This window comes from Emys orbicularis, chromosome 4 (assembly GCF_028017835.1).
Source record: "Emys orbicularis isolate rEmyOrb1 chromosome 4, rEmyOrb1.hap1, whole genome shotgun sequence".
NCBI lineage: Eukaryota > Metazoa > Chordata > Testudines > Emydidae > Emys > Emys orbicularis.
In genome coordinates this window covers 2704506-2776594 of record NC_088686.1, presented here as the reverse complement: position 1 = coordinate 2776594, position 72089 = coordinate 2704506, and positions in this window count along the sequence as shown.

Here is a 72089-nt window from a genome sequence, read left to right as displayed (position 1 = left end):
TGGATCACAAATTGAATATTAGTCAACAGTGTGACACAGTTGTGAACGAGGCTAGTATCATTATGGGGTGTATTAACAGGAGTATCATATGCAAAACACAGGAGGTAACTGACACACACTATTCAGCACTGGTGCGGAGCACTGTCTAGTTCTGGGCACCACTCGTTAGGAATGATGTGGACAAATCGGAGAAGGTCCAGAGAAGAGTGAAAAAAAAAGAAAAGGTTTAGCAAACCTGACCTATGAGGAAAGGTTTAAAAAACTGGGTATGGTTAGTCTTGAGAGAAGAAGAGTATATGTGGGGGGAGGGAGGGCGGAACCTGATAAGTCTTCCAATATGTTAAGGGCTATTATAAAGAGGACGCTGATCAATTGTTCTCCATGTTCTCTGAAGGCAGGACAAGAAATAATGGGCTTAATGCAGCAAGGGAGATGTAGGATAGATATTAGGAAAAAACTTTGTATCTAAGAGTAGTTAAGCTCTGGAATAGGCTTCAAAGGTAGGTTGTGGAGTCCTGTGATTGGTAGTGGTTTTTTTTTTTTTTTTTTTTTAAGAACAGGTTAGACAAACATCTGTCAGAGATGGTCTAGGTTTACTTAGTCCTACTTCAGCACAGCGGGCCGGACTTGAGGACGTCTCAAGGTACCTTCCAACTTTACATTTTTAGGATTCTACTCTCTAGCTCCAGTTGGTACAGTATGTTGAAGTTGTAATTAACAGTGATTACTGTATGGCTTGTTTGCCGTGCACTGAAGTGACCCTAGTTACTGTGAATGTACTTATGTTACAAGCTTTCTCTGATAAGCTGTCAGGGAAAACATTTTCTGTTTGTTAGCACAATGTCAAACATTATAGAACGATGGTTATTCAGGTAATATAGACTTGTATCAGTATGAAGGAAGAAAGGGTTATAGGCGTTTTTTTTGAATCACTGCAACAGTAAGTACAGTGGTTTTTATGCCTTACTGAACACCAATTGCCTGAAAACATTAGAATCATAGAATATTAGGTATGGAAGAGACCTCAGGAGGTCATCTAGTCCAATCCCCTGCTGAAAGCAGGACCAATACCAATTAAATCTAAAAACATTAATGTAGCCAAAGATGAATGACTCGTAAGGTGCACTCCCAATCAGCTTTCAAGAGGGGATTCTGGGGCATTCATATTGTAGATCCATTTGAAATAAAGCATATAGGACATTATCGCAAGCAAGAACAGAGATCAGAGTTGGTAAGGAATTTAAACATCTATATTGGTATTTCTCAAACCAGTTACTTGTGATAAATGTGCAGAATATATGAGCTATGTCCTCTTTATACTTCAATTAAAATATAAATTGTTCATTTCATGCCCCATTTCTACCAATAAGTACTCACTTGTGTAAGACCAAGGCTAGTAATTCATTACTTTTCTTATTTTTGACATTTGTTTTCTGCCAATGATTTCTGAAAGTTTGCTTTATATTTTCTTTCTGCCTCAAAGTTTTGAGTAGTGATGAGGATTCAACCAACATCAAGTGGTTCTGAACATGTCCTTTTAACGGCTGATGTTCTGATAATGTAGTAGTGTACCTCTGGCCTTTCTGAGGTAATACTCCAGCGGCTGCCAAAAGGCCAGGCTGATGCTTTACTGCACTTTCCCATGTAAGACTTAAGAGCTGACATTTATAAAATGGCTGGTGAACTGTGGTGAAGTGAGTTCTAATATCTGTGATGCAGCAAGAGCTGGACTACTGGAGTGACATTGAAAGATCTACAATGGGAGTTTTATGGGTGACCTTTTGAAGATGGAGCAATGGTGTAGAGGGCCACACCTGGTCTTGTAGTTTGGAATGCTTTTTGGCCACGTATTCATAACCTTTAATCTACTTCAGGCCATGGGCTCTCCTTTTTAGTAAAAATGTGCAGAAAGTGCTAACATCCTCAGATTCACTGCACGTGAGGAACAGGGCGAGTTAATCCAAATCCTCCCACCCGTTCAGGAGATGGGGAGTTTGTGCTGTGGTAGCCAGCATGGAGGTGACTAGATACGTATATCCATTAACCAGATCTAAAACCACACCAGCTGTGCTGCGGCAGATAGAGTAGGCTGCAGGGTCCATAATAAGGGGACATGGCGTACGGCAATGTAGAGCAAATGTTTCCAAACCTCTTGCAGTGTGCTGTGAGATGTACAATTAGCATGTTGCCTCTATAGTCTCAGAGTATGTCTTTACTACCGGCCGGATCGGCGGACAGCGATCGATCCAGCGGGGATCGATTTATCGCGTCTAGACTAGACGCGATAAATCGACCCCCGAGCGCTCTCCCGTCAACTCCTGTTCTCCAGTGCCGTGAGAGGCACAGGCAGAGTCGATGGAGGAGTGGCAGCAGTCGACTCACCGTAGTGATGACACCACGGTAAGTCAATCTAAGTACATTGACTTCAGCTACGTTATTCACGTAGCTGAAGTTGCGTAACTTAGATCAATCCCGCTCCCCAGTGTACACCAGGCCTTAGACATCCAGGGAAACCTTTCTATTTTCTGACACTGAGGTGCTGAATACAAATCGCTGCTGTTCCCCAGTGCAGTATTAACATACACACACATATACACATATATGCACTGGGGAACCCCAGCAATTTGTGTTCAGCACCTCAGTGTATATATTCTATATATTAAAAAAAAAATCTCGGAGAGTTACTGTTTCCCAGGGTAGCGTCTGTAGCAGAACACTGACTTTGCATTGACTCCGCCTGCAATTCTCTAGACCACCCCTCTGCCCTGCCACACACGCTCCCTTGTAAACTTTTTATAGTTCTTTTGCCTGGAATCCTTTTATGCTGTAAGCTGCTTTCAGCAGGGGTCTGGAGTTCGCACACAGGTTTTGTAGTAGTTTGCAGTACTTGCAGTGTGCAAACTGAGTTTAAGCAAGAGATAATTTTGAATGTGATAGAAAATACTTCGGCTCAACTGGTGGACAAATGGAGAAACCAGCACATGCAGACTGTCCTGTGCCGTCTTGCAGGCATGAATGGGAGTCTGATGTGTAAAAGCATGATCTCCCAGGCAGACTGGCAAGGCAGATCTAAAAGACATCATTTGTCTTGATGCCCGGGCAGAAATGGCTGTCCCACAAATGCTCTCATCCAGTGCTGGTTACATACTGCATCTGTGTCCGGGAAACATGTTTCTGGAAAAGGAAAAGCATTTCATATTCGATAAAGGTCTAATTGTGAACCTTTAACTCATATTGGTGAGTAATGTCTCTCTCACACACATGCACACAAAAATAGTCCTATCTACTTCAGTAGAGTTCTTCAGGTAAGTAACTGCTCACTGATGCAAGTAAAGATGTCCAGCAGTGATGTATGCTCCCAAGTCCAGCTTGAACAAAGGCCATTTCTCTTTATTCTACATATTGGGTTGTCACTTCTGTCCTGGAAGCAGGTAGGACTGGGGGTTAGCCAGCAGAGCAAATGCCATTCTTCATAACAGCATGTACTTGCAAGCAGACTTGCCGGCATGAATGACAGAAGCCATCTCCTGGTATTCGAGTTCCTGGAAAGAACAGAGGGGAGTTGCTGCTTATACATTTCTTATTCTGTCCTTTTCTTCTCTTACTGATTTTTGTATTTCTGACACTTTCTAAAATCCCCATATTTCCTTCTGACTAGAGAACTAGGAGCATGATTGGTACTGAACAAATGCTTCCAGATAACATTGCCAATGTGCTGCTGGAGGCGCCACCTTTTCGAGAAGACATAAAAGCAATTTCTAGACTTCTAGTGGTTATTAAAGAGTCCATGTCCCTTCTTCACACACTAGGGCTTTCAGCCTCCCCCTGTACCCTGGCTCTAGTGTCTTGACAGTGGGTGGAAGGATGGCCTAGTGGCTAGGCCACTGCACTCGGTCCTAGGTTCAGTTCTTGCCTCTGCCACAGACACCATGTATGACCTTGGACAGGTCATTTACTCTTTCTTGTGCCAATTCTCCACTTGTAAGGTGGGGATAGCATTTGCCCACTTCACAGGGAGGACTGGGAGGATAAAATGCATTACCTGATTGTGAGGGGCTCAGATAACACGGGGAGAAGGGCCATATAAATATCCAGATAGGGCAACCTAAACACAGGCAAATATGTTTTGCCTACCTACATTTCCCTTCACTTCTCCATGGCTATAATAAAAATGTTTTGTAGGATTTCTGGCACAGAGTGACCATCGTAGTCTACTCCAGAACTGGCAGCAGTTTAGAGATGAATATTAGTTTGTAACACAATTTGAGACCCCTCTGCATTAAAAGTATCATGTGACTCCATCATTATTTGTGCCTAATTTTATTTTAAACTAGGATAATAAAAGGGGAGGAGCCTGTATTGTCCATAATCAAGAATAAGGGGCATGAGGGACTCATAGTACTGGGCTCCAACTTTGGTGCTGGCTATTAGGGGTTGGGTTCTGCACCGTGATATGCCTCAGAATCCCTCACAGAGATTTGTTTCTTAGTATCTACTTCGGAAAACTCTGTATTTTGTGCATGGGAAATAGGAATCTGATACTTAGCACAGCACAATTAGTTGATCTGCCAGTGTTCACTGTAGCTAGGGTAAATCTACTGGTTGGCCTGTCTGTCCAGATGCATCTGTTGGAGTCCACCACAACTGATAAGTAGCTGTGACAATGGCATACAGCTGGGACTGAAGTACGTACACCTTGGGGATGTTCCTTTGGTGTTGAGCTCATTTTGAGAGTCTGCGCTGTCCAATACACTGAAATGAAATGACCTATTCGTTACATGGAATTTTGTCTCAGCGTTTTAGCCCAGCCATGTTCTCCTTTCAGTCCTGCACTTACGACTCCTCTCTGCATTCAAACTGGTGCAAATGAAAGGAGTCTTTGATCCCTTTTCCTGACTTGCTTCCTATTAGTTTACTATGTTAAAACACTTAGCACAACATTGATCTACTTTCATGCATCCTGGGCCAAATCCTTCTCCCACTTATACTAGGCAATCCCATTAAAGGCACTGGCAGGGCAGAATTGGGCCTGGTATGTTTAACCACTCTGGCAATGTTATTTACCGTGTAGCAGAGCACTGTCAAGACACACAATGTATTGTACTTCATGGACCTCCTTCCATACTGGTCTCCATCCCTCACATCTCGCATTGACACAACCTCTGGTATTCTCTCCTTTTCACCGTGGGGTGACAAAAAGGAATGCATGTTTTATTTTCAAATGTCTCTTATTTTTGTATTCTAAGGCCCTTAGATATTTGCATGCTCTGATTTTAAAACTGCATTATATGATAAACGATAGCCCCCCTGAGTCCAGCTTTTTTTGCTTTCTTTGTATTAAAATATTGCAATTATTCAGTAAGTCCTTGATAAAGCCACAGTTAATGTTCACATAATAGAATATGCACTTTTAAATCTATCCAGTATGTGCTTTGTCGTTGATTCAAACTGAACTCATTAATTAAATAAGACTCAGATTAATAAAGCAATTGCTCAGAAATGAAACTTTATTTACATCTAAGTATATTCAAAATCACAATCTTAATTACCTCTTCATACAATCTGTCTTGAAATTCCATTGGTGTTTTGGAAGTCACGTGTGATTGGTTATGATTCAAAGTTATTTTTTCTGTATTTTTTTCTAAAGGTATTCTATATTGAATACAATTGCAAAAAGGCTGAAATATTTGTAATGAATACATGATTGACCTTTAGCATAATGGGCAGATCCTGCAGCCTTTACTCAGGAAAATGAGACTACAGGAATAAGGACTGGAGTTTGGATGGCACAATCCAGCCCAATTCTTTTCATAAACGCTTGAATGAACACGATTCAGCAATTTCTGGATTGTTACAAGTCATTGCCCGGAATGAATGGCTGACATGCCCTACATTCCTGAATGCTACTCTCTGCATTGGCTCGGAGTTCCCAGTTGAAGACCCACATGCACATTGCAGAATCAGAAAAAACAACAAGGAGTCTTTGTGGCACCTTAGAGACTAACACATTTATTTGAGCATAAGCTTTCGTGGGCTAAAACCCACTTCATCAGATGCATGGAGTGGAACATACAGTAGGGAGATATAAATACACAGCACATGAAAAGCTGGGAGTTGCCTTACCAAGTGGGGAGTCAGTGCTAACAAGCCAATTCAATTAAGGTGGAAGTGGGCTATTCTCAACAGTTGACAAGAAGGGGTGGAAATCACAGGCTCTTAGTCCCATGATGGACTGGTCAGTCCCTGAGACTGATTGTTGATTGGCTGGAGTTTAGCGTACCTGTTAGCAGGGTTGGAGGATGGGGATGTTTAGGAGCAATAAGGTTTGCCCCAGCTTTGAAAGAGTCATCTTGCTGTGGAGCTTGGCTTAGACAGAGGCCAGTTCCAGCTTTGTAAGTCTTCGCCTGGTTCAGGCCAAGACTTGCCCAGCTTGAATGATTTGAATCAGCTTTGACGTGTTTGGTTAGCCTGGGAGTCTAGCCTTGGTGTAGACCAAGTTCTGCAGCAGCCCTCTAGAAATGCTTTGCGGGTTGGAGGCTCAGTCTAGACAAAGGCTGGTTCTCACGCTGAGGTTTTTTACTTTAGTGGGACCTGCATTGGTAAGAAGCTGCTATGGGATGTTTGTTTTTCAGTTTCCCTGAGATCTTCATTTTCTAAAAGTATATTTGCCTTGAAGCTTTTGTTTAAAGTGCTGGAAGCTGCTTCCTTATTACCTGTATTGTGGTACCTATTTGTGCAGCTTTTACAATAACATCTGACCTTTTTTAACCATTTGGTTTTCTAAATGGATAGGACATGTCAATAATTAAGGCTGGGCAAATGACTTATGGGCAAATTTCACCCCTTTCTCTCTTTCTGAATGGTCTGCGAACATGCATGTTTTAAAGTACTAGCCCACTTAGGATGGATGTTTCGTACTAGCCCACCCAGAAGGATGGTGATACATTGGAGAGGGTTCAGAGAAGAGCCACAGGAATGAATACAGGATTAGAAACCCTGCCTTATAGTGATCAGACTCAAAGATCTCAATCTATTTAACTTAACAAAGAGAAGGTTAAGGGATGACTTGATCACAGTCTGTAAGTACTTACATGGGGAACAAATATTTAATAATGGGCTCTTCAATCTAGCAGAGACAGGTCTAACACAATCCAATGGATGGAAGTTGAAGCTAGACAAATTCAGACTGGAAATAAGGCATACATTTTTAACAGTGTAATAAACCACTGGAACAATTGACCAAGGATCATGGTGGATTCTCCATCACTGGCTATTTTAAAATCAATATTGGATTTTTTTTCTAAAAGCTCTGCTCTAAGAATTATTTTGGGGAAGTTCTATGGCCTGTGTTATACAGGAGGTCAGCCTAGATCACAGTGGTCCCATCTGGCCTTGGAATCTATTAGTCTGACGACGGTATAATTTAGAAGCAGATACTTCAACAGTGTGTGCTTCTACAGCTTCACTGAATGTACGGAGCTCTAGGACATTTCCAAGGGCACAAAAAGGTTCTTAGAGAGACAAGGTGGGTGATATCTTTTATTGGACCAAGTTCTGTGGGTGAGAGAGACAAGCTTTAGAGCTTACACAGAGCTCTTCTTCAGGTCACAGCAGACATCTATTTCATGTGTCACTACAGCTGGGCAGGAAATGGTTTCCTCTCCCAGACACTTTCTGAGTTTTCACAACTTTTCCTATTCCTAACTGGGATAAAATGGATCTTTCAAAGTTTTTCACAAAAAGTGAGAGACCCCCTGGGTTGTGGGGGCCCATGTTCAAGTCCCTGCTCTTTCTGATTGCAATCAGGGACTTGAATCTCTCACATCCACAGTGAATGCCCGGACCACTGGGCTACTGACCAGAAATTTTTTCCTGGACCTGAGAAACTTTCCTGACAAAAGCTTAAATCAAACGGACACATTCCTATGGAAGGTTTTTGTTTCAATGAATCAGAAAAAAAAATCATCAAAAACATTCCCAGCCAACTCTAATTGAGACCAGATACCTGCAACGCAGTCAAGGAAGTCTATTCTATTCTATGATTCTATGAAGGCCTAAAGGAATAAGTAAGGCAAGAGAAGGGATTGGGAGGCAGAGATGGTGAGAGAATGCACATAAATTATAGCCAAGAAAACTATGTGACAGGGTGAACTAGGCCCAGAGGCAACCTGTTGGATGGCCTCAGGGTCCTGCCATATTCGTTCCAGGAAAGGAGCAGCAGAGAGGTCCTCCAAGCAGGCTAGAGTGGTTGCAGGTGAAGCAGCCAATCAGGGCCCAGGAGGGCCCTATACAAAAGGAGCTGCAGAGCCAGAGACAGGCAGTTCCTTGCTGGAGCTAGAGGAGTGCAGAGGGTGCTCCTGGCTTGCTAAAGGGAACTGTGACCCAGCTGAGAGCTCAGTGCTAGTAGGGACTGGGGTAGTGAGGAAGAGCTCCTGGCTGGCAGCTGGGCCTGAGCTAAGGATAAGGCATCGGTGAAGGCCGGGGCCGTGGGAAAGTGGCCTAAGGAACTGAAGGCAGCTTTGCTACAGGGACATGGCGTCATGTGGCTACTATAAGTAGGGTCCCTGGGCAGGGACCCGGAGTAGTGGATGGGCCCAGGTCTCCCCCCATAGTTGACTGAGGGAAGGTCTACAATTGGACAGCAGTAAACCCTCAGAAGGGGACTGAGCTGTCAGGAGGCCAAGCTAAAACAGACTAAGGGGGCAAAACCATTGCCTCCAGAGAGGAAGGCCTGGGGGTCCGGCCCAATAGCTGGACCGGGGCTGGTTTAAAGACCACAGACACACCTGACTAGAAAGGAGTGCCTGCGAGAGGTGGGTGCCATGCTATTACAACATATAATATGAGTGCAGAAATGTCACACATTTCATTTTGTAGGAGGAAAAGCATTGAATGCTAAAGTGACCTGGACTGGATTACAGTAATAAATGTACATGAGAGGAAAGAGAACTCTAAACAGCAGGAGATTTATTGGTGCACAAGGCAGTATAAATGCTCTAGAAATGCAAGCATCCTGGGAATAGTGTTCTTTATAGTGGGCAGTGAATGAAGCACAGTTCCCATTGTCAATGAGAAGGAGAAAACCGCACTGAAAATACAGCACAGTGCAAATCTTACTGTCTACCTTTCACGGTAGTTTGCATTTCAAAAAGAAGTGTGTCATCAGTAACGTATAATGTCCATGGGGCAGTGTGCAGTCTGTGGGTTTCTCTTTGGGCAGCTTTCACAAATTTAAACTGCAGATTCTGTTCACCTGGATTTAAACATGCACAGGTTCTTTTTAGAGCTTTGGGCTTAGACAAACTTGAAAGCTCCAAGCTAGCCTCAAAGCAAACACAATGAACACCACCCACCCCCATTTTGCCAATCCTTTTCTTTGAATAACTCTTTCCCACACAAGTCCATTTTCATGAGTTGGTTCCATGCCATTTCACACAGACCAGTAGTAATTATAAATTACAGCATCCTCAGTATTGGCATTAATTGGCATCCTGGTTGGTAATCTTATCGGAGAGTTCAATGTTTGCTGTACTGCTCTCTTGGTCCTAACAGCTCCCCTTTCAGTTCTGAGTTGTGGCCTGGTGTCAGGCATTGCATTCCCACTCTCCTTATGTGATTGCTCTGTGGATAAAGAGTGGGCGTTGCTCTCTACTACTGTAAATGCAGCACCTTCTACAAGGGCTCAGGGCAAGATCTTGCAGTCCTTTATTCAGGCAAAAGTCAACTGGAGTTCTGCCTGAGCAGGAACTGCAAGATCAGGGCCGAAACTTAAGGTGGCTTTCATGAAGTTTTCTATAGCTGCTTTCTTGGAGGAGAGATGATGCACGCGATTTATTTCTGCATCCATTTTTTACAAGGGAGCTGACAATTTGCTGCATTGTTGTAATTAGATATACAAATATTTTGGTTTAATGTTCTTAAACATTTGGGAAAAAAACCCAGAGTTGTGGCTATTTTCAATGGCAAGAGTACACGCTGTACAGGAGCCTACCTGGAAACCAATTTTCTTTTAAGTATATAATTTTCCATGAAATTTGGGTTTTGAAAAGAATCATTGGAATGACTCTGTTGGCCCATGTTTTCATAGTGCTGTGCCAGTAGCTAGCTGTACCATCGGTATGCACAAACACACCCTCTTTCTGCACTGGTAAAACCCCACATTGGCCCAACTATACCAGTTACTTGTGTGCACAAATTGGTACTTACACGGACAGTTACCTGGCTGCCTGGGCAATAATGGCAGTTGGTCTCCTTCTGGCTCATCTGAGGACTGACCCCAGAAGGTTCTGGGCACTTGCACCATCCACTGACTTCAGTGTAGGTGTAGGTGCCCTCACCTGTTTGAAGTAGGCCCCTCTGGTGCACAGTTTTGCCAGCCCTTTAAATCTTTTAATCGTAAAATGGGCCATTGTGCTGCAAATGTGTCATAAGTAAATCTGTCATAAGGATTGTTATTATGCAGTTCTCATGTGCAAGGACGTTACCTAAACAGTATAGAGCCATTGATCACTATTGAGCTAATGAGCCAAGGACTAATCAGTTCTCTAAGAATTGCCATGAGAAACAGTTATGCCTCCCCCAGTGCCCACATTGACTTCTTATGGACAGAATTATTGTCATCTGCCTCAAATGTCACCAAATAGACTATCCTAGATCCTAAGAAGCAATTTACAGCCCATGCTGCCGTAAGGTGTCTCTAAGAATGATGAAATGCAATGTCTTTAAAGAACTGCTATCAAATGTGGGGTTTTTAATGTAAATATCAGTACAGCCCCTCATCGCTCAAGAGCCCTGCTGGTGTATTGTCTGCTCTTGTTCACCTACCATGTGGCCATGTTTACAGACAGATGAATCAAGCTAAGGCAACATATTCAGGACTTGCACTTATTTTTTTGTCTTCTGCTCTGAAAGATTGTACTAGTTGGAGAGAGACCACCTATTATTAATATGGGGATACTGGTGGGATGAGGGAGGGATCCCAATGACAATATGTGGTTGCACATATTTAGTTAGTAAATGTTTCGTGCCTGTGGCTAAAAAAATGACTAAATATTCTTAGACTCTTTCCTTGCAATTCTGATCATGACAGAGGAATGCTGTAGGTACCACATAGGACTGGAGTGGGAGGGGAGGTGGGGATGGTAAATGGAAGATATAATTACATGATGAATCAGTGGATTTCAGCATTAACCTGATAGGTTCTAATATCAGGTCTTCATGGGCCTTTTAGGGTCTGTAGGCAAAACAGTCCAATTCTGCCTTATTAGATTACCATAAGAACGGCCATACTGGGTCAGAGCAAAGGTCCATCTAGCCCAGTATCCTGTCTTCCGACAGTGGCCAATGCCAGGGGTCCCAGAGGGAATGAACAGAACAGGTAATCATCAAGTGATCCGTCCCCTGTAGGATGGTGTAGGGTTGGTGGAGCTCATCACTGGTAATCACTGTCGTGACATTTTCAGGTCCTGCACTTTTAATGTTGAACCTACTGTAGATATTATGAACAATTCACCCACATTAGTGGCCTAAGCCCTAGAAAATGCACAGTCTCCCTGCAACCAGAGAAATGCCTTAAGAAACTAGTGACCTCTGAACTTTAAAAATAGAACTGAAAAATGGAAGACTAACTTTACCCTTTCAAGTATCAGAGGGGTAGCCGTGTTAGTCTGGATCTGTAAAAAGCGAGAAAGAGTCCTGTGGCATCTTATAGACAAACAGACGTATTGGAGCATAAGCTTTCTTGCGTCTGACGAAGTGGGTATTCACCCACGAACGCTTATGCTCCAATACGTCTGTTAGTGTATAAGGTGCCACAGGACTCTCTGTTGCTTTTTACCCTTTCAGTGACATTGTTTGCTCCATTTTCCAGGGTCCACCTGGGACACAAACTCAAGGGGGAGATTTTAAAATGACAGAGTGCAGGTAGGCACCCAGCTAAATCCATGGAAGTTGGCTGCCTAACTGCCCTTTGGAAACCTTCTCCTATGTTGTCACTACGATATGCAGTACAACATGGAGAGAAATTCATTTGTCTCACCCTGAGCACAGTTATTTATTAATTGTGAAATTGAAAACAACTGCAAGCTTCATTTGAACCATCCCCTTATGCTCCACTTTGCACTGATTAGCCATGAAGGTGAAGGTAGGAATAATTATCTTGGCAGCGTAGCTTTGCAGGATAAAGATATTTAAAGCTCACATTAGCTACTTGGCTAACTTTTAAAAATGCTTAATAAACTTTATGGAGCCTTAAGCCAGGGATTTATTTTTATCAAAAATGGATGCAACCGGATTTGAATATAAACCCACTTCTTCCAAAAGAGACAATACAATTTTCTATCACTAGAGGCAATTGATTGGATTGTGCTGGGTTTTTTTTATGATAAAATAAGACATATTTGTGCAGACTTGACCAAAATAACCTTGTGCTTTTCATGTGACTGATTATCAGATCCTAGGGCTTGGGTCAGACTTTTTTGCGTGCGTCCTCTCAGCGGAAGGCTTGGCTGGAAGCATGATGTATGGCAAGAAAGAATGGGTGGGAGCCTGTAGCTGTTAGAAAAGTCTGTGTCCCCCCCTGTGATTACAACCCAGACCAGGGACTGTTGCACCTGATAACACCATTCAGGGACTCTTTCCAGCATGTCATAACTCATTGGCTATGGAATAATATCTCAGACATTAGGCTCAGATTAAATGAATAATAATTTGAATTTAACATCATTACAGATTAATTCCATGGCCATTTGGATAACATTCACAACACCTTTCCCATATAGACAGTGACACATCACTTGGAAATTATTATTAGCACTACTAATCCTTATTTCCCACAAGCACCTTTGTGCTTTCTTCCATGCTGCCTGTGAAGGGTTGAATCACAGAAACCCCCTTGGGGCTGCCAACTGACGTGCCAAGACTACTTCTGCCCCTGCTTTCCTGCCCTGGCAGCTTAGGACTTCAGTGCCCTGCCTGGTTTGAGTCAGACCCGCTAGCCTGCTGCAAACCCAGACCCAGGGTCTGAACCATGTCCCCTAACAGCTGTAGGCTTAACTGAAAGCAACTTACAGAACTGTTCCTGCCTTTAACACTCAGATGCCCAACTCCCAGTAGGGTCCAAACCCCAAATCAATCCGTTTTACCCTGTATAAGCTTTATACAGGGTAAACTCATAAATTGTTTGCCCTCTATAGCACTGATAGAGAGATATGCACAGCTGTTTGCCCCTCCCCCCAAGTATTAATACATACTCTGAGTTAATTAATAAGTAAAAAGTGATTTTATTAAATACAGAAAGTAGGATTTAAGTGGCTCCAAGGAGTGACAGACAGAACAAAGTGAATTACCAAGTAAAATAAAATAGAACACACAAGTCTAAGAAACTGAATACAAATAAAACCTCACCAATTCCAGTAAGCTTCCTTTTACAGACTAGTCTCCTTCTAGTCTGGATCCAGCAATCACTCACATCCCCTGTAGTTACTGTCCTTTGTTCCAGTTTCTTTCAGGAATCCTTTGGGATGGAGACAAAATGGTGGGGTCTCCTAGGGGTTTAAATAGACATTCTCTTGTGGGTGGAGACCCCCTCCTATGCAAAGTCCAGCTCCAAGATGGAGTTTTGAAGTCACATGGGCAAGCCACATGTCCATGCATGACTCAGTTTTTACCAGCCAACCCACATTCCTGGGAAGGCTCAGATGTGGATTGGCATCTTCAAGTTCATTATTGGCTTAAGTGGTTTTTGATTGGGCACTTAATTTGCACTTTTCTCAAGAAGCTGACCAAATGCTCTACTAGACTAGTTAAAATCAAGCCAGTACACAGCCAATATTCATAATTTCGAATACAAAAATGACACATGCATACAGATAGGATGAATATATTCAGTAGATCAGAACCTTTGCAGAGATATGTTACATAGCATATGTAGCCTAAAACATATTCCAGTTATGTTACATACACAATCATAAGCATAGTCCATAAAGCCTTATGGGGAGCACTGTCACACTGCCTCTTATCCTTGAAGAAAACTGCCAAACGTCACAGATCCAACCCCTTGTCTTCTCTCCTGTCCTTCATTTGAACCTACAGATCGCTGCCGTCTGGCTTTGCTCAGGCTGGGGATCACCTGTGATTCCTGCAGACATTGAGAATGCAAATTGTATGCATATGTCTTTGTCATTTTGTCACCCAAGCCAGCCCAACTCCATTTGTCTCTTCATTCACCTGCCAGGTCTTATCCCAGCCTGTGACATCACGGTGCCAGGGACTTGTCTCTGTGTTACTGGCTTGTACGGTGCCCAGCACAATGAAGTCTGATCCCTGACTGGCCCCTCCAGTTGCCGTTGCAATAGAACTAATAATTTCTCAATGTTTCATCACGTTAGTAGTTGGTTCTAGCTCTAGAGGAAACATTTCCTTCCTGATTCTGAGAGAACGATCATCCTCTTCTGCATTTTGCTGAGAAAGTCTAAAGCCCACTACTGTCCCCACACCCTGAGGCTCTTAGAACAGTGAGTACACAGCCTGTTTGCTTGGGAAAGTGCTCCTACACTATCCACCAGCTGGAGCGCACACTGATATGGGCCTATCCCACTAGTGGAGTCCCTCAGCTGGTAGCAGGACCTGCTATTTATGCCTCTGTTTCAAAAGCTGAGACTCAAACTGGAGCGCCTCATGCTCTTTACCAGGTATCCCAAAGGGAGTGAGTAGGAAGTGGGATGCATCTTCTTGTGCATCTCACAGCAAGAGAACCATGCTGCATCTTTGCAGAACATAGAAGAACATCAGAACGGACATACTGGGTCAGACCAAAGGTCCATCTAGCCCAGTGTCCTGTCTTCCAACAGTGGCCAATGCCAGGTGCCCCAGAGGGAATGAACAGAACAGGTAATCATCAAGTGATACATCCCTTGTCGCCCATTCCCAACTTCTGGCAAACAGAGGCTAGGGACACCATTCCTATCCATCCTGGCTAATAGCCATTGATGGCCCTATCCTCGATGAATTTATCTAGTTCTTTTTTGAACCCTGTTATTGTCTTGGCCTTCACAACATCCTCTGGCAAGGAGTTCCACAGGTTGATATATAAGCACTTGAAAAACTTGTCTCCTTTTAGCTGTCTGCCATTACACGATGCAATTGAATGGGCCTCTTTTTTATTTGATTGTTTCTGATCAGACCCTGCCTGTATTTTATCATTTCTCATCCCCTCATCCTCACTAGGACATAGAGATTCTCTATTAATAGATCCTCCCCTAAGGGATGTCCGAACCACGTGCTCCCCCGCACTATAGACCGACTCACTATTATGTGCACTGCTCAGCATTCAGATGGCAGATACCGAAGTCTCTCCAGGCAGTGATTGCTGCGTCTGTTGTGCCTGTAGATTTAGCATATCAGAGGAATGTGGTTGCTTTAGATTTCTGGCAATTTCAAGAATTCTACTGTAGCTCTTGTTCCACAGTATAAGATGATGTTTAGCCATTTATATAGATAGTATCCTATTAGCTCTTCCAAACCTCAGCTGCAAGTTCTGAATCACCTCTTAAAAGCAATGGGCTTAAATTGCAGCAAGGGCAGTTTAGGTTGGACGTTAGGAAAAACTTCCTGTCAGGGTGGTTAAGCACTGGAATAAATTGCCTAGGGAGGTTGTGGAATCTCTTTGAGATTGGTCCGACCAAATCCATTCTAATAACTACATTGATTTGCACAGAGTTACACCAGTTGTGGTTCTGGTCCAGTATGTTCATGAGGAGAGTCATGTAAAGGAGAACCACAGACATGCAGTGAGAGTGACCATCATTTTATATAAAAAGAAGAAAAAACAAGTGTAAAGTCTCCATGAGAGAGCGCAGTGTGGGTGCCTCTTTGGAGCATGTGATGATGAAGCAAACAATGACCTTTTACTGACACACTGAGCAGACAGGCTGTGCTACTGGACATGGGAGCAGGGCCAGATGGTGTCATTTCGTGCCCCAGGCAGCATATTGGGGAGCCAGACAATGGGCCAGCAAAGAGAAAAATGCATAACATATGATTTAAATGATCTCAGTTCCCATCAGTTCCCCGACAATTCATCAGTTTTCCCCCAGCAAGTACATCAGTCCTCCCACCAACAGCCCATCAATTCTAACCCTGCTCTGCATTATCCTCCATTGATTCTAGCCCTCTCCACAGTCCATTAATTCCCATTCTTGCTCCCCGTTCTCTCCCTCCAGTCTCTTATCCCATCACTCAGTTCCACTCTCCCTCCCTCAGTCGTTCCCTTCAACCCCACTCCAGTCTCCGTTCTAACGGTCAGACCTGTACCGGTTGTGTAACATGTTCTGTGATTGGAGATGTTTCCACCTATTCCCTTGTTCTCCTGCTACCCTCAGGCAGTTTCTGAGGAGAACATGTTTTCACGATGGTGGGGGGATGAATCAGATGGGCCAAGTGTTTAGAGTGTTTTCGAGTGTTTTGCTTCACATAAGCCATTTGGAGATCTTGGCAGTAGTAAAACATTTCCTGTGCATATTAGCATAATGTATTTGATGCCTGTGATTTGCCAGCTTATTGAATGTTTACAATACAGCTTTCACTTAGTTCTGATTGAAGCTGACATTCCTTGGCATGCAGGTGCAGCTTCCCGAGGAAAGAGAAGCGACAGGTTTTGCTAACGACTAAAAAGAAAAAAGCTTCAGTGCAATTAAATTTCAGACAGCCAACATTAAAAATAATCATGATGAGTTTGTCTGTGTGTGCAATTTGGGGCTGTATTTTTACTGACCAAGAGCAACGCAAGCCTTTTTTGTTAGTTGCACAAAAGCATCATAAAAAGATCATGAGATCTTGTGTAGTCTCCTCTGGGTTGTAGTACTTTGGTCCCATTTTGGTTGTTGGGTTTAGTGTTGGTGGCTTGTAGATGAGCTAGTGGTCCCTTCTCACCTCAAACTCTCTGACTCTATTTACAGCACACCATAGTTCATGGTCCTGCACCATGCTAAGCATGCTCAATTCCTGTTTAAGTCACTGGGAGTTGAGAACACTCAGCAACTTCCCAGACTGCGCCCTGGCAGAATTTCTCGGAACATAGTACAGCTTTTTTCTCACATTGTCATTATCTGACTTTCCGTTTGGTTTGTCACACTCAGTGTTTTCCATATCTCAGTTGTCTTAACAGCATATTAATGAGACCAGCAACAAAGCTCCCAAGTGAATGCGGTCCAAGCAAATAGTGTCTATTTTGTTGTTAATCATTTTGTTCTGCAAAGAAAAATCCACTCTCTTTTATTTTACCCTCCTTTTGGCACCACTTTGGGTAACCTTATGGGCTTGATGCAGGAATCACTGGGTGAAATTCTATGGTCTCTGTTATGTGGGAGTTCAGTGTTGCTCGTTATGGACCCTTCTAGCCTTAAAATCTATGAATCTGTCAAAATTAAACATGTTTTACAAAAATCCAGGGCTCATGTTCCTGGTGTGTGGGTGAAACCTTATATTAGAAAAAGCATAGACTGAAAGCATGCACTGTACTGTTCCTGTCATTTCACAAAACACAATAACATACTACAAATTAGGCATTTCAGGAATAAAACTACCCACAAAACTACAGAAACATGGCAGCATACACTTGCCATCTTTATTTCTACTAGTGCTTCTTCCATAAATGGTGCCAGGATTTCAATGTACAGTATATTCCTTATCAGAGGGGTAGCTGTGTTAGTCTGGATCTGTAAAAAGCAGCAAAGAGTCCTGTGGCACCTTATAGACTAACAGACGTATTGGAGCATACGTTTTCGTGGGTGAATGCCCACTTCGCCAGATGCATGTAGTGGAAGTTTCCAGAGGCAGGTATAAATATGCAGGCAAGAATCAGTCTTAGCACAGATTGCTGATAAATCAGAGCTCAAAGTGACTTTTGCTCGTCAGCTGCTAAGTGAAAACATTTGTGGTTTGTCTGGTTTTGTTGCCAATGTGTTTGATTTCTCTGCTCTCTTTTTGTTTTCTTTCTGATTTTCAAAAAGCAGTTGAATAAGCTCTAAATGGAGCATAACTCATTTTGAGCTCCGAGACTATTCCAATGTAGTTAATGAAAGGTAGGTAGGATAGGTAGGTAGGTGAACACAGTAACCTAGCTAAGGTCAATACGTGAATGGAATTGTTTTTTAGAATGGAATTGTTAGTTTGTGTTTGTCAGGAACAATGACAAATCAGTCAGGTTTGCTATAAAAAAAGAGCTGCAGAGAACTTTCTCCTGGGAGGAGAGTGAAATACATGTACTTTTACCATTATAGAAAGAAAAAATAAAATAAAATATCTGACCTTTTCTTTTAAACATCTCCAGCACCAAAACAGTGGGGTGCAGGCAGTTGAAAGTCGGCCAGAAAACAGACTGCAATTTGAAAAGTGGCCTTGAGTTCTGGTAAAATTGGCTGAGTGCTTTTTGGCCAGACTTCTCAGCCAAAGAAGGCGATGCTACCCCTGTGTTCACTGCTAACATAGATGCGTGGCTCATTTAAGCTCTGATTCAGAGCTTGTTGAAGTCAGTGGAAGGAGTTCCAGGGGCTTTGGGCAGCTCTGTAGTGTGCATAGGACAGGAGATTTCAATGGGGTCCAGACAAACACGCAGATTGTGGATTTTTTTTGCTTTTTGAAGAAACAAAAGAAATTACATTTTAAAAATACACCCACACCAGCTTTGGCTTTATGAGTGCAGTAAGGCTGGGTGGTGAAGTGCTGAAATGCCAGGATATGGCATGATAAGCCCGAGTAACTGGAAAAGTCACTCTGATTTAATCCTTCGACTCCCCCCAAATTGGAGCCATCGTTTCTCGCCCTTTGGGAATGAGGGAGCACCCTTTTTCCTGTGGGGAAAAGAATACTTGGAAATCAGCTGACACCTACGTGGAGTTTATTTCCTTGGGAGTTTTGTCACTCTAATGGGCAGATTCGTGCATTGATTAATTGTAGTTGATTTCAGCAATGGGGGACAGTTATTTAGAGAGTGAAGTGCTCTGCAGGGTGTTGATGGAGCCGTGGGAGTGAGAAGATGAACAGTCACAATCAAACAAGCTCAGATTAGTCAGAGATGTCTGTGACTGCGACCTAATCAATGCCATTAGTGTCACCTGGCAGAGCACCCAGGGCTAACTGCTATTGCTGGCAGGCAGGCACCTTCATTTGAATAGAATGTAAAGGATTGATGATTAATAAAGGCTTCTAGTGGGCTGACTCAACACTGGAGAAGTTAATCACTTTGTATGAGTATCCCATTCTTTGTTCAATGCTCCTAATTTGTATTGTAAAGATTTTGTGTCAGGCGGTGTTTATGCAGGAACTAAACAAGCCTTATTTTAATTTCAGTTTATTTGTACCCCACATGGAAAGATCTTAAAGGGATGGGATTCATCAGCAAAAAATCTCCTCTGCTTTTTGGTCCATGGCCACCAGGAGTCAGTGAGTGGATAAATCCATGGGGAAGGCCAGCCAGCTATGCACAACCAAAAAGTGAAAACCTCGTAGCAGAGATTTGCAGAGTAGTTGAGGAGATGGGACCAGTCTTCTGACCGCTCATGAATACAACCAGTGGGCAATGGCCTGCCTTTGCACTCTCTCTCCAGGTTGGGAGAACCCTCATTCCTCCCTTGCTGTGGTGTGGGCTGTCTTCAGTTATCATCAAGGGGCTCTATCATCTCCCCTAGGTGCCACATGGATTGACAGAAGCCCTGGTGGATGGAGAACCCCTGCTTCATGAGTTTGATAGTTGTGATCAATCAAGGAGGTGTCACGTTCACCTCAGATAGCCATTGGAGCTTCTATCCTTATATTAGGATGTTTGCTGAAGGATTCCCTAATATAATTCCCATGAACACCACAGCTCTCAAAGTTGATGGAACTTGTGAACCTGTCCTGAAAAGGGGGCAGACCTGTGGCTTCAGAATACTGGCTTTAACGTTACGTCTCTTTCTCCAGAGCGGAAATACAGCAGCTTCCACCTAAAAGGTCAGTTCAGAGTATCCTTTTATCAGGTTGCCTTTGCTGCACTTGAAAGACTTTAGTCCAGAAATAATCAAGTGATAGTGATTTCAATACTGTGTCCTGAGTAGAGCTAAGTGAATGCAAAATAGTATTTGCAAGGATTAATTGGAATCAGACCCACACATTTACTTTGATGGTATTCATAACCTCTTTTAAAAATGTCCCATGAATATCTGCAGTAGTGGAGGTTTGGTTTTGTTCACAAGAATATTTCACTGAAAATCTTGTGAACATTCATGCAAATATGTGTTTACATGACATTTTCCACTGGAAATATTAATGTAGCTATCTTGAAATCTTATAGATTTCCTTCTTTCTGTTTATAACTTTACAGTAATGCAATCAGAGAGCAGCAATAAAAAACATAGTGATTAGTTTGAGAAAAACCTATACATTAAAATACGTTTGCATAATGTGTTAATCAAATGGTTTTCAATAGAGCTGGTAGGAAAATGGCATTTCTATCCCATGTCAAATTCCACCATTTCAAGATTTTTCAATCCAAATTGGGATAAACATAAGAACGTTCATATTGGGTCAGACCAAAGGTCTATCTAGCCCAGTATCCTGTCTTCTGACAGTGGTCAATGCCAGGTGCCCCAGAGGGAATGAACAGAACAGGGAATCATCAAGTGATCCAGCCCCTGTCACCCATTCCCAGCTTCCGGCAAACAGAGGTTAGGGACACCATGCCTGTCCATCCTGGCTAATAGCCATTGATGGACCGATCCTCCATTAACTTATCTAGTTCTTTTTTGAAAAGCCAAAATTTCACAATTTACCATGTAATAAAAATACTGAAATGTGCTGTTTAAGAAATTTCAAAACTACCTTATGGAAACAAAATATTGTGACCTTTCCTGACATGGAACAGGAAGTCCAATATGTTGAATACAATTTTCAGAGTTTCAGCCTGGGTAGTGAGAGGAGCAGGGGTCAGTGCACAAGAGGAGGGGGCAGATTTGACACAGAGAGAAATAAGCACTCCTTAGGATAGGAGTGAGGGGATGTACCATCTCATCAGTCGAAAAAGAAGCACTCTGCTTCTTACGAGCTTTCCTCAGTGGTGGCAGGGCACCCAACTCTGCTTTCACCAGTGTGAAGGGGACTCCCTGCAATGACCAGTGTATGGGGGGTCAGGTCTAGTGGTCAGAGTCAAGGGTCAAAACCGAAGACAGCATTAGCTAGCAAGTTGAGGGGCAGAGCCAGAGGGGCAGGGATCTGGTGTAGGGCAGGACAGCAGGAACTGGGAGAAGACAGGGGCCCTGGATCGGAGGACAGGAACCAGGAGCAGCTGGGGAGCCAGGCACTGGGGGCAGGCTTGTGGGGACAGGGACCAGGAGTCAGGTAGGCAGGAGGGGTCCGTAGTAGCAGCCAGCCAAGGATTCCTCTAATTGCTCAGACAACGTCCTCTTACTTCCTGGTTTACATATTAGAGCCCCTCAGCCAATCATAGGTCATAGAATCATAAAACTGGAAGGGACCTCGAGAGTCCCTTGCACTCAAGGCAGGACTAAATATTATCTAGACCATTCCTGACAGGTGTTTGTCTAACCTGCTCTTCAAAATCCCCAATGATGGAGATTCCACCACCTCCCTAGGGAATTTATTCCAGCGATTAACCACTCTGACAGGAAGTTTTCCCTAAACTGCCCTTGCTGCAATTTAAGCCCATTGCTTCTTGTCCTATCCTCAGAGGTTAAGAAGAACAATTTTTCTCCCTCCTCCTTATAACAACCTTTTACGTACTTGAAAACTGTTATCATGTCCCCTCTCGGTCTTCTCTTCTCCAGACTAAACAAACCCAAATTTTTCAATCTTCCCTCATAGGTCATGTTTTCTAGACCTTTAATCATTTTTGTTGCTCTTCTCTGGACTTTCTTCAATTTCTCCACATCTTTCCTGAAATGTGGCGCCCAGAACTGGACACAATACTCCAGCTGAGGCCTAATCAGCGGAAGAATTAGTGCTTGTGCCTTGCTTACAATACTCCTGCTAATACATCCCAGAATGATGTTTGCTTTTTTTGCAACGGCATTATACTGTTGACTCATATTTAGCTTGTGGTCCACTATGACCCCCAGGTCCCTTTCCGCAGTACTCTTTCTTAAGCAGTCACTTTCCATTTTGTATGTATGCAACCGATTGTTCCTTCCTCAGTGAAGTACTTTGCATTTGTCCTTACTGAATTTCATCCTATTTACTTCAGACCGTTTCTCCAGATCATTTTGAATTTTAATCCTATTCTCCAAAGCACTTGAACCCCTCCCAGCTTGGTATCAGATGCAAACAAAGGGATGATGGCAATGAAGGGAGCTGGATGTTTCCCCCTAATTCCTTAGAGGTTTTTACGGTCAGGCTTGACAAACCCCTGGCTGGGATGATTTAGTTGGTGTTGGTCCTGCTTTGAGCAGGGGGTTGGACTAGATGACCTCCTGAGGTCCCTTCCAACCCTGAGATTCTATGATTCTATGAATTGGGAGCTGTGGGGTGGGGCCCTCTGTGAGCTAACCCCTCACTGGACCCTTCCCTTGTTACTCAAGTGAGCTGCTGGGTAGTGGCCATGGCCTGGGCACTGCGTGGGGGTCTGGGTTCGATACCTGTGATCCTTCAAACTCCCATGCCTGCAGGGGGAAGCAGTCCAGGACTAATGCTCCCTCCACAGGAGGCACCCAGAGGTGATGGGGGGCACCAAGGGCCCCTTCCTAGAGCCACTAACCGCTGCTTTGGGCTGGCTCCCGATCCCCCACTCCTTTGCATCCCTAGCTACAGCCCCCAACCCCTTGCCCAGGTCCTGTCCTTGAGGCGTGAGACTGGGTGTGGCTGCACCTGCAAGGGAGCAGGCAAGTGAGTTGCTTTCCTCTGTGGGGCAGCAGAGGCAGGAGCTGCAGCTGTGGGCCCTGGTGTTGCAAGAGTGGGTTGCAGTTGCCCACGAAGGGGAGATGGAGGCCCAAGGGACCATCTGCAAGGAATACCGAACAGAACGGAAGGGGTTCTGCATATGGAGGGCGGCAGCTACAGAGCGGATGCTCAGTCATGCTCTAGCCTTGCCCGTTCCACATATGGAGGGGCACGGTGCTAGACCTGCTTTGTCAGCAGGGAAGGAGGTTTAATACACTCTGGGGAGATGGTTTCCTCCTTAACATTAATTTCCTTATTTACGAACAAATATCTGCTCCCCAAAACACTCCAAGTCGCCCGCCCCCCCCAGCAAAATACACAAATGTTGCAAAATGCTGAATAATGACCATGTTTTTAAAAAGACTGCTTTCCTACAGCTGGCAAACAGGCAAAATCCCCTGAAGAAATTAATGGCTATGAATAGTTCAGATCATCATGATGCCAGGAACTTTAATAATCTGAGCAGGAGTTAGTAGTGCAAAGGGGATGGAGGCTATCTAGATCCGTGTTGCCAATGAACAGGAGCAGCAAACGGGAATTTTATGAGAGAGTTTAGAGGGGGAATGTGAGAGCCAGATACACCTAAACTTATAAACTAATACTCTAAACTTAGGCCAATAACCCTGCCAAAAACCAAAGAACAACAAAACCACAAGAGTAGAAGAGAATGCTACTGGATTTCTGCCTGCAGAGGGGGCTATACAGTTTATTGCACTGAATGCAGCATGTCTGGTTACCTGCCTTGTGGGTAGGTGGTGTACATGTGTACATGATAGCAGCCTTCAACTACCTGAAGGGGGGTTCCAAAGAGGATGGAGTTCGGCTGTTCTCAGTGGTGGCAGATGACAGAACAAGGAGCAGTGGTCTCAAGTTGCAGTGGGGGAGGTCTAGGTTGGATATTAGGAAACACTATTTCACTAGGAGGGTGGTGAAGCAGTGGAATGGGTTACCTAGGGAGGTGGTGGAATCTCCATCCTTAAAGGTTTTTAAGGCCCGGCTTGACAAAGCCCTGACTGGGATGATTTAGTTGGGGATTGGTCCTGCTTTGAGCAGGGGATTGGATTAGATGACCTCCTGAGGTCCCTTCCAACCCTGATATTCTATGATTCTATGTTGCCATCAGTGCAAGCAACTCCTGGCCCTCAGAGCTCTTGAGACCGGAGTGGCTGAACTGGATATCTATGTGTATAGAGATATAGATGTAGATGTAGATAGTCTTTCAGGAAAATGGTGGAGTGGCCCCACCTCCAGTCTGACAGCCCCTGTGCTATTGAGGAGGAAGGAGAACATCAGGCTGCAGTGGAGGGAAATCAATCCTATAGTTAGTACCTTCCAGATGATGCCATGGTATCCTCTTGCACCAAGGATACCCTTCCAGGGGAGGGGACCTCAGTTATTACAAAGAGTCAGGTAACAGTAATTTGGAGTTTGATTATGCAGAAATATAGATAGCTGGGTTTGTGATGACCAGGAGAACTGCATGGTAAATTGCCATAAGGCAGACAACTAAATATTCACCAATTTTATAAATGGTTATATACAAATGCTAGAAGTGTAAATACTAAGATGGATGGACTTGAGTGCCTGGCATTAAATGAGGATATTGATGTTACAGGAATCACAGAATCTTGGTGGAATGAAGATAATCAATGGGATATGGTAATATCATGGTACAACATTTATTGGAATGAGAGAGTGGGTTATGCTGGGGGAGTGGCACTGTATGTGACCGAAAGCATAGAAGCAAATATAGACAAAATCTTAAATGAATCAAACTGTACCAAAGAATCTCCATAGAGATAGAAAGTCCATGTTTAAAAAAATAAAAAAGGCTCTAGAGGCAATCATGTCAATTACAGGCCAGTAAACCTCATTTCAGTACCCGGCAAATTAGTTGAAACTATAATAAAGAACAAAATTTTTAGACACATTGATAAACATGATGTGTTGGGAAAGGGTCAACACACCTTTGTAAAGGGAAATCATGCCTCACCAATTTCTTAGAATTCTTTCAGGATATAAACAAGCATATGGCCAAGGTGGATCCAGTGGACAAAGTGTACTTAGATTTCTAGAAAGCCTTTGACAAGGTCCTCATCAAAGGCTCTTACACAAAGTTAGCTGTCATGTGATAAGCTGTCATGGGTAATAAGCAGGAAGAACTGGAAGTGCTAATAAATAAATACAACTATGACATTGTTGGCATCACTGAAACTTGGTGGGATAATACACATGATTGGAATGTTGGTGTGGATGGGTACAGCTTGCTCAGGAAGGATAGACAGGGGAAAAAGGGAGGAGGTGTTGCCTTATATATTAAAAATGTACACGCTTGGACTGAGGTAGAGATGGACATAGGAGATGGAAGTGTTGAGAGTCTCTGGGTTAGGCTAAAAGGGGTAAAAAACAAGGGTGATGTCATGCTAGGAGTCTACTACAGGCCACCTAACCAGGTGGAAGAGGTGGATGAGGCTTTTTTTAAACAACTAACAAAATCATGCAAAGCCCAAGATTTGGTGGTGATGGGGGACTTCAACTATCCGGATATATGTTGGGAAAATAACACAGTGGGGCACAGACTATCCAACAAATTCTTGGACTGCATTGCAGACAACTTTTTATTTCAGAAGGTTGAAAAAGCTACTGGGGGGGAGCTGTTCTAGACTTGATTTTAACAAATAGGGAGGAACTCGTTGAGAATTTGAAAGTAGAAGGCAGCTTGGGTGAAAGTGATCATGAAATCATAGAGTTTGCAATTCTAAGGAAGGGTAGAAGGGAGAACAGGAAAATAGAGACAATGGATTTCAGGAAGGCGGATTTTGGTAAGCTCAGAGAGCTGATAGGTAAGGTCCCATGGGAATCAAGACTGAGGGGAAAAACAACTGAGGAGAGTTGGCAGTTTTTCAAAGGGACACTATTAAGGGCCCAAAAGCAAGCTATTCCGCTGGTTAGGAAAGATAGAAAATGTGGCAAAAGACCACCTTGGCTTAACCACGAGATCTTGCATGATCTAAAAAATAAAAAGGAGTCATATAAAAAATGGAAACTAGGACAGATTACAAAGGATGAATATAGGCAAACAACACAGGAATGCAGGGGCAAGATTAGAAAGGCAAAGGCATAAAATGAGCTCAAACTAGCTACGGGAATAAAGGGAAACAAGAAGACTTTTTATCAATACATTAGAAGCAAGAGGAAGACCAAAGACAGGGTAGGCCCACTGCTTAGTGAAGAGGGAGAAACAGTAACAGGAAACTTGGAAATGGCAGAGATGCTTAATGACTTCTTTGTTTCGGTCTTCACCGAGAAGTCTGAAGGAATGCCTAACATAGTGAATGCTAATGGGAAGGGGGTAGGTTTAGCAGATAAAATAAAAAAAGAACAAGTTAAAAATCACTTAGAAAAGTTAGATGCCTGCAAGTCACCAGGGCCTGATGAAATGCATCCTAGAATACTCAAGGAGCTAATAGAGGAGGTATCTGAGACTCTAGCTATTATCTTTGGAAAATCATGGGAGATGGGAGAGATTCCAGAAGACTGGAAAAGGGCAAATATAGTGCCCATCTATAAAAAGGGAAATAAAAACAACCCAGGAAACTACAGACCAGTTAGTTTAACTTCTGTGCCAGGGAAGATAATGGAGCAAGTAATTAAGGAAATCATCTGCAAACACTTGGAAGGTGGTAAGGTGATAGGGAACAGCCAGCATGGATTTGTAAAGAACAAATCAGGTCAAACCAATCTGATAGCTTTCTTCGATAGGATAACGAGTCTTGTGGATAAGGGAGAAGCTGTGGATGTGGTATACCTAGACTTTAGTAAGGCATTTGATACGGTCTCGCATGATATTCTTATCGATAAACTAGGCAAATACAATTTAGATGGGGCTACTATAAGGTGGGTGCATAACTGGCTGGATAACTGTACTCAGAGAGTTGTTATTAATGGTTCCCAATCCTGCTGGAAAGGCATAACGAGTGGGGTTCCGCAGGGGTCTGTTTTGGGACCGGCTCTGTTCAATATCTTCATTAACGACTTAGATATTGGCATAGAAAGTACGCTTATTAAGTTTGCGGATGATACCAAACTGGGAGGGATTGCAACTGCTTTGGAGGACAGGGTCATAATTCAAAATGATCTGGACAAATTGGAGAAATGGTCTGAGTTAAACAGGATGAAGTTTAACAAAGACAAATGCAAAGTGCTTCACTTAGGAAGGAACAATCAGTTTCACACATATAGAATGGGAAGAGACTGTCTAGGAAGGAGTACGGCAGAAAGGGATCTAGGGGTTATAGTGGACCACAAGCTAAATATGAGTCAACAGTGTGATGCTGTTGCAAAAAAAGCAAACATGATTCTGGGATGTATTAACAGGTGTGTTGTGAGCAAGACACGAGAAAGAATGGAAGAGGGGGCAGATCGGTAAGGAAACCTACCTTATTGAGGTCAGAGCATGTAGGGATGCGGTGAGAAAGGCCAAAAGCCGTGTAGAGTTGGACCTCGCGAGGGGAATTAAATCCAATAGTAAGAGGTTTTATAGCCATATAAATAGGAAGAAAACAAAGAAAGAGGAAGTGGGACCGCTGAAGCATGTAAATGGAGTGGAGATTAAGGATAATCTATGAATATTTTGCATCAGTATTTAATAAGGCTAATGAAGGGTTTAGGAATAGAGGGAGCGGGACAGAGGGGAATAAAGGAGGGGCGATTGACATTACAGTATCAGAGGTGGAAGCCAAGCTTGACCAGCTAAATGGGACTAAATCGGGCGGACCGGATGATCTCCATCCTAGAATATTGAAGGAGCTGGCGCGAGAAATTGCAAGCCCCTTGGCGATAATTTTTAATAAATCTGTAAACTCGGGGGTGGTACCGATGGACTGGAAAATAGCTAATGTGGTTCCTATTTTTAAGAAGGGGAAAAAAAGTGACCCGGGTAACTACAGACCTGTTAGTTTAACTTCTGTAGTATGCAAGGTCTTGGAAAAAATTTTGAAGGAAAAAGTAGTTGAGGACCTTGAGGTGAATGGCAATTGGGACAAATTACAACATGGGTTTACGAAAGGCAGATCGTGCCAAACCAACTTGATCTCCTTCTTTGAGAAAGTAACAGACCTTCTAGATAAAGGAAATGCGGTGGATCTAATTTACCTCGATTTTAGTAAAGCGTTTGATACTGTCCCGCATGAGGAATTATTGGTTAAATTGGAAAAGATGGGGATCGATATTAAATTCCAGAGATGGATAAAAAACTGGTTAAAGGGGAGACTGCAACGGGTAGTACTGAAAGGTGAACTGTCGGGTTGGACGGAGGTCACCAGTGGGGTTCCTCAAGGTTCGGTTTTGGGTCCGATTTTATTCAATCTATTCGTTACTGACCTCGGAACCGAATGTAGGAGTGGGCTGATAAAGTTTGCGGATGACACAAAGTTGGGAGGTATTGCCAATTCGGAGAAGGATAGGGATATTCTGCAGGGAGACTTGGATGACCTTGTAAATTGGAGTAAAAATAATAGGATGAGATTTAATAGTGAGAAGTGTAAGGTGATGCATTTAGGGATGACTAATAAGAATTTTAGTTATAAGTTAGGGACGCATAGGTTGGAAGTGACGGAGGAGGAGAAGGACCTCGGAGTCCTGGTTGATCGTAGGATGACTATGAGTCGGCAATGTGACGTGGCTGTGAAAAAAGCTAATGCGATTTTGGGATGCGTCAGGCGAGGTATTTCTAGTAGGGACAGGGAGGTGCTGCTTCCGTTATACAAGGCGCTGGTGAGACCTCATTTGGAGTACTGTGTGCAGTTCTGGTCTCCTATGTTTAAAAAGGATGAACTCAAACTGGAACGGGTACAGAGAAGGGCCACTAGGATGATCCGAGGAATGGAAAACCTTTCCTATGAAAGGAGTCTCGAGGAGCTCGGTTTGTTTAGCCTAACCAAAAGAAGGCTGAGGGGGGATATGATTGCTATCTTTAAATATATCAAAGGGATTAATACCAAGGAGGGAGAGGAATTATTTCAGCTCAGTAGTAATGTGGACACGAGAACGAATGGATATAAACTGGCCGTGGGGAAGTTTAGGCTTGAAATTAGAAGAAGGTTTCTAACAGTCAGAGGGGTGAAATTTTGGAACAGCCTTCCGAGGGAAACGGTGGAGGCGAAAGACCTTTCTGACTTCAAGATTAGGCTTGATAAGTTTATGGAGGGAATGGTTTGAAGGGATAACGTGATTTTAGTCAATTAGGCATTAACGTGCCATCGCGGGTAAAATGAGGGTCCGGCTGTAGAATCTTGCCTGTATGCTCGGGGTACTGCTGATCGCCATATTTGGGGTCGGGAAGGAATTTTCCTCCAGGGTAGATTGGCAGAGGCCCTGGAGGTTTTTCGCCTTCCTCCGCAGCATAGGGCAGGGCTCGCAGGCTGGAATATTCTGTTGTGGGTGGGTCAGCTTTTGTGGCCTGCATCATGCGGGAGGTCAGACTAGATGACCATATTGGTCCCTTCTGACCTTAAAGTCTATGAGTCTATGAGTCTATGAGAAGTCATTCTTCCGCTCTACTCTGCTCTGGTTAGGCCTCAGCTGGAGTATTGTGTCCAGTTCTGGGCACCGCATTTCAAGAAAGATGTGGAGAAATTGGAAAGGGTCCAGAGAAGAGCAACAAGAATGATTAAAGGTCTTGAGAACATGACCTATGAAGGAAGGCTGAAAGAATTGGGTTTGTTTAGTTTGGAAAAGAGAAGACTGAGAGGGGACATGATAGCAGTTTTCAGGTATCTAAAAGGGTGTCATAAGGAGGAGGGAGAAAACTTGTTCACCTTAGCCTCTAAGGATAGAACAAGAAGCAATGGGCTTAAACTGCAGCAAGGGAGGTCTAGGTTGGACATTAGGAAAAAGTTCCTAACTGTCAGGGTGGTTAAACACTGGAATAAATTGCCTAGGGAGGTTGTGGAATCTCCATCTCTGGAGTTATTTAAGAGTAGGTTAGATAAATGTCTATCAGGGATGGTCTAGACAGTATTTGGTCCTGCCATACGGGCAGGGGACTGGACTCGATGACCTCTCGAGGTCCCTTCCAGTCCTAGAATCTATGAATCTATGAAGAGGGAAGGTCCCCTCATCGATTGGTAACTGGTTAAAAGATAGGAAACAAAGGGGCAGAATAAATGGTCAGTTTTCAGAATGGAGAGAGGTAAATAGTGGTGTCCCCCAGGGGTCTGTTCTGGGACCAGTCCTATTCAACATATTCATAAATGATCTGGAAAACGGGGTAAACAGTGAGGTGGGGAAATTTGCAGATGATACAAAATTACTCAAGATAGTTAAGTCCAAAGCTGAGTGCAAAGAGTTACAAAAGGGTTTTACTAAACTGGGAGACTGAGCAACAAAATGACAGATAAAAATCATTTTTGATAAATGCAAAGTAATGCCCATTAGAAAACATAATCCCAACTGTACCTACAAAATGATGGGGTCTAAATTAGCTGTTACCACTCAAGAAAGAGATCTTGGAGTCATATGGGATAGTTCTCTGGGGGGGGGGGGGGGAGAAAGGTCATAAAAGGTAATAGTTGTTCGGAAACATTAGGAAAGAGACAGATAAAACAGAAAATATCATAATGCCACTATATAAATCCATGGTACACCCTCATCTTGAATACTGCATGCAGATGTGGTCACCCCATCTCAAAAACGATATATTAGAATTGCAAAGGTACAGAGAAGGGCAACAAAAATGATGAAGGGTATAAAACAGCTTCCGAATGAGGAGAGATGAAAAAGGCTGGGACTGTTCAGTTTAGACAAGAGAAAACTAAGCAGGGATATGATAAAGGTCTATAAAATCATGAATGGTGTAGAGAAATTGAATAAGGAAGTGGTATTCATCCCTTTGTGTAACACAAGAACCAGGGGTCATCCAATTAAATTAACAGGCAACAGGTTTAAAACAAACTAAAAGAAGTATTTCTTCACACCTATGGAACCTGTGGAACTCATTGCCAGGGGATGTTGTGAAGGCCAAAAGTATGACTGGGTTCAGAAAATAACTAGATAAGTTACTGGAAAATAGCCGTTTATGGACCTATTAACAATGATCGGCAGGGACGCAGCCTCATGCTCTGGGTTCTCTAAACTTCTGACTGCCAAAAGATGGGACTGGATGAGAGGGGATGGATCACTGGATTGCCCTGTTCTGTTCATTCTCTCTGAAGCATCTGGCACTGGCCACTGTCAGAAGACAGGATACTGAGCTAGATGGACCATCAGTCTGACCTACTACTGCCATTCTTATGATATGCATGCTGAAATACGTGGACGAGACCCTTGACTAATAATCCTTGTCCTGGAAACCACCTCCATTGCTAGATCCATTCGAATGAACTCTGCTGATTTGGGTACAGCAAGCATTAGAGCTTAGCAGGAGGCCCAGGGGTAGTTCTTATGGTGGCAGCTTTTCTACTAAGTCTGTGAAATTGGCCCTTTATTTTTTAAGCAAGTTTATGTCAAGTTTTGTTCCCATTCCTTTGCAAAGGGTGTGAAGGCATATGCTATGCAACGAACCTGTTTCGTTAGAATTCACTGAAATATATCACACCATCATTGCACAATTCACTTCCCTACACAGGGATGTTTTATGGATGTGACGCATACAGCTGTGTAACAAAAAGAGGGTGCCATTCTGGGTTCTGTGTACTGCATTTGTGGGGAGGAGGGGATGTTGAGATAGGCACCGGGACCCGAGTTCACCAAAGTGCTTAAGCACATGCCTAAATCTATCCCCTCTTAGTAAAACACTTCAATGTTGGCTTAACTTTAAGCAATGGGATGCAATGCGAACTCTAAAACTACTTATTTAAAGAACATTGATCCATGCGAGCAACAACTGCTGAAATATTTACACAGACTGCAGGAGAAAAACACACTCAAAATACAGCAATGCCAGTAGAGTGATAGCCTGTATACTTGGGAAGAAATATTTGTAATATATATGGCTAAAGATTAGAGCTGGTGAAAATCACTGAACTAAACCAACTGGTGGGTTAATTTTTAATTCATTAGGTGAGAAAGAATGATGTCTGTGCAAATCGATTCTGATGGTCCAGGCTGAAATCGTAGCCCCAGAGAACATACTTTGAATAAGAAATTGAATTCTGTTTATGTTGGGCAACAGCATGCTCATACTGCTGGGAAAAAGTCATTAGGCAGCAGCACCAAGCACTAGAATCAGTCTGAGAGAAAACATGGAGGATATAGAGCCTAAAACTAGCAACAGCTCCAGTCAGGGTGGATAAGAATCTTTTTTTTTTTAAATGGACATTTTGATTTATATGGGATTTTTTTATTTCAATTAAATACAGTTGTTGTTTTTTTAAATAAAGCAATTTACAATTACATTTGAAACTGGCAACCTATGGGTATGTCTACACTACGAAATTAGGTCGAATTTATAGAAGCCGGTTTTATAGAAATTGGTTTTATACAGTCGATTGTGTGTGTCCCCACATAAAATGCTCTAAGTGCATTAAGTCGGCGGACCGCGTCCACAGTACCGAGGCTAGCGTCGACTTCCGGAGCGTTGCACTGTGGGTAGCTATCCCACAGTTCCCGCAGTCTCCGCCGCCCATTGGAATTCTGGGTTGAGATCCCAATGCCTGATGATGCAAAAACAGTGTCGCGGGGGGTTCTGGGTACATGTCGTCAGGCCCCTCCCCCTCCATCAGAGCAACGGCAGACAATCGATTTGTGCTTTTTTACCTGGGTTACCTGTGCAGACAGCATACCATGGCAAGTATGGAGCCCGCTCAGCTCAGCTCAGCTCACCGTCACCATATGTCATCTGGGTGCCGGCAGACGTGGTACTGCATTGCTACACAGCAGCAGCTAATTGCCTTTTGGCAGTAGACGTTGCAGTATGACTGGTAGCCGTCATCGGCTATCTGGGTGCTGGCAGACGTGGGGCTGCATTGCTATACAGCAGCAGCTCCTTGCCTTTTGGCAGTAGATGGTGTATTACGACTGGTATCCATCGTCGTCGTATTCCTCAGTGAGTTCCATCAGAGGCACGTGGGCAGACATGTTTTGTCTCCTGGAGACTCAGTCCTGCCGGCAGTCCTATTGAACCGTCTTGACTATGATGGCTAGCAGTCGTAGTACAGCATCTTCTGCCAAGCACCCAGAAGACGCCGATGGCTATTAGTCATGCTGCACCATCTGCTGCCAGCTTAAGATGTAAAAAATAGATGGACCAGGTTTGTTCTGTATTCATTTGCTTCCCCTTCCCTCTGTGAAATCAACGGCCTGCTAAACCCAGGGTTTTGAGTTCAATCTTTGGGGGGGGCCATTCTGTGTGACAGTTGTTTGTGTTTCTCCCTGATGCACAGCCACCTTTGTTGATTTTAATTCCCTGTACCTGTAAGCCATGTCGTCACTCGCCCCTCCCTCCCTCCATCAGACAATAGTTTTGCGCCTTTTTCAGCCCAGACGCCATAGCACTGGGATCATGGAGCCCGCTCAGATCACCGCGGCAATTATGAGCACTATGAACACCACGCGCATTGTCCTGGAGTATATGCAGAGCCAGAACATGCCAAAGCAAAACCAGGCGAGGAGGCGATTGCAGCGATTGCAGCGCGGCGACGAGAGTGATGCGGAAATTGACGTGGACATAGACCTCTCACAAAGTACAGGCCCCAGCAATGTGCAAATCATGGTGTTACTGGGGCAGGTTCATGCCGTGGAACGCCGATTCTGGGCCCGGGAAACAAGCACAGACTGATGGGACCGCATCATGTTGCAGGTGTGGGACGATTCCCAGTGGCTGCGAAACTTTCGCATGCGTAAGGGCACTTTCATGGAACTTTGTGACTTGCTTTCCCCTGCCCTGAAGCGCCAGAATACCAGGATGAGAGCAGCCCTCACAGTTGAGAAGCGAGTGGCGATAGCCCTGTGGAAGCTTGCAACGCCAGACAGCTACCGGTCAGTCGGGAATCAATTTGGAGTGGGCAAATCTACTGTAGGGGCTGCTGTGATCCAAGTTGCCAGGGCAATGAGAGACCTGGTGATATCAAGGGTAGTGACTCTGGGAAACGTGCAGGCCATAGTGGATGGCTTTGCTGCAATGGGATTCCCAAACTGTGGTGGGGCGATAGACGGAACCCATATCCCTATCTTGTCACCGGAGCACCAAGCCACCAAGTACATAAACCGCAAGGGGTACTTTTCAATGCTGCTGCAAGCCCTGGTGGATCACAAGGGACGTTTCACTAACATCAACGTGGGATGGCCAGGAAAGGTACATGATGCTCGCGTCTTCAGGAACTCTGGTCTGTTTCAAAAGCTGAGGAAGGGACTTTCTTCCCGGACCAGAAAATAACCGTTGGGGATGTTGAAATGCCTATCGTTATCCTTGGGGACCCAGCCTACCCCTTAATGCCATGGCTCATGAAGCCATACACAGGCAGCTTGGACAGTAGTCAGGACCTGTTCAACTATAGGCTGAGCAAGTGCCGAATAGTGGTGGAATATGCATTTGGACGTTTAAAAGCGCGCTGGCGCAGTTTACTGACTCGGATAGACCTCAGTGAAGCCAATATTCCAATTGTTATTGCTGCTTGCTGTGCGCTCCACAATATCTGAGAGAGTAAGGGGGAGACATTTATGGTGGGGTGGGAGGTTGAGGCAAATCGCCTGGCCGCTGATTACGCACAGCCAGACACCAGGGCGGTTAGAAGAGTACAGCAGGGCGTGGTGCGCATCAGAGAAGCTTTGAAAACGAGTTTTGTGACTGGCCAGGCTACGGTGTGAAACTTCTGTTTGTTTCTCCTTGATGAACCCTCCGCCCCCCGGTGACCCCCCGGTTCACTCTACTTCCCTGTAAACTAACCACCCTCCCATCCCCCCTTCGAGCACCGCTTGCAGAGGCAATAAAGTCATTGTTACTTCACATTCATGCATTCTTTATTAATTCATCACACAACTAGGGGGATAACTGCCAAGGTAGCCCGGGAGGAGGGAAGGAAAAGGACACACTGCAGTTTAAAACTTTAAAACTTTAACACTTATTGAAGGCCAGCCTTCTGATGCTCGGGCAATCATCTGGGGTGGAGTGACTGGGTGGCCAGAGGCCCCCCCACCGCGTTCTTGGACGTCTGGGTGAGGAGGCTATGGAACTTGGGGAGGAGGGCTGTTGGTTACACAGGGGCTGTAGCGGCGGTCTCTGCTCCTGCTGCCTTTCCTGCAGCTCAACCATACGCTGGAGCATATCAGTTTGATGCTCCAGCAGCCAGAGCATCGACTCTTACCTCCTGTCAGCAAGCTGACGCCACCTATCCTCTTCAGCCCGCCACTTGCTCTCTTCAGCCTGCGATTCAGTCCGCCACCTCTCCTCTCGTTCATATTGTGCTTTTTTGCACTCTGACATTGACTGCCTCCACGCATTCTGCTGTGCTCTGTCAGCGTGGGAGGACATCTGGAGCTCCGAGAACATATCCCGAGTCCGCCGTTTTCTCCTTCTAATCTTCACTAGCCTCTGTGAAGAGAAACATTTGCAGCTGGTGGAGAAGGGAGAGGTGATTAAAAAAGACACATTTTAGAGAAAAAATGGGTACACTCTTTCACATTAAATTTTGCTGTTCACATTACACAGCACATGTGCTTTCGTTACAAGGTCGCATTTTTCCTCTTATATTGAGGGCCTGCCGGTTTGGTGTGAGAGATCACTCACGCAGTGCCAGGCAACAGATTTCGGCTTGCAGGCAGCCATGGTAAGCCACAGTCTTTTGGCTTTTTTAACCTTCTTAACATGTGGGAATGGTTTCAAACAGTAGCGCCCTCATTTCCCATACCAAGCACCCATTGGCTTGGCCATTTTAAATGGGTTTGCAATGTAAAAGGAGGGGCTGCGGTTTCTGGGTTAACATGCAGCACAAACCCAACTACCCCCCCCCCCCACACACACACACACCCAATTCTCTGGGATGATCACTTCACCCCTCCCCCCTACTGCATGGCTAACAGCGGGGAACATTTCTGTTCAGCCGAGCAGGAACGGGCACCTCTGAATGTCCCCTTAATAAAATCACCCCATCTCAACCAGGTGACCGTGAATGATATCACTCTCCTGAGGATAACAAAGAAAGATAATCAAGGGATGTTGTCTGCATGCCAGCAAATACCAGGACCATACGCTGCCATGCTTTGTTATGCTATGATTCCAGACTATGTGCTACTGGCCTGGCATGGTAAAGTGTCCTACCATGGCGGACGGGATAAGGCAGCCCTCCCCAGAAACCTTTTGCAAAGGCTCTGGGAGTACATGAAGGAGAGCTTTCTGGAGATGTCCCTGGAGGATTTCCGCTCCATCCCCATACACGTTAACAGACTTTTCCAGTAGCTGTACTGGCCGCAATTGCCAGGGCAAATTAATCATTAATCATTAAACACGCTTGCTTTTAAACCATGTGTAATATTTACAAAGGTACACTCACCAGAGGTCCCTTGTGTGCCCTCAGGATCTGGGAGCATGCCTTGGGTGAGTTCGGGGGTTACTGGTTCCAGATCCAGGGTGATAAACATATCCTGGCTGTTGGGGAAACCGGTTTCTCCACTTCCTTGCTGTGAGCTATCTTCATTGTCTTCATCATCATCTTCCTCGTACCCCGAACCTGCTTCCCTGTTGCGTGATTCTCCATTGATGGAGTCAAAGCACACGGTTGGGGTAGTGGTGGCTGCACCCCCTAGCATGGCATGCAGCTCCGCGTAGAAGCAGCATGTTTGCAGCTCTGCCCCAGACCTTCCGTTTGCCTCTCTGGCTTTGTGGTAGGCTTGCCTTAGCTCCTTAATTTTCACGCTGCACTGCTGTGCGTCCCTGTTATGGCCTCTGTCCTTCATGGCCTTTGAGACTTTTTCTAATATTTTGCCATTTCGTTTACTGCTACGGAGTTCAGCTAGCACTCATTCATCTCCCCATATGGTGAGCAGATCCCGTACCTCCCGTTCTGTCCATGCTGGAGCTCTTTTGCGATCCTGCGACTCCATCATGGCTACCTGTGCTGATGAGCGCTGCGTGGGCACCTGTGCTCTCCACGCTGGGCAAACAGGAAATGAAATTCAAAAGTTTGCAGGGCTTTTCCTGTCTACCTGGTCAGTGCATCTGAGTTGAGAGTGCTGTCCTGAGCGGTCACAATGAAGCACTGTGGGATAGCTCCCGGAGGCCAATAACGTCGAATTCCGTCCACACTAACCCAAATTCGACCCGCAAAGGCCGATTTTAGCGCTAATCCCCTCATCGGAGGTAGAGTAAAGAAACCGGTTTAAAGGGCCCTTTAAGTCGAAAAAAAGGGCTTCGTCGTGTGGACATGTCCAGGCATAATTCGATTTAACGCTGCTAAATTCGACCTAAACTCGTAGTGTAGACCAGGCCTATGTTGAGGTCTAAAATTATTACAATCTATTAAGATTTAAATTAAAAACAAAAATAATATTCAGTAGCAATATTTGCTGCAAAGTTTTAGAGAACATGAGACCACAGAACTGTGGGAAGTCATTGGCTAAACACCTGGACCCAGAATTTGTTGACACGATAAACCATTTTTTGACAGCAATAGCCTTTTGTGCAGGTGGAGAGAGAATATTTTCTTCATTTCAGTTTATTCAAATAGTTCAGTCCAATGACAAGTTCATTCAAAGCTAAGAAACTTATTGGAAACTGAAAAGCAGAAAACCTTGTTTTCCTCTTTCAATTTATGAATAAAAACTAATTGAGAGAGAATGAGATCTACTAGTTCTAAAATCTTGAAGTACATAGTGACCAGAAACAATCAGTTTATTTAACCAATTACAGGTGATAGTTCCTTTGTTTAATAAATTGGCTAGTTTTAAATGCACAACATGGTTTGATGAACTTTTTTGGAGACCTTTTTTTCTTATGTATTAAGCACAATTAAGGTATTAATTTGAAAACAAAATTAAAATGCTGTCTTGGTGCATTTTAAATTAAATTTGAATTTCCATCCAAATAGTGCTTGACACAAATTATTATTAATCCTCTATTAAATAAGAAATGCCTCATTTACCATTTCCTAACATAATAAGAATGTGAATAAATATAAGTTAAACTAGATAGTTGCTCAAATAAATGTATATAGATATACCATATCCTCCTGATTAGCAAAAAGAAACACCAATTTTAGGGTAAAGACTATATTTAGTTGCAAATCAATGTTTTAATGGTACCAACCAGTGAAAATCAACCTCTCTGCAGGAAAATAACTAAAAAGTATAACTGCAAAATGCAATTAAAACTGATTATTTAAATCAAAGGTTTTCTGATTCCTAATTTAAATCATGATTTAGGAATCAGAAAACCTTTGATTTAAATAATCAGTTTTAAATCATGATTTAAATTGGTGATTTAAATCAATCCACCCTGCCTCATCTTCTCCATGGACTTGAAATCAGTGAGTTAGCTTCAAAAGGTTCAAGGTGTGTTTATGCTCTCCATAACTCTGGTTTTATCAGGAGTAAGTGCGTGAGTTAGTTTGGTTACACGGCTATAAAACTGAGGGGAGATCAGAATCAGGAGTTGGTTTGGTTACACGGCTATAAAACCGAGGGGAGATCAGAATCAGGAGTTGGTTTGGTTACACGGCTATAAAACCGAGGGGAGATCAGAATCAGGAGTTGGTTTGGTTACACGGCTATAAAACGGAGGGGAGATCAGAATCAGGAGTTGCTTTGGTTCAGCTACGCCTCCAAAAGTTAGATGGTCAAATTCTCAAGTGCCATCAAGTTGCATAGCTCTGCTGAGCTCTGTGAGGTTATGCTGATTTACGTCAGCTGAGAACCTGGCTCCAGGAAACTTATTTCAACCGTCTGAATTGCTCGTTTGCAAATCGGGGCTAGAAAGCTCAAAAAAAGCGTCTTCCTTGCGTTATTCCATCACTTCCCGGTTTGGTCTCGGCAAAAGGGACAGAAGTGGCTGCTCTAACACCCTTGAGGCATAGGGAGAAAAGCTTCAGGTGCTTTTTGAAAACAGAGCAGGATGCAATGCTGCTTTGAAGGAAGTGACTTACTAATACAGGTGGTCAGAGTCTGTCCCTGTATCAAATATAATTTAGGTGCTGAATGTTGCCCTTGGAGGAGCACTTGTGGCTCCTGTGGAAATTCTTGGGGACCCCACAAACTTACTGTAGGGCACAGTTTGTCCTGATAAATCCTATTTGCCTTGTTCCACCCCACACCTGCCCTCACACGCTGTCACAAACATCCTCATCTCCGGGCATGCACAAAGTCACACACTGCTGCTGCCAACGTTATTTTCTCGTTTCCTGAGATTTTGCCTTTGCCAGCAGCATCATTTCAACTAGGGAACTTCTGGAAGCCTCCCCCTTCTATGTGGGAAACCCCAAGCCAAAAATACATCAGATCTTTAGAGTCTGATCTTGCAGGTTTTGACACTAGTAGCCCATAGAGTTGAATACACAGAGTTGTGTGTGCTCAGAGCCTGTGTCATCTGGAGGATTAATGGGAAAGTGGCCATAAGACAGGATCAAAGGGGTAAAAGCTTCATCAGGTTATTTTTGATCAACTTCGGATAGTCAGTCTTTCCCTTCAGATGTGGTCACCTGAATTAATGTCTGAGTGTCATTAGTAGAGGTTTTGGAACAAATTGATAAACTAAACAGTAATAAGTCACCAGGAGCAGATGGTATCACCCAAGAGTTCTGAAGGAACTCACATGTGAAATTGCAGAACTACTAACTGTAGTCTGTAACCTATCATTGAAATCAGCTTCTGTACCAGATGACTGGAGAATAGCTAATGTGACGCCAATTTTTAAAAAGGGCTCCAGAGGTGATCCCTGCAATTACAGGCCCAGCCATTGTTATATTAACTCCTTTGAAGCGGGGCACCTGATCTTGCCTTATCCGTGTCACTGTTTTCACCCTTTGTGGGCTCCTTAACAACCCCCCTTTGGAGCCTCCTTTGATTTACGTGATATTCCTATGAAAAAGCCCAGGTGTGTTCCCAATTTGTCGCAGGTGTGGTCATGATTAGACGGCTGCTAAGGACGAGTGGTGTAACGATGTCTCCTCTCAAGTCTAAGAGAAACATTCTCCGTAATAGCCCTAATAATGGACTGTCCGTGGGTGGCTGGGCTGCAGCTAGGTCGCTGTATGCCAGCATCTCATCAGCAGAGGCACAGTTCCTTTCGCACCTTCTCTTTGTAATCTAGGGTGTCGGTGTAGGGTGACCAGATGTCCTGATTTTATAGGGACAGTCCCGATATTTGGGGATTTTTCTTATATAAGTGCCTATTATCCCCCACGCTCTGTCCTGATATTTCATACTTGCTATCTGGTCCCCCTATGTTGGTGTGACAGTGAAACCCACCTGTTTGACCCCTCCTCCCCGAGGACAGAACCCCTCCCATCTTCTAAGGTAGGAGGTAATGATGCTCTGTCCTGTAGCCATCAAGTTTAGGGGGGAGGGATAGCTCAGTGGTTTGAGCATTGGCCTGCTAAACCCAGGGTTGAGAGTTCAATCCTTGAGGGGGCCACTTAGGGATCTGGGGCAAAATCAGTACTTGGTCCTGCTAGTGAAGGCAGGGGGCTGGACTCGATGACCTTTCAAGGTCCCTTCCAGTTCTAGGAGATAGGATATCTCCATTCATTTTTATTTAAAAGTTTATCTGCCTGCCCTGGTTGGTCCAGGGGTACTGAGTTAGCTTTGCTATTGGTAAATGGCAATGTACTGGGCTATGGTGAGTTGTCTAATGGTTACTTGGCATTGGGTCTGGTCTGATTTAAAATCTTAATGATCTGCAAGTGGGGGTTAGACATCATGCTGCATTTGTCACCTTAGTTACATTACACTAGTCATTCACATGCCATAGCAGGTGCATTTACAGAGGACATTGAAACAGGAGGTTTTGCAAACACCAGAGATGACAAAAGAAAGTTCCATAGAGACATAGAGTTTGGGGGGAAAGGGCAAGGTCCTGGAGTCATGTGATCACAGCATAATCTCAGCTTTCATTTAAAACAAAAACTAAGTTTCCAGCCCCCATGGTGGCAAAGAAAATCTTGAAAAAGTCTGTAAATCTGCAGGGTGTCTGGAACAATATCTCTGAGAGAAGGGAACGGCAACATGCCTTTCCTGGCCAGCCCACCCAGCCTCTCAAGGGGAAATGCCATTCTGAGAGGGGAACGTCCATACGCCTCTCCAAGGGGGGTGGACACCAAGATCCACTTCTCTGTCGTCCCTGCCAACACCGCTCCATAGGGCTCTGTGTATGGCAGAAGGAGAAGGGCCTGGCTAGCCCAACCACCCAGCCTCTCCAGAGGAAATGCCATTATGAGAGACTAAGGGGCCCCAGGCTGCTGTCCTTCAGTCTTTTAGAGGGAGGAGCGGGGCTCCCTGTCACCTCCCCTCCAGGACAGGGTGGGGACATGAGGATGCCCTGTGTCATGGTGTGTCTCCACGCTTACGTTGGCTCATCCCTCCCGTGTCTGCAGTATGACGTTGGCCTCACACATGGAGGCAGATGGCCATGGACAGGGCCGGTAGCTGTCTCTGGCTGGTATCTGGAATGCCACCGACAGCTCTGAGCATGTCATTGCCAGAAAGCAGCTGACAAACTGGGAGTAGCTCGCAGAAGAGCAGCAGGCGGAGGAGTTGCCAGAGGCAGGATTTCAGTAAATGAATATTCCTAGCTGGGCGAAGCAGGAATAAAGGCAGGGGAAATTATATTTGAAGGTTTTAAATACCAGACAGGGAGATGAATTATTTACACTGGAACAAAGAGCACGAGGAAACGGAAGGCAGTAAACCTTGGACTAATTGGCAGAAGCAGCTTCCTAACAGATTTATGGGCAAAAGTCTCCCAGGGAAAGTGGTGGGAGAGCTGTTACTTTGACACGTAAAAGCCAAAGAGACAAGGCGCTAGGGGGAAATTCTGTGCTGGCCAGGGCAGGAACTAGGTGACCGAATAGGTTTCTACCAAACTCTATTTCAGTGACTCGAAGTGATCATGATGGCTGAGGAGGAAACTAAGGCCCCAGTCCAGCAGGCCCATAAGCATATGTGTAAACTTACTTCCATGAGTAAAGTTACACACATGTTTAAGTGGGTGCTGGAGCAGGGCCCATATGGACACTATCCCTGGGACCTGTCCGTGGCTTCAGCAAAGTTTCCTTATTTCATTCAAAAATGGAATTTCACTCCCAAATCTCACTTGACTGAGGTGCAGGACTTTGGCTAGTGAATTTCCTTTGCAATGGAATAAGGCACCTATTTCCCCCACTGGTAAATTACAGGATATTGGTCCTGAATGCGGTGATACTGTTATGCATGGGGAAGCGGTGATAGGTTCTCTTCAGAGGTTTCCAAATGCATGACTCATATTTTTTCCCTCCTTTTAAGGCCTGGCCAGTTGGAATCACAGGACTGAGGGGAGCCTGGTGCTTCATAGGCAGAGACAGAAACTACAGCACCAGTGAAAATGTAAAATCTCTCTCAAGCATTTATAAAGGTGACTCTCTTAGGGTCTGATATTGCACCGCTGAGTTTTGCTACTGATGTTTGCTTGCTTCAATGGGAGCAGGACCAGGGCCTCGGTGAGACGTACTAAAGAATTTAGACGCCCAGCTCAAGAGAGCATTTAACTGTTTGTTTTAGTGTCCTGCTGAACAGAGATGGGCTGCTGCATTGGGCCCCTAACACTATGAACCACTAGGATTCTACAGGTCTCCAACTTTCCCCTGAAGCCCTATAGACTTCAATAAGGAAGGAGATACTTTCTGCAGGTCTTTTTAACCAGGCTTAAATCCAGCTGGAGCTGTCCAGAGCAGAGCTCCGGGAAATATTTTCAAGCCCCCTGAAATTTGTATAGCATGTTGGGGAAGAGGAGGGAGGGAGAGGAAGGGTGCTCCAGGAAGTACTCTATAAGAATTTAAGCCCTGTTTTTAGCAATCTTCTCTAATAGTGTAGCAAGGAAATCTACACGATCATCCAAACACATATGGCACACTTGTCATTTTTTATGTTCTCTAGGACTTTTCCATGAGGATTTTCTTTAAAATAAGGTTTAACTGGCACTCGTTTGGAACAGCCAGATTTGATGGTGGTTTAGCCTCTCACGTGTAAATGCAGCCCTGACTCAGGAGTAATCCCAAATTCATGTTGCTCACACTTGTATGCTAATGTTACACTGTTATGTGTTCCCTGTATACAGAGGGAGAAGAGAAGGGATAACACAGGTTCAGATAATACTGTACTGCAGCTAGTGTATAGCTGAAAAGATAAATCCTGAAATGAAAATACCCAAATCACTATGCAGCCTGGGAGTCCCGAAGCTTTGCTTCTAGAAAGGAGCAAAATTCAATAACGAAAATGGAGTTTACAGTGTTTGGAAAGACTGAACAGAGGTGTAGGTGAGGAAATTCTTGTAACATATCCAGCGTGTGGATGTTCTAGTCTGTGGTCATCTGAGGGGAGCAGGCAACAAAGTGGGACAAGGAGTCGGTGAGTGCCCATAACAGCCGGCTGTGATGTTTTCTAGATATGAGTTGATGGTAGATAGCCAAGAGAATAGGGGCTTGCAATATTTCTGAGTGGCAACGTGTGCTGCTGCATGGCACGGATTCTAATGTCATGTAAATGGTTGTAACTCCACTGATCTCAAGGGAATGAATCCTGGCATCGATTGATGTGAGATCAGATCCTGCCCATTGAGTTAATGTGCAGAAAATGTACGGCTAGCCTTGAATTCAATAGTTCCATGATTCGGTAGTGTTTAAATTATTACTTTTGCTGACTCGCATACCATTAAACTCAGAATTAATGACTCTGCATTTGGAAACATTGCATCCTGGCTGGCTAACAGTCCCAGCAATACCTTAGCATTGAATCCTAGCTTGGTCCTACTTTTGTTTAATAAATTGCTTTTTGAAAACCAGTTTGCCTCTAAGAATGGGTGTTGTCCCAGCATAACAAAGACAACTTTAATTTGTATTTTCCTCATTTGTTTGTAATCTCACAAGTTTCTGAAGACTCTAAAGTGAAATAAAATTAAACCTCAGCTACATTTACCAATGTAAGTCTGATCCTCTGCAGGTCAGTATCGGGTGCTTAACGTTTCACAGGTAGTTCCACTGACTTCAGTTGACTTAATTGGAAGTATTCAGAGTGCGTAGAGTTAAACAGGTCTTTGCAGGATTGGGGCCTTCATTTGGTTCAGGTTTCTCCATAGCTTCTTTATCCCAGATGGTATTGGAGGGGAGTAGAGAGCCAAAGTCCAGATCTTGTATTGGATTTACTACTACATACCTGCATATAGCATTAGTGGGGCTTGAAATAGGTGTAGGGTTCCAACTGTGTATCTGCCCAGTGAGTCTTGGTACAGATGTAGGGCTCTGGATTAGGAGTTCTGATTGCAGGACTGGGGTCCACAAATGACCTGTGTTGGTGCAGGCTGGAATCTGGTGAAAGTTCCCATGTGCTGGTCACGAGCATCTTCTACGATCAGACCACAAGGTTGGCTGCTGGATTCAGCACATACTGTACTGGAGAAGAATATACTTGTAGTGTAATATTTCTACCTTTTCAGCTCCCTTTTAATGGACAAGCAAGCAATACATCTGAATGAATTTTATATGTTCCCTGAACTACTTTCAGCTTTCAAATAACTCAGTTTGAAGCTTTAGTCAATATGAGTGGAGACATTTAAAATATCTTTGTGCTTTTCTGTCAATAAAAGATGGCAAAAGGCTAAAGAGGTGAAAATAGACAGTAATGTCAGAGATGCATCTGGTCATCGGCAGCATCCGTGAGAATTAAGTTATCAATGTCTATGATGGAAAGAGATGTTTGGGATACTGTGGTCTTTCTATGTGTATGCGTTGAAAAACTGTTGGCTGCCGAGGAGTTCTGTACAACCAGTGAATACTGCCACCATTTATCACTGGGTGATGGGAACAGTTAATAAATCTTATTAGATCTGCCATGATGTATATAGGGTTACAAGTGGTCTCTTAGGTACCCTGGACTCAAACAAGATAGGGCATTATAGGAGCTAATCAGCACCCTTCGTTGCACCCAGAAATGGTCATGAAGTCAAAGCACCCCTTGGAGAATCACATTAGTAGATGCCTCATGTTTGCAAGTAGCTTATTCCTGCTTGGAACCTGACGTTCCTTTTAACCCAAAGCAGAGGAATCAGACTTTGATATACCACTGTGGACTCAAAATTATACCTGGCATCTGGATTTAAGGCAGTCATATTTTTCCTGTGCCCTGTTAAATGTTGGAGTCCATGATATGAAAAAGGATAGAGCTATTTTCAATGGATTATTTTCCAGAATGTCTGAAAGCAGCATTGCTAGTATATCTTTTGAGTGCAGAGCACATGGCATTATGCATACCTGCATGTACAAATGTGACAACATTGTGCAAAAGGTGTCTGAGACCGCACTGTTTGTGGTTTTGTGTAAAATTGCCAGTGTTTTGCCCAAATATGTTGTAACTGTAATTCTGCATGCTGCGTCCAGTTCTCATGCATGGCCTTTAAAAAAGGATGGTGACCAATGGAAAGAATTCACAGAAGAGTGACAGGAATGATTGAGATCTGGAAAACTTGCCTTTCAGTGTGAGGCAAAACAAACTCAATCTAGTAAGTTTAACCAAGACAAGAGGTGAGTCGATCACTTTCTGCAAATTCCTGTTTGGGGAAAAAGATTTCTGATAATACAGGGCTCTTCAGTCTAGCAGAAAAAGTCATAGCGATATCCAGGGTCTGGAAGCTGAAGCTAAACAAATTCAGACAAGAAATAAAACACCATTTTTAGCAATGAGGGGAATTAAATATTATAAGTGTCACTGGGATTTTGATGGATTCTCCGTCATTTGAAGTTTCTGAACCATTTCTGAAATCTAAGCTCTAGCTCAGCCAGAAGCTATGGGCTTGATGTGGGAATCGTGGTGTGACATTCTCTGGCCTGTGCTAGACAGGTCAGACTAGAGGATCATAATGGTCTCTTCTGGCCTTAAGATCTATGAGTAGATTTGTGTACATAGATCTGGGGTCTCCTTTTTTCATAATTTGATCCAAGTCCTATATGTTTAATTCAGAAGATACTTTAATTAGACTTGTTTAATAAACAGCAGGTAATTGTTGACTTGATGCTGTCCAGGGTGCTGAATTGCACAGTATGTCATTGTTTCTAGTTGCATTACTTATCTTACTGGGTATTTTAATATAATATTGTGTGAGTTGTGTGTATCGATATACAGATGATTATACAGAATATACCTGTATACATACCATACAATAGGTGCCCCTAACAAGTGGCTTCAATTCTATCTCACTATTAAAGCTATATTTCTGGATGGAGCATGATAGAATGAAAATGAAATGAAAAATGCTCTTCTGTCATTTTGTGCAACAGTAGCAGTGATGTCATCATCTCACACATGTTCCTCTCTATCCGAACATCCCTGGCATCCTGATTTTCAAGCATAATTGCCACCATCGCTGTGGTAGCATATTCCTTTCTGTGTCCAACTTACATTTGGTCCCAAACTAGTGCATTTAAATCATGTGCAAGAACTTCATACCCATGGGTCTGCGAGGCCACAGCCAAGCCAGAAGGGGGGTGCTTCAATGTCTATGGTGTTAAAGAGAGTTATCCTGATCCCCAGTGCATTGGCCACTATCACCCTGGTGCTGGGCCCCCAGGTACCAGCACTCACATGCTCTGCTCTGGCTCCCAAGACAAGTTGGTTCTTTCCATGTCTTTTGGCTCTCTTTTGAATGGAGTTATGCTACTTTAACCAGACACCAGGGCCTCACTCTGCCCTCTTTGGTCTTGCTCCCTTATAAATAGTCTGGGATTTGGTGGTGAATGAAGAAAACACTGGCCAAGGCCTCTTTGAAATGTGGATGCACTTATCTCCCAAGTGAACTGACATTTCAGTCATTGTATCACTGGAATGTTACATGCACAACACTTCAGGTGTAAAAATAATGTGGGATTCCATGATAACTTACACATTAATGCTGCTTTTTCTTTGTGTTGGTCTAAGCGGTGGCATTTGACTTTGTCAGCTTAACAGTACGGGATGTTCTCACAAAAGAATACTTTAGTTCTGTTACAGTGGTTAAACTGGCCTATGCACATTTTCTTCTTATAATTAGAGCTGGTCATTTTTTTTAATGAAAAATACAGTTGTTTTTTTTAATATTGGAAAATTTCACCTCAGAAAATGGAAATTTTCCTTTCTATTTGGAGTGTGTCAGTTGCAGGTTTTGTCAAACCTGAAATCAAGAAGTTAATTTTGTTTCTTTTACCTTCCCCTTTTGCCCTTCCATTTTCAGTGGCAAAAGGAGGTGGGAGGGGGAAGAGAACTGAAAACTGATTATTTTCATGGTCAATTATTTGCAGGGGGAAAAAATAGAGTAATTGAAAATTGTTCCTTTTCAAAACCTAGGGAATAAAAATGCCATTGAAGTTTTTCATGATTCATCCCCTCCCCCCATTGTCTGATCAGCTCTACTCAGATCAGATGTTCAGCTATCACATCCGGTAAAGGATTTGTTCTAGGCTAGCAGACTGGTGTGTGTTTCCCTCCTGAGAGGAATGACCATGAGACCTGAGTGGCGTAGGTCTTGCTTAGCTGGGCATGGGCACTAAGGCTGGTCAAAAATGGTGAGTATTTTCTGAAAAATATTTCACACTTTTTAAATTATTTTGTGCAATATTTTGATGAAACTGGACACTTTCATTTCAGTGTTTGATTTTTGGAAGGGGTGCGGGCTTCCCCTCATTCTCTCTTTTCTCAACATTTGGATTTTGATTCATTTCATTGTAAAATTAAACAAACAAAAAATACAAAGAAAATGAAAATTTTCAGTTTGTCTCCTTTGCAAAGCCATTTCTCATTGAAAACTTTTTCCCCTCCTTCTTGTGGGTGGGGAACTCTCCTGTGCCATAACCCCAGGAAGAATGGCTTCATTCTCATGGCTTGGCAATTATATAGTAAGGAGCAAAAAATAGTCATGCATTAATTTAACGGGGGGCGGGGGAAGGGGGTGGAAATAGCTGTAACTTCCAACAAAGGCGAATCCTTCCCTGTCTAAGGATGACATGGCTTCAAAAGGCAGAAAAGTATTTTGATAAACCACAGCTGACAAGGTTTCTATAGACTTCATAAATATCAGTCTCTTTTCAGGCAGGCCGTTTTGCTGCATTGCTCTGGCAGCCTGCATGTGAAAAAGTGGATAAACATGGCCGCTCCCTTCTGCATGCACCTGGTTACCGTAGTAACTGACGCTTGGTTTAGTAGAAGTGGCCATGCACTGGACAGCTGCCATCTTTCAGGGGCAGGGTGCAGAAAGCACAGGAAGTCTGATTGCCACCTACTGCTCATGGAAAGATATTGATTGTGATTACAGGGGGCGGAGGGCAGAGAGAGATGGACACTCACAGGCTGATACGTCCAATTTCCACAAATATTGATTTGCAAATAAATTAATGTATTTTTTGTAGTTTCCCTCTGTGCCACCTGGGGTGAGCAGCAGAAATGGATATTAAGTCACTGGCAATGCCTATGCAATTACTGTAGCTGATACAATTAAATAATGCACTATTCCTGCTTTAGCATAAAAATAATGGAGATCATAATAAAAGTATATTGTGAAACATACATGAGCAAGTCTGAGACCAGACATGCATGAAAATTTGTGTCCTCAAGAGGGCACTAGAGTGAAAGTAAAATTTTAGTATGAGATTTCCTGTAATGAATAATAACGGTTTGTAAGATGAAAGTAACTTATGCTATTATTTATGACCTGATAATTGAATATATTATTTAACTGTCATATCTTTTATACATTTTATAAGCAGCACCCTGTGTATTGTGTTAATACATTGAACTAAAACTTCATCTTCATCACAAATATAGTTGAACAAGCTTCAAACTAGTTTATAGCCATTAGATTTTCGCCACAACACACTGATGCAATTTTCTGTGTTGCATACTGAGATAACTGCTAATAATCTTTCTCACATGATAAGCATAGACATTCATAAGAGTCTGAAAAATAAGCATAAAAATATTTAACACAGTCAGTGTATTAAGATGTCAGTTCCTAATTTAGAATACTTTGATTCTACAGATAAATTAAAGCTTGTATTCCATATGTTCAAAATACAGTGGACTACTCCCAGGAGTGGGATATAGCATTAGAATGTTGTGTTTAAATCTCAAAGCATTTGACCTTCCAGGCCTTTGGTGCAGTTAGGACTGTCGGGGATTTTTTTATACATTCTGCCACCTATTTGGCATCATGAGAAAAGTCTAAGCACCATTCTCAGAGGTCTGAAAAATTGAGGAAATGCAGAATAATGAAGAGTGCATGTTAAGAAAAAAGTGAAAGGTCATGTTTAAAAAAATAATTGCAGTGAAGGTTGCAAGCAGAAATAGGGATCTGCTTTGTTTGAGAATTGACTGTACAGCTTTATTGCTCCCTGTTGTTGGAGAAATGGGTGACAAAGGTTACAAGCCAAGCTGAGAATTTCATTAGTCACCTGTTCTATTAAACTGCATTTGACTTAGCCAGGGCATAGTTATGCATTTGTTAGGAGAAATACAATTAACTTGGTTCGTGCTAAATGTGACTGTAAAACATGAATCACCAGAGAATAGCCCTGTGGCTTTGTGACAGCCCTCATGCAGGGTGGTTGGTAGGGAAGTGCTGCCTAGTGGTTATGGCTTAGGCCGGTGACATGCAGAAGGGCTTGTTGGTAGGGGAGCCAGGGCCCTTTGAGGGCTATCAGTGCTCTGAGTGCCAGGGAGGCATAAGGCAGCTTTGCCTGGGCCCCTTTCTACCCCCTCCCTGGACTGTCCCGTGGTCACCGCCTGGGTAAGGCAGCGTGAGGGGTGTCTGCTCACCACAAGGCACCTCCTGGCGGCTGCCTGTAGGGAGGTCGTTCTTCCCTTTCAGGCAGCAACTGCCTCCTTCCGGGGTACGGCCCAGCCTCCCGGGCAGCTCAGTCCAAGGCTTTCCCCCGCCGGGGTGGTCCAAACGAAACTAAAGGGGCTCGATCCAGTCCAGAGCTCCTAGGAGAGGGAGTGCTTCCCTCTCGGCTGTCTCTGCAGCAGGCCCTGCCTTGCCTCAGGGAGGGACCCTGGGGCAGTTGTGTAGGGAGAGATTCTGCCTTCCCTCCGCTCGTCTCCATGGAGCTGCCGGTAGCAGGTCTGCTCTCCTCCCTGGTCTGCCCCAAATGAGCTGCTCCCCTGCCTTCTAACTCTTCCTGCGAGTGGTGCATTTGCTACAGATGTGGCGGGGCGGGGCTGGCTGAGCCCAGAGCAGTTCCTTAGCCCCTTGTTGTTCAGTGTGAGGTTTGTACAGCCCATCACAGGCTTCTTTAAAATGTCAATGATAACTAGCATCAACATATCAAGCAATGAATTTCTAGAATCCAGAATGTGATCAGAGCAAGTGCCTTAAATTTGTGATTCCTAGAGGCTCAGATCTACAGTCCAGGCACATGGCTGAGCTGTGTCTGCTTTATGCTGTACCTCCCGGCAAATCTGCCTTAGAGCTGATGTAGACAGTCATGGGAGGATCACCCAAGGGGCAGGTGGTGCAGAGTTGATCTAGCTACCCCTAAGTTACCTTTGTTCCCAGCTGCAAGGGTAGGCATAGGCACCGACTCCATGGAGGCTCCGGGCTGGAGCACCCCCAGCAGCCCCACAGATCAGCTCACCCCACCCCCCTGTGCCTCCCACCCACAGCAATCAGCTGTTCAGCGGCGTGCAGGAGGCGCTCGGGGGAGAAGGCAGGAAGAGGTGGGGTGCAGGCGTGGCCTGGGGCAGAGCAAGGTTCAAGCACCCCCTGGCAAATGACAAAGCCATTGCCTGTGAATATACGGGGAATGGCTGGGAAAGATGGGAGATATCAGAGCTCCGGTAATTCTGGCCATGCAATTGACCTCTTTTTGCTGTTATACGTTACAGCACCTTAATATCTGGGGGATCCCAAATATCCTGGGATTTAGAATCACCTCTGCATGCCTGTACTCCTTCTCTGAGCTGTGTTGTGCACTCCTGAGCTACCGTCAGTGATCTGGGCCTATATCTCAAGTGCACTGCATCGGGGTTTAGGGTCAAGTTCTCTATTTTATCCATGTTCAAAAATCCTATTGGTTTTAGTAGGAATTTAGGGTATGCAAGTAATGCAAGATTGGGCCCTTGCTAAGTAGCAAACATGACCACTGTTTTCTTAAGTGATTCATCTTCAGACCCATCGGTCACATGGTGAGCTCAGCGTGATGAATTTGGTTCATTGGCAAGATTAATTTGCCTAATAACATAATATATTCTCTTCAGCAGTCACTAGCTAGATCCTCAAAATAAAATATCCCCATTCTGTATGGAAATGACATGTGGCTGTTATGTGTTACAGTGCAGGATTGATGGGATTGTTCGGATACCTGTCTCTGCAGGGTTTTCATTTAGCATCGCGGTAGCTTGGGGCCTAATGTGAAGCATTTTATAGGATAGATGTTTCAAAAGTTGATTTATCTATGACCTGGTGAAAGATTCGTTGTGAGCATAATTGCATCACGATGTTTATCTCGAAAGAGAGACTGGTAACAATATTGACAGTAGATAATATTGCTATTATTGCCCCAGCATGAGCAGTTTCATTAGTATTTGAACAGGAAGAGAAGTTCAGCTAGCTGGGAATTTTCCACTAAATTTTTTTCAACAAAAAAACATGGTTTCAGCAAAATCTCTTTTTTCAGCAGTAAATGTGTTGATTTTTTCCCTCAATTTTTAAATTTTTCTATTGAGAAAATTGCAATGAAACATCTTGTTTTGGGAGGTTCAGCATGACTCTGTGTCCACCTGAGCTTCTGCACTGGCTCATGGCACCTGTGCTTCAGGTGGCTCATGCCTCCATTATCCCTGCTAGGCAAGTCTACTTAGCTAGCCTACATTTCCTGTGTTGCACGGTGGTCCAGGGACTCCAATTGTACAGCTACTGGTGGAGACTGTGATGCATTATGGGATATGTAGTCTGGCTGGGTAATCTGGTCCATTGGGGATAATGGGGACCTGAGATATCCCAACTACAACTCCCATAGAATAATAGAATATCAGGGTTGGAAGGGACCTCAGGAGGTCATCTAGTCCAACCCCCTGCTCAAAGCAGGACCAATCCGCAACTAAATCATCCCAGCCAGGGCTTTGTCAAGCCTGACCTTAAAAACCTCTAAGGAAGGGGATTTCACCACCTCCCTAGGTAACCCATTCCAGTGCTTCACCGCCCTCCTAGTGAAATAGTGTTTCCTAATATCCAACCTAGACCTCCCCCACTGCAACTTGAGACCATTGCTCCTTGCTCTGCCATGAGGCACTGTGTATGCAGAGATTAACATCAACCTGAAATGAACAGTGACAACATTTCTCAAGTGAAATTTTTCAAATGAAGTTTTTGTCATATGATACATTTAGGTATTTTAACTTTTTGTTCCAATTTGGAGTAAAAAGAAAACATTGAAATATTGGAATTTCTCACAAGAAGGAAACTTCAGTTTTTCAATCTGTTCTATATAGAAGGAATAAGAAAGGGGAAGAAAATTCCAGCATTGGGTGTTGTCATCATCTCAATACTCTATTTCATCCCGGAGCTCATAGTTAGGTGCTGTGGGACTGATTCGCTCTATCACTTCAGAGCATGTGTGTCCCTTCTCTTTGGCATTAGGTGAACCTTTCTGGACGCTGACCCAGGACTCCTTCCTCACTTCCCATCATGACCTCACACAGTTTAAATTGTGTTTCTGAGCTCAAAGACAGTCTCAAGGTTTCCATTCCCCCTCTTAAGTCACAACCAATACCATATGATTCAGTTTTAAACACAATTCAGTTAATGGTTCCTTTGTACTTCTTTCTGGTGTCAGGTTAGTTAAATTCCCTAAATTCAATTCCTTCACTTGTATTTTAGGGGCTAATTCAAAGTCCATTGGAGTCAATGGGAGCCTTTCCATAGACTTCAGTGGGCTTTGGATCAAACCCTTGAGCTTCTTGGCAAGGAAGAAACAAGAGACACACCACAATGTCTATTTTCTCTGCTGCTTGAGATTATGAGTAAGTCCTCTGCATTCAAAGCCTTCCTCTACTGTGGTGCACACAGGAAAATAGCCAACCGGCAATGGTTATTTTGAAGGGGGTGGGGGGTAAATTACTGGGGGGGGGAATCAAACTATCAAGACATTGTTCGTTTTTCATGATCTCTTTGATTGGAGAATTATTTTCTCCCCACCCCTTGTTTTTTTTTGTTTTTTTTTCATAGATTCTAGGACTGGAAGGGACCTCGAGAGGTCATCAAGTCCAGTCCCCTGCCCGCATGGCAGGACCAAATACTGTCTAGACCATCCCTGATAGACATTTATCTAACCTACTCTTAAATATCTCCAGAGATGGAGATTCCACAACCTCCCTAGGCAATTTATTCCAGTGTTTAACCACCCTGACAGTTAGGAACTTTTTCCTAATGTCCAACCTAGACCTCCCTTGCTGCAGTTTAAGCCCATTGCTTCTTGTTCTATCCTTAGAGGCTAAGGTGAACAAGTTTTCTCCCTCCTCCTTATGACACCCTTTTAGATACCTGAAAACTGCTATCATGTCCCCTCTCAGTCTTCTCTTTTCCAAACTAAACAAACCCAATTCTTTCAGCCTTCCTTCATAGGTCATGTTCTCAAGACCTTCAATCATTCTTGTTGCTCTTCTCTGGACCCTTTCCAATTTCTCCACATCTTTCTTGAAATGCGGTGCCCAAAACTGGACACAATACTCCAGCTGAGGCCTAACCAGACAGAGTAGAGCGGAAGAATGACTTCTCGTGTCTTGCTCACAACACACCTGTTAATACATCCCAGAATCATGTTTGCTTTTTTTGCAACAGCATCACACTGTTGACTCATATTTAGCTTGTGGTCCACTATAACCCCTAGATCCCTTTCTGCCGTACTCCTTCCTAGACAGTCTCTTCCCATTCTGTATGTGTGAAACTGATTTTTTCTTCCTAAGTGGAGCACTTTGCATTTGTCTTTGTTAAACTTCATCCTGTTTAACTCAGACCATTTCTCCAATTTGTCCAGATCATTTTGAATTATGACCCTGTCCTCCAAAGCAGTTGCAATCCCTCCCAGTTTGGTATCATCCGCAAACTTAATAAGCGTACTTTCTATGCCAATATCTAAGTCGTTAATGAAGATATTGAACAGAGCCGGTCCCAAAACTGACCCCTGCGGAACCCCACTCGTTATGCCTTTCCAGCAGGATTGGGAACCATTAATAACAACTCTCGGAGTACGGTTATCCAGCCAGTTATGCACCCACCTTATAGTAGCCCCATCTAAATTGTATTTGCCTAGTTTATCGATAAGAATATCATGCGAGACCGTATCAAATGTCTTACTAAAGTCTAGGTATACCACATCCACAGCTTCTCCCTTATCCACAAGGCTCGTTATCCTATCAAAGAAAGCTATCAGATTGGTTTGACATGATTTGTTCTTTACAAATTCATGCTGGCTGTTCCCTATTACATTACCACCTTCCAAGTGTTTGCAGATGATTTCCTTAATTACTTGCTCCATTATCTTCCCTGGCACAGAAGTTAAACTAACTGGTCTGTAGTTTCCTGGGTTGTTTTTATTTCCCTTTTTATAGATGGGCACTATATTTGCCCTTTTCCAGTCTTCTGGAATCTCTCCCGTCTCCCATGATTTTCCAAAGATGATAGCTAGAGGCTCAGATACCTCCTCTATTAGCTCCTTGAGTGTTCTAGGATGCATTTCATCAGGCCCAGGTGACTTGCAGGCATCTAACTTTTCTAAGTGATTTTTAACTTGTTCTTTTTTTATTTTATCTGCTAAACCTACCCCCTTCCCATTAGCATTCACTATGTTAGGCATTCCTTCAGACTTCTCGGTGAAGACCGAAACAAAGAAGTCATTAAGCATCTCTGCCATTTCCAAGTTTCCTGTTACAGTTTCTCCCTCTTCTCTAAGCAGTGGGCCTACCCTGTCTTTGGTCTTCCTCTTGCTTCTAATGTATTGATAAAAAGTCTTCTTGTTTCCCTTTATTCCTGTAGCTAGTTTGAGCTCATTTTGTGCCTTTGCCTTTCTAATCTTGCCCCTGCATTCCTGTGTTGTTTGCCTATATTCATCCTTTGTAATCTGTCCTAGTTTCCATTTTTTATATGACTCCTTTTTATTTTTTAGATCTTGCAAGATCTCGTGGTTAAGCCAAGGTGGTCTTTTGCCACATTTTCTATCTTTCCTAACCAGCGGAATAGCTTGCTTTTGGGCCCTTAATAGTGTCCCTTTGAAAAACTGCCAACTCTCCTCAGTTGTTTTTCCCCTCAGTCTTGTTTCCCATGGGACCTTACCTATCAGCTCTCTGAGTTTACCAAAATCTGCCTTCCTGAAATCCATTGTCTCTATTTTGCTGTTCTCCCTTCTACCCTTCCTTAGAATTGCAAACTCTATGATTTCATGATCACTTTCTCCCAAGCTGCCTTCTACTTTCAAATTCTCAATGAGTTCCTCCCTATTTGTTAAAATCAAGTCTAGAACAGCTTCCCCCCAGTAGCTTTTTCAACCTTCTGAAATAAAAAGTTGTCTGCAATGCAGTCCAAGAATTTGTTGGATAGTCTGTGCCCCGCTGTGTTATTTTCCCAACATATATCTGGATAGTTGAAGTCCCCCATCACCACCAAATCTTGGGCTTTGGATGATTTTGTTAGTTGTTTAAAAAAAGCCTCATCCACCTCTTCCACCTAGTTAGGTGGCCTGTAGTAGACTCCTAGCATGACATCACCCTAGTTTTTTACCCCTTTTAGCCTAACCCAGAGACTCTCAACACTTCCATCTCCTATGTCCATCTCTACCTCAGTCCAAGTGTGTACATTTTTAATATATAAGGCAACACCTCCTCCCTTTCCCCCTGTCTACCCTTCTTGAGCAAGCTGTACCCATCCACACCAACATTCCAATCATGTGTATTATCCCACCAAGTTTCAGTGATGCCAACAATGTCATAGTTGTATTTATTTATTAGCACTTCCAGTTCTTCCTGCTTATTACCCATACTTCTCGCATTTGTATATAGGCATCTAAGATACTGGTTTGATCTTTCCTCCCAGTTTTGTCCTGACCCTCCTTTCTCTCTGCCAATATAGCCCACACTCCCTCTCGTTTCCGACCCATCTCCCAGGTCTCCATGTTCCCCACTTACCTGCGGGCTTTGCTCACCTGTCCCCGTCGAACCTAGTTTAAAGCCCTCCTCACTAGGTTAGCCAGTCTGTGTCCAAATAGGATCTTTCCCCACCTCGAAAGGTGAACGCCATCTCTGCCTAGCAGTCCTTCCTCAAATAGCATCCCGTGGTCTAGGAAGCCAAAGCCCTCCTGGCGACACCATCTTCGCAGCCAGGCATTCACCTCCATGATGCATCTGTCTCTGCCCGGGCCCCTACCTTTGACAGGAAGAATCGAAGAGAATACCACCTGCGCTCCAAACTCCTTCACCCGTACTCCCAGAGCCCTGTAGTCACTCTTGATCTGCTCAGTGTTATTTTAACTCTAGCTCTTTGGGACAGGGGTTGTGCCTTCCAGTGCTTCTAGAGTGCATATCTGGAGCACAGCTGGAGTATTAACAGCGATAGAATAATGCCTGCAGGTTATTTTTATTTCGAAAGAAGATTTTGGATCTGCTCCTCAGGGATGGGACTGACTTTTTGTTCTGTGTTTGTACAGTGCCTAGCACAATGGGGTCCTGGTCTACAGCTGGAATCCCAGTGTGCTACTACAATATAAATACTACTAGTACCCTTGTTTCAATCACTGTTCTGATCAGAAATCACGGCAGAGGTGGTGAACTGTGTGAATACCTTCCAGAGTGCAGATGGGAAAGGCGTGTGAAAGTCAACCCCACAATTGGATTTTCAGTGTCTGGACACTCAGTCATGTCCTGCAGATTTGCTTGGATGTTTGGAGTAGCTTATACCCTCCCATCCAGAGACTCCTGTGGGGTCGGAGAGGAAGGGAGGAGAGATGCTGCTAGAGCTGACTGGAAGATGACAATTCTGTTTCGTGTTGACTTCTGAGGTTTTGAAATGTGGGTTTGTGCCACGTTGGAATGAAACCAAATCCTTCCCAATGTTTCTGCAAAAATTAAGCTGTGTTGAAATATCCGTTTTTGAATCAAAACCTGTGTGTGGGGAAGGGGTGGGGGCGGGTACTGGCTTGCAGGGAGGAAAGGGCAGTTCAAGTCCCTCCTCCCCATAACCACCCAACTGTCGTGTGGGAGAGAATGTCTCTCTCTCACACACAAAAATGTCACTGAAACCAATATGCCTCTGCAAACCGTGTCCGTTTCGACAGGAAGAACATTTTGGCAAAATTTCGTTTAGATAAAACTATTCCAACCAGCTCTAGTTCTGTCCTACCCCTGGCCAGCAGGGAGCAGTGCAAGTCATGTGGATCCATGTACCGTTTACCACCTCCAGAGCACTCTGCGAAGAGCTGAACCATCCAGACTCTGCACCATTTGGATTTTGGTAAATTGCATTCCCTTCAGTAAAGAAAGGGCCAGACAGGAGGTGGGTTGCTAGCTGGGCTCCAGTGCCGCATACTTTCAGCCATAGCTCCTTTGTAAGTGAGCTTTATTTTGTATAAATAAATATGCATTTGGCAATTTCTCTATCCCTCATCTGTTTCCAATGAGTACTACTTTTTCTTTAATTCATTGCTAACCATTACCTCTTTATTTCCTTCATATGGTTAAAATCATTTACAAATTTATAAGGACATACAACACTTTACGAGACATTCTGTATTTACACTGCTCCATACGCCCTGCTCTGTTCCCATGGACTGCTCTCATTTTCAGTTTTGTCCTGGCATTGAAGTAACCACTGACAACTCCCTTCTTTTCTTTACAGAACTGGAGGTCTGTCTTTCATTTATCCTCATCCATCATATTCCACACTGCACACACTTAACGTTGACTGTTTGACCAAACTTTGATTTTTGACCACACTTTGACCGTTTCAAGTTATTCGTATCAACTCCCACTGCCTCTCCTGCCTAGCAGACTATTTTTAGACTTGCCATCGATCGATATGGACTCGATTAACTGTGCCATCTACTAGTCTTCCGGTGTGTCCAATCTGGTTGACTGTTTTATCATTATCCTCCTGCTGCTCAGTGGTGCAGGTTTGATTAATATTCGAATTTCTAATTATTCCCGGAGAGCTGTCCAATCCAGACCTTGAACCCGGAGGTTAGATATCCTATTGCAAATGAGCTCTGAATGAAAATCCTGCGTATTAGCAAATAGCATCTGTGTTCAGCTACTGTACATTTCTTGGGAGTTTTCTTCTGCGGACTCTAAACTTCCTGCTCATCACGCTGGCATGAGTTGAGTTTGTCTCATGACTGAGTTGGACACAGAGACTTGGCCTGCACACAAAGAACTGATAACTTGTTAGACTTCTTCAGTAGTCCCCATGAGTGTTGTAGCAACTAAACATGGCTTTTGCCTTGATGCTTTAACACCTCCAGATAATCAGGCCAAATTCAGATGTAGTGAAAATGGGTGCAACTCCATTGATTTCTGTGGTCTTGCATCCTCTTCAAACTGGTCTGGCTGTGTGGTCCACATATCAATCTTGCCTATGTGTACCAGTGGATGTACTGGTTACCTATCAAGCATATACATCCAGTGCACCTGCTGCACAGTCTATCATGAAAACCTGTTTTTACAGCCAAGTGGCAAGCCTCCAGGGGCTCAGCTTTATCCCCAATGTAACTCTGTCAACGCGGGGGGCTTACACCAGCTCTTGTGTGGTGCACAGTATGGAGCGCAGACGTTTTGCATATCATTGCAAGTGTGCGTGGAGGTTAGCGATACTAGTGGGGGGTGCAATACAGGCTAAGAGCTACTCGTAGGCCACACCAAGCAGAAGTAATTCTCAGGTGCTACTACAACCAGCTTCTTACTGAGTGCTCTTGAGAATAGGGAAAGGACGGGATGTGGGCAGGTAATGGGAATGTCAGAAGACACTCGTGTTTCACTGCACCCTGATCAGGTGCATGAGGCACTTAGCTATATGTTCCTGCCTGGCAGGAACACATTGGTGACTGTCTAGCTCCCGTAAATACGGAAATGTATTCCATTGTGTTCCGTGTCCTGCTCATCATCTGTAACTCTGCACCTCCCCTCTGCAGGGCCAACCCTAGAGATGGTTTTTTTAGCCCCTTTTGTTTCCCTACATGTTAATATGAACAAATCATAAACAATGAGGCAATACAAGTCAACACCAATTTTTATACGCAGAGTTTTTTCATGGTTTATATTTTCTGTTTATCAGTATTATATTTCCTTTTTATTTCGGTTTAATAGAGTTTAAGGCTGGAAGGGAACGTTAGATCATCTAGTCGGACCTACTGCATATCACAGGTCATTAAATGCCAGCCAGATAACCTTGAATTGAAGGTAAAATTTAATTCAGACCAAAACATTTTGGTCCTCAGGAAACTAAACTGTGTGCCCCAGGCAGGGAGCAGGAGACACTGAGTCGCCAATTCCTGAGGCCTCTGCCATGTCCAGATGATCCCAGCAGGCAACCCATACCCCAAACTGGCAAAGCTTCGCCTACACCTCAAGGGCCCTGCCCATTTGACTTGGTGGAAAATCCCTTCCTGACCCCAGATCTGGTGATCAGCTTGTCCCTAGCATGTGAGCAAAACACACCAGCCAGTTATCTAAGAAATGGGTTCTCTGTGCCATCTCAGAGCACTGCTCCCTGCCCCCCATCCAGTGTCTTGTCTTCTGCTGTGGCCATCCCTGATCATTCAGAGGAAGGCATTAAGAAAATAAATCCCAGAATACATTTAGTCAATTGTGCATCGGGGGAAATAATTCCTTCCTAACCCCTGCAGGTGACCTGTTGAAGCCTTGAAGCATCAGGTTTGACAGTAGTCATTATTCTTTATGCAGAGCTTCAAGTGTCGTGAGTATATTGATGGCAATGCAGGCAATCCTGTTCTCCTGATGGCCTGGGAAGGAAATCAATGAACAGTTGATTCACAGACTCTAGAAGGCACAGCAACAAGCATTTGGCCTGACCCCTCCATTCCCCATTCTTCCGCTGCCCCCACAAACAAAGGTGGCAGAATTTCTCCCTGAAGCTGGATTAAAGGATATTTTAAAAAAGATATCTAATCTCATTTTAAAGACTCCAAGTTATGGTGAGTCCACCACCTTCTCAGGGTTAGGGTTAGGGTTAGTATTCAGCGCCCCCACCCCATAATAGAGACCTCAATGTTCCACAAAACCTTCCCTGCTACAGCACCTATTTAGCCAACTGTTCACCACCAGTATCTTTTACGAATTAGAACCAGCTTTCAAATATGTATCCTTTCATGAGCTCAGAGTTTCCCTCAGCTGTTGTTTGCACAATAATATGAACATTTCAGCATAATGACTTGAAATTAACCTCTGAAGAGGGGTGATCTTGATAACTCTTCAGCACAAAAGTAGGCATGTTTTTTCTTGATTTTCTGGTACTTAGATTCAAATTGAGGAAACATCTTTTTTACAGCAGACTTGAGCAGGACAAGCATTTCCATAATGGCTGGTGCTTTTCCGGCCTTTGCATCACACCCCTCAGTTCTCAGATGTTTGCTTCAGTGAGGGTTGATCTGGGTTTGACCGGAAACTCTAACTCCATAATAGGCTGATAAGCTTACAAGGTTGTTCAAAATGGAAATCTCTGCTCCAGCATTGCTCAACAGTTCTGTAAGTGAGCTGGTCTTTCTAAAGGTTACTCAGCTAATACAGCAGATAAAGGCCAAGATTTAAAGCCTGCTGCACTACAAATCCAAGATTTAACTTCTACGCTGGCCGTGCAGAGCAGCAATGTTACTGAAAGTGAATGTTGGATTTCTACGTGCCGGGAAGAGGTTTTGGACACTGAATATTGTCTATCCAACAGAAAGAGAAGCCATAAAAAGAAGAGGCAGCACATTTGCCCTGGCAGTAATAGATAGATACACTCCTTAAAGGAGTGCTTGAGATTAACAAGTTTAGTTAATGGGAATCTACAGCTGAGGTCCCAAGCAGAAGCTGACAGGCAGGTTGGGGAGGGAAGAGTATTGTCCTGGGATTTAAAACAGTCTCTAAAACAGGGCGGTTTGTCATAAATGCCTTCAGGCTATTGGCCTGTTTCTTTGGGTGTGCTGCCCTTTTGCACCGACAGGTGCAATTCGTGCCCCTGTCTAAGTACCATGTGTCAGGTACCTCAACATCAAAATGGCATCAATTTTCCCTGCAGTTCATTCCAGGCACAAAAAGGGAGGCTAGGTTTTAAAGAGGAGATGTCTGTCCCATTGTTCCATTTCATTAGCACTGCAATGTATAAGCCTAACCCGAGTCCAGCAGTTGGTGTCACACATCCCCGAACGGTGCAGCAGGCTACTTACCTCCGGGGGGAGGGGGAAAGGATTTTTAAAAGAGCAACACACAGGCAGCACATTGGGAGGAAAAGAGAAGCTCAGCTGCATTGCTCCAAGGTGTGCTGTGAAATCACCTTGAAAACAGAGTCGGGTTCTTATTTCTCTGTTTGTATCGAGCTTACGTGCCTCTTTCACCAATCTGGCAACCTGGACTGTCTTCGTCAGTACTGAACGCAGCTGAACCTAAAAATGGGCACACGCCTTCGGTAAACTGGGGAAAAAGTATAAGGATTTCCAGACGCTGCAGAAGTAATGAGGCAACTGCACTAGCATAGACCATTAAAATACTAAAGCTGAGTTCAACGTACACTCGGTTGTCTCTGTATGTGGTAATCTGTTACTGCTTTTAAATATAACTGCTATACATTTATCTGCAGCACATTTCAGACCAGAGCAGTTTCTGCAGGAGGTAAGTTTACAGCTAAACAGAATTGTGTCGGGATACGCTTGCACCACGTTTGTAAGCAATAATCTCTTTTAACATGTGGGATGCCTGTCTACATTTCATTACTTAGATTTCAATCAACAGATTCGATTAGTGCTAGACCTGCTGGAACGGCTCCATTTCCTTTCCCACGGCTGTCAGGAGGTGAAGGGACTGGGCCCGGTGAACTCTGACCGGTTCCATGTGCGTAACATTTCGCTGGTAATGTGCCAAAGTAACACGAACAGCCAGCGGGTGAAGGGTTCAGACTGGGGCCCTTTGGCAGCTGCGGAGCAGGGGGTTCACAGGGCTCGCCTGCCTGTAGCCTCCTACTCTGGTGTGCCATCTGCAGGTCCCCACACCCCGCCTCACGGAGCTGGACCCTCCTTTATCTTGGGCCAATCACAAGGTGCCGTTCAGCTGAGTCCCAGCACCTGTCTGCCGGGCTTCTCTCCGGAGCAGTGTCAGCTGTTCCCTACACACGCACCAGCGGCCGTGAGAGGGGCAGATTGCCCTGCTACTCGCCTCCCCCCAGGAGTGGGGTTGCAGACACACTCTTTGTCCACCAACCTCCTCCTTCTCGTGGGAAAAGAAGTCTGCGTTCACCTGGGTGCCTCCGCTCTGGTGGCAAACCATAAATGCATACGCTGCAGGGCTAGGTACTGTGAGGGCTCACCGACCGCAGTGCTCATGCTACGGCTGCCTCTGGAAACTGACCCAAAATGCAGGAGGAGGGGGCTGGTGAAGTTCACACTCACAAAGAGCCTCGCTTATGAGGCTCCTGATTAGGGGAGACGTCCAGCCCCACCGATTGGCTGGGATGCACCACGTCAGCCAGAAAGAGGCACAGGAAGTTGGCTGAGCAGCTAGATGTATGCCTGGATGCCTCTATGGACCCTGCCTTGTCTGTCTCAACCTTAGACGAAGGTTTCTAACCATTAGAGGAGTGAAGTTCTGGAACAGCCTTCCAAGGGGAGTAATGGGGGCAAAAGACATATCTGGCGTCAAGACTAAGCTTGATAAGTTTATGGAGGGGGTGGTATGATGGGATAGCCTAATTTTGGCAATTAATTGATCTTTGACTATTAGCAGGTAAATATGCCCAATGGCCTGTGATGGGATATTAGATGGGGTGGGATCTGAGTCACTACAGAGAATTCTTTCCTGGGTGCTGGCTGGTGAGTCTTGCCCACATGCTCAGGGTTTAGCTGATCGCCATATTTGGGGTCGGGAAGGAATTTTCCTCCAGGGCAGATTGGCAGAGGCCCTGGAGTTTTTCGCCTTCCTCTGCAGTGTGGGGCACGGGTCACTTGCTGGAGGATTCTCTGCACCTTGAGGTCTTTAAACCACGATTTGAGGACTTGAATAGCTCAGACATAGGTTAGAGGTTTGTTACAGGAGTGGGTGGGTGAGATTCTGTGGCCTGCATTGTGCAGGAGGTCAGACTAGATGATCATAATGGTCCCTTCTGACCTTAAAGTCTATGAGTCTCCATACTCCTGCCTCCCAGTCTGATCCTGCCCTCCTCTTCAGAGACCCCCCCATCTGCTCCCAGTTCCTACTTTCCTGCCTTGCTCCAGGTCGCTGCTCTATGCCCAACCTCTGATGCTTACTCCAGCTCTCACCCTTGAATTGGCACCTGACTGACTCTGACTCTAGATCCAGGCTCCCAACTCTACCTCTTAGGCCTCAATGCCCAGTCCCTGCAGAGGCCATCTTGTCAGTCTGGGGTTCATTTCCCATCTAGCATGCAGCCACTGTATGCGGGCATGGTTGGTGATGAGGGTGAAGGTTGTTCCAAACAAATAGTATTTCCAGGTGTCGATGGCCCACTTTCTTGCCAGGCACTCCTTTTCAAACACTGCATAGATTTTTTTTTTCATGGGCAGGAGATTTCTGCTCAACTATAATATGGGGTGCTGCCCATCCTCAAACTCCTGAGAGAGGATATCCCTCCACCCCCATGTGAAGGCATCACCTGTGCCCCCTTCCCCTTTTGCTCTCTCCTCAAGTACCTCTACAAGACTATAACAGGGTTCAAAAAGAACTAGATAAGTTCATGGAGGATCGGTCCATCAATGGCTATTAGCCAGGATGGGCAGGGATGGTGTTCCTAGCCTCTGTTTGCCAGAAGCTGGGAATGGGCGACAGGGAATGGATCACTTGATGATTCCCTGCTCTCTTTGTTCCCTCTGGGGCACCTGGCATTGGCCACTGTTGGAAGACAGTATACTGGGCTAGATGGACCTTTTGTCTGACCCAGTATGGCTGTTCTTATGTTCCATCCAGTTCTGTCTCCTGACTCGTCTCCTCCTAAATGTCTTGTCATTATTCCCCACTTCTTACTCCATAGTATTCCTAAGATCTGACGTTTTCCCCTTAATACACAGCTAAAACACTTGCCCAAACCCACATCATCACCCCCTCTCCCCCATCTTGATAACTGTAACCTATTCCTCTCTTTTCTCCTTGACATCTGCATCGGCCCCCATTCAAACACAGTTCTTAAGATCATCTCCCTAGTCTGTCCTGACCATGGCACCTCCCCCTATTAATTATCTGTTGGCTCAACAATCTAATTAAATGGAGTGGGAATATGGTAAAATGACTTTTTTTATATAAGCTTCTGAAATATTTGCAAACAACGTTGGCCAAGCTATAGCTTTCTGTCCCGCTCCAGTGTATTTTTAGCAAGCCGCTCAGGTGTTGAGCCACATGATACTTGTTCATCTGTTATGAAACCAAATTTTCAGCAATCCTCCCTTAATGCATCTGCAAAATTTATATTCACATTGTGTTTGATTGCTTAGAATCCACATTTGCATTGGCAAAACAGGCAACATACTCTTTTTAACATGCAAACTCACTGAATGTTTGTGGCTGGTCCACTAGAGGATAACAGCCTACTAAAGTTGCCAGCTTATGTAGTTACTCCTTTAGCTCAGGTGGTAGAGGACAGTGCTTTAAACACACTGTTGGGGAGTCATTACATTTGTTTCCAAAATCCTTGGAGGTGACCAGCAGTGTCAATTTTGTTTTGGTTGAGTTTATGAGAATGACATGCAAAATGCCCCCAGCTAATTGGGTAGGACAGGCATTTAGCACAGAATGGAAAATTGTAATGGGTGAGCTGTGCGCCCCCAAGAGCAGCAGCAGGGAAGGGAGTGCCAGCAAAACCTCATTTCTAAAGTGCTTAAAGTTTAAAAGGCAGCCTCTCCACAGCTGGGTTTGAGGAATAGCAGAGAGATCCTGCTTTTACTGGCTCCTTCTTGCCCCCGGAGATCTGTGAGGCAGCAGCAGTCCATTGTGGCGTCTCAGCCCCAGGCATTCTTTCTATTGATTTAGAATTTGTTGAGTTCAAATGCAAGCTGCCTAATTGAACAAGCTAATTCATTTTGAGGCAATAGCAGCAAGTGGCCTTGCTTGGAATTTTTAAAGAAACGTGTCCGTTTTCTTTGGCTTGATATTCTATTTAGGAATAAAATGGAGTGAAATTTGTTCTGAAGGCAGAACTCTTCAAAGGAAAGAGCTTGGAATCTACCTTGAGACAAAATGTGAATGCATAATTTAAGCAATAAGCATTTTGTTGTGTGTTGTTCTTTGAAGCTTGCTAAGATTCCCCAAGACAGGTGTTCCGTTAAAGCTTTGACATTGTGTTTCCCGCTAACTTCTTGGTAAACTTCATAGACGGGTTGCATCGTAAATGGGGAAGTTGGAGTCGTCCACAGAGACCTAGAAATCACTCAGAAAAACTTTCATCCCGGAGTGATGCCAACTTGGAAGTTTTACAGAGCTTGCCATTGAGGCAACCTTATTCACATGTGTAATTGTGTCTCCACAGCGAGGGGTAGGACAATAGACAGCCAAAGCTTTCATCTTTCTTCCCCTATCCTTAGCTTTCTTCCCCTCTTGTGCTCCCCTTTCTGCACTTCCCACTGTCTCCCACCCCATTGTTCAGCCTTTTTAACAGAGCTGGTTGCATTGGTCATTGGTGGAGGATTTAGCCTTTGGTGGTGAATTATTTGTGAACTCTCCTCATTTCTTTGAATGTGTTTATGGGACAGGAGCAGAGAACAATAAGGGCCACAGGAACTATGTGCTTCTAGTCAATAGAATCATAGAACTGGAAGGGACCTCGAGAGGTCATCTAGATCAGTCCCCTGCACTCAAGGCAGAAGTCCCTCACTTTGCCCTGGTCTACACTGGGGGGTGGGGGATAGATCTAAGTTATGCAACTTCAGCTATGTGAATAACATAGCTGAAGTTGACATACTTAGATCGACTTACCATGGTGTCTTCACCGTGGTGAGTTGATTGCTGCCTCTCCCCTGTCAACTCTGCTTGCACCTCTCGTGGTGCTGGAGTACAGGAGTCGACGGGAGAGCGCTCGGGGGTAGATTATCGCATCTAGACTAGACGTGATAAATCGATCCCCGCTGGATCGATCGCTGCCCGCCGATCTGGCGGGTAGTGTAGACATACCCTTTGTCTCCCATATTACACTTCCTGGTTCTCTCTAGTAAATGGAGGACCAAGAGCTTTATGGTTTTAACTTAACATCAGATCTCCTTTCGTATGGAAGGTTAATATTGTAATACCTTTAGGAAATAAACCATTAAAATAGTTCAAGACTAAATTCAGATTTTCAACTTGAGCTAATGGTTTGGGCAAATAGTTTTGAGCCTCTGGATTATTCATGAGATGTTCAATTTAGCTACTTGCTATTAGTTATACATGGGGTGTGACTGGTCACCTAAGTCACATTATATTCTTTCTGATCTCTGACAGCCTGACAAAGTCTTTTCAAACAAATGAAGAATAGCAATGAGCAGTCAAATCCATGGACTCATGTGAGGATGTGGATATTTACTCATACAAAAAATACCCATTTGCCAACACCCGTGGAAGCAAAAATCCTTGCTCAGAAATATTCACAAACCTTGACTAATGAATACCATGAATAACCATCAGTGTAGTTTGCCATTTCGGGCAAGGTTTCTAAAAGTTGTTGATCAGTATTTGACCAGCTCTACTTTCTACTCACTGTTAAATACTATGAATAGTATTGTCACAGGTCCCATCACTGCTCTGACTCCAGTTTGTTGAGTCAGTCTACCTAGAAATTCTTGCCAACTTTCAAGTCTCTTATTCATCAGTATTCTTATTAATATAATCAGTAGAGCTGGTTGGGAACAAGACTCTTCATCTAGGGAATTCAAACATTTCCAAAAAAAATAATAATTCCAAATCAGAACAAAAGGCCAAAATCTCAACATTTCCCATGAAATGAGAATTCCAAAAAAGAAAAAAAAATTGGGACCTTCAAATAATTTCATTTGATAATGTTCTAAAGTTTCATAGAATTTATATTCTATTAAAATATTAAATATATTATATATAAAATAGTAAAAGTATTTTAATATAATGCATAAGTCTAAACAAAATCAATTAAAACAATAAGGTCAAAATGAAGTGTTTTTACTTTATTGAAACAAAATATTTTGACATTATCAAAATGATACATTTTGACATAAAAACAAAATGAGATACCAAAACAATGCATTTTGACTTTTTCCCTTCAAAATTTCTCAAAATGGAGAGGTTCCCATTAAAATATTTTGATGAAATTGCAATATGTGGTGGAAAATGGTTCTGTCACTTTTTTTCGACCAGCTCAAACCATCAGCAATATTTGTGACGCATCCGCATAGTACTTGATACTCCACAAGATGAAAGAAGTCTTGTTCCCGGTGCAGAGGAGCAGGGACTGATACACCTACACAAATCACACACACCATGCATTAGTAGATGCAGAGGCAGATCCTATTTAAATATGTTTGTGCATGGGGAAGTATTTTCAGTGATGTGGACTTCATGGAAATAGTGAGTTTGGAGAAAGGGAAAAGAAGGGACATACTCCCATTATTTTCTCATGAATTACACACACCTTTGCTACTTGAGCAGGTCCTCAAGGAAACCATTTTGAAGCACTTGGAGGAGAGGCAGGTGTTAGGAACAGTCAACATGGATTCACCAAGGGCAAGTCATGCCTGACCAACCTGATTTCCTTCTATGATGAGATAACTGGCTCTGTGGATATGGGGATAGCAATGGAAGTGATATATCTTGACTTTAGCAAAGCTTTTGATACAGTCTTCCACAGTATTCTTGCCAGTAAATTAAAAAAAGTATGGATTGGATGAATGGGCTATAAGGTGGATAGAAAGCTGGCTAGATTGTCGGGCTCAACAGGTAGTGATCAACGGCTCAATGTCTAGTTGGCAGCCGGTATCAAGCGGAGTGCCCTAGGGGTCGGTCCTGGGGCCGGTTTTGTTCAACATCTTTATTAATGATCTGGATGATGGGATTAATTGCACCCTCAGCAAGTTTGCAGATGACACTAACCTGGTGGGAGAGGTAGATATGCTGGAGGATAGGGATAGGGTCCAGAGTGACCTAGACAAATTGGAGGATTGGGCCAAAAGAAATCTGATGAGGTTCAACAAGGACAAGTGCAGAGTCCTGCACTTAGGAAGGAAGAATCCCATGCACTGCTACAGGCTGGGGACTGACTTGCTAAGCAGCAGATCTGCAAAAAGGACCTGGGGATTACAATGGATGAGCAGCTGGATATGAGTCAACAGTGTGCCCTTGTTGTCAAGAAGCCTAACGGCATATTGGGCTGTATTAGTAGGAGCATTGCCAGCAGATCGAGGGAAGTGATTATTCCCCTCTATTTGGCACTGGTGAGGCCACACCTGGAGTATTGCATCCAGTTTTGGGCCCCCCACTACAGAAAGGATGTGGACAAATTGGAGAGAGTCCAGCGGAGCACAATGAAAATGATCATCAGGCTGGGGCACATGACTTATGAGCAGAGGCTGAGGAAACTGGGCTTGTTTAGTCTGCAGAAGAGAAGAATGAGGAGCTACCTGAAGGGGGGGTCCAAAGAGGTTGGAGCTTGGCTGTTCTCAGTGGTGGCAGATCACAGAACAAGGAGTAATGGTCTCAAGTTGCAGTGGGGGAGGTCTAGGCTGGATATTAGGAGACACTATTTCACTAGGAGGGTGGTGAAGCACTGGAATGGGTTACCTAGAAAGGTGGTGGAATCTCCATCCTTAGAGGTTTTTAAGGCCCGGCTTGATAAAGCCCTGGCTGGGATGATTTAGTTGGGGATTGGTCCTGCTTTGAGCAGGGGGTTGAGGAGCAGCAGACTCCTGAGGTGTCTTCCAACCCTAATCTTCTATGATTCTATAATACTTAAATCTCAATTAGTTATAAAGAGGTGTGTAAATCAACACGAGAGTCTGTGGTGTGTAGGCCAGATTGTGTTGCAATTGTCGTAATAGCCTAGATTTTCTTGTTGCTACCTTGGCCCCTTCATATGCACTGATGGAAAATGCTGCTTTCTACTCACTTCCCCTGTGTCTGGTGTTTAACTGTTGAGCTCACTGAACAAAAAGATATTGTAGACTTTCAAAACTCCAGACATCAACAAACCTTGTCACCCATGATTTTGCAGATCATTAGGGAGAAAAAATCAGTTCAGTTAAAATAAGAAACAACGTTATCTAAAGGGAAACTATGGAGGAATGAGAATGTAAAGCTCTGAATAACATCTTAACAGTGTAAAATATATGAGAAGCACTGCTTCCTATACAAGCTGCAGGCTGGAGACAAGCCATGCATTGCATTGGGAAGTGTGAAATCAGAGTGATGTGGCCTGAAAGATTTAAGGATACATTATTTCTCCACATAAATGCTTTTCTCTTGTCTTGTATCTGTGAGCACAGTCATGCAAGTGGAAAGGGTTGTTTTAAATGGAAGAGGTTGCTTGGGGGTTTAGACCATGCAGACAGCATTGCAAATCTGGCAGTCAGTATTAAAACTTGGCACTTATTCCTCAAATCTTTGTTACAGTCAAGAAGCAAAGATGTGATAATGACATGCTAATGGTGCTGTGAAGGTGAAGAACCAGGAAAGTGCAAAAAGACCATTACATGTGTTATTTTTTTCCCTGAGATTAAAAGAAAATAGAATGGGAGGAGTGATCGCCTGCTAGTGAAGTCTGACATCATTCATTGGGAGGATGCTTCTAAGGCAAAAAAAAGTGCTGCACTTTAGGAATGAAGATGATGCAAAGATACTCTCATCGAGTGTTGGATCAGGAGAAGGTCTTGTACCCAGGATTTTGAAAGAGAAAGGAAGTCTTGGTGGAAATGTAACTCTGGAAATTTAATGTGCATCCTTATAGTGAAACATGGATGTGACATCTGAGCACACAAACCAGAAGGGATTTAGATTAGGCTTCAGATTCAATGCCTATGAAAACCCATAAAATCACAGAGAACGAGAATGAAGATGGAAACCATCCTATAGGAGCACCAGCCTTTCTTCTCAACTTCCATACTCCGCCATAAAAGTCAGACTTGTGACTGAACAGAAAAGGGTCATCAGGCCATACAAGAATCATAGAATCATAGAATCATAGAATATCAGGGTTGGAAGGGACCTCAGGAGGTCATCTAGTCCAACCCCCTGCTCAAAGCAGGACCAATTCCCAACTAAATCATCCCAGCCAGGGCTTTGTCAAGCCGGGACTTAAAAACCTCCAAGGAAGGAGACTCCACCACCTCCCTAGGTAACGCATTCCAGTGCTTCACCACCCTCCTAGTGAAATAGTGTTTCCTAATATCCAACCTGGACCTCCCCCACTGCAACTTGAGACCATTGCTCCTTGTTCTGTCATCTGCCACCACTGAGAACAGCCGAGCTCCATCCTCTTTGGAACCCCCCTTCAGGTAGTTGAAGGCTGCTATCAAATCCCCCCTCACTCTTCTCTTCTGGAGACTAAACAATCCCAGTTCCCTCAGCCTCTCCTCATAAGTCATGTGCTCCAGACCCCTAATCATTTTTGTTGCCCTCCGCTGGACTCTTTCCAATTTTTCCACATCCTTCTTGTAGTGTGGGGCCCAAAATTGGACACAGTACTCCAGATGAGGCCTCACCAATGTCGAATAAAGGGGAACGATCACGTTCCTCGATTTGCTGGCAATGCCCCTACTTATACAGCCCAAAATGCCATTAGCCTTCTTGGCAACAAGAGCACACTGTTGACTCATATCCAGCTTCTCGTCCACTGTGACCCCTAGGTCCTTTTCTGCAGAACTGCTACCTAGCCATTCGGTCCCTAGTCTGTAGCAGTGCATGGGATTCTTCCGTCCTAAGTGCAGGACTCTGCACTTATCCTTGTTGAACCTCATCAGGTTTTTTTTGGCCCAATCCTCTAATTTGTCTAGGTCCCTCTGTATCCGATCCCTACCCTCTAGTGTATCTACCACGCCTCCTAGTTTAGTGTCATCTGCAAACTTGCTGAGAGTGCAGTCCACACCATCCTCCAGATCATTAATAAAGATATTAAACAAAACCGGCCCCAGGACCGACCCTTGGGGCACTCCGCTTGAAACCGGCTGCCAACTAGACATGGAGCCATTGATCACTACCCGTTGAGCCCGACGATCTAGCCAGCTTTCTATCCACCTTACAGTCCATTCATCCAGCCCATATTTCTTTAACTTGGCGGCAAGAATACTGTGGGAGACTGTATCAAAAGCTTTGCTAAAGTCAAGGAATAACACATCCACTGTTTTCCCCTCATCCACAGAGCCAGTTATCTCATCATAGAAGGCAATTAGGTTAGTCAGGCACGACTTCCCTTTGGTGAATCCATGCTGACTGTTCCTGATCACTTTCCTCTCCTCTAAGTGTTTCATAATTGATTCCTTGAGGACCTGTTCCATGATTTTTCCAGGGACTGAGGTGAGGCTGACTGGCCTGTAGTTCCCCGGATCCTCCTTCTTCCCTTTTTTAAAGATGGGCACTACATTAGCCTTTTTCCAGTCATCCGGGACCTCCCCCGATCGCCATGAGTTTTCAAAAATAATGGCTAATGGCTCTGCAATCTCATCCGCCAACTCCTTTAGCACCCTCGGATGCAGCGCATCCGGCCCCATGGACTTGTGCACGTCCAGTTTTTCTAAATAGTCCCGAACCACTTCTTTCTCCACATAGGGCTGGTCACCTTCTCCCCATATTGTGCTGCCCAGTGCAGCAGTCTGGGAGCTGACCTTGTTCGTGAAGACAGAGGC